At 40.2% G+C, this 72,089-nt stretch overlaps 2 protein-coding genes across 2 annotated transcripts; both read left to right on the top strand.

Annotated features, from left to right (window-relative positions):
- The first annotated feature begins 2,943 nt into the window (after positions 1 to 2,943).
- On the top strand, positions 2,944 to 10,914 carry LOC146329998 (uncharacterized). Its single transcript, XM_084715407.1, has 3 exons — positions 2,944 to 3,045; positions 7,833 to 8,412; positions 10,589 to 10,914. Exons 2-3 carry the CDS (start codon positions 7,942 to 7,944, stop codon positions 10,910 to 10,912), a joined length of 795 nt encoding a protein of 264 aa, XP_084571533.1. The 5' UTR covers positions 2,944 to 3,045; positions 7,833 to 7,941; the 3' UTR covers positions 10,913 to 10,914.
- A 21,589-nt stretch (positions 10,915 to 32,503) lies between these two features.
- LOC146329997 (zinc finger CCHC domain-containing protein 7-like) lies at positions 32,504 to 71,308 on the top strand. The gene is made up of 8 exons (XM_084714465.1): positions 32,504 to 32,659; positions 42,625 to 42,717; positions 43,215 to 43,352; positions 43,454 to 43,624; positions 46,658 to 46,693; positions 69,047 to 69,142; positions 69,839 to 69,956; positions 70,432 to 71,308. Exons 1-8 carry the CDS (start codon positions 32,504 to 32,506, stop codon positions 71,064 to 71,066), a joined length of 1,443 nt encoding a protein of 480 aa, XP_084570591.1. The 3' UTR covers positions 71,067 to 71,308.
- The last annotated feature ends 781 nt before the right edge of the window (positions 71,309 to 72,089 follow it).

The following is a 72,089-nucleotide window of genomic DNA, read 5'->3' as shown; positions in this document are numbered from 1 at the left end:
CAGTCTGTTGAATTACATTTACATATAGATTTACATTCCCATCAACATGTAATAATAGCACAGGCCTGAAGGTCCATACTAGTCACTCAGACATGCATGCACACACCCGGTGTGCACATGCACATATTCTGACATTTTATAGCTAATATTTGTGCCTTATTGAGGAAGGTGAAAACGCCCAGCATCCATCAGACTGACAATAGTCTGTGTAGAGGAAAACAGTGTTGGGCCCTGCCGGATCTTTTGTCTGCAGAAAGAGATATGATGCCTCAGAAGTACCACAGCTCACAATTCCACATCAACTTTAATAATGACATTTTTTAATCAGAGTTCACGTTTCACAATAATGTAGTCTCAGGGTATTCACTGAGCACATAGAGTATATGTATAAGCTGATAAAAGTTTGAATAACAGCAGAGTTCAACTGGCTCTGTTATTCAGAGCCCCTATTTTTTCTGGCAAGTGTTATTGGACATTTTATGAGATAGTGGCAGTATAGAAAGATAGTAAAGGGGAAAAGACTCTGGAGGATGGAGGTTGACAGACACCAAAGAACCCCGGCTTGATTTGTGTCTAGGAAGTTCAGTTCTAACAGGACTGTTTGTTTGTCTTTTTGCTTGTTCTCATTTTGTTAGAACCCAATGGCCTGGTATGATGAAAGTGAAACCATACCAGAGAATGAAAAACAAAACAAAACATTAAGCCTATCTAACAAGCAAAAAACAAACAAATCAATAAGAAAAACTACAAGGACAAAAATGGAGATATGGGGAGACACGGAGATGGAGAATAAATTTCTTTACAAAAATTTTTTTCTTGCTCTTAAATCTTCATGAGACCTTCAGATTACCTGATGATGCCATAAGAGACTGTGACCTCTACATCCTCTAGAAAAAGGCAATTTCCTAACTTAAAGGTCCAGTGTGTAAGCTTTAGGAAAAATATGTCAGAGTTGAATGTAATATTTTATTATAATCATATAGTATGTTTTCATTAGTGTATAATCACCTGAAAATAACAGTTGTTGTGTTTTCGTTACGTTAGAATGAGCCCTTGATATCTACAGAGGGAGTGAGTCCTAGATCCTCCAAACACAGGCTCTAGATAAAGCCTTTCGTATTTTCCCGTGAGTTTCACAGCCACTGTAGTTTCTCCTGCAGTCTTGGAGGGCGAGACTAAGACCAAGTGTTTGCAACCTGCAAATGCACCAGAACCCACTAAATCATACACGTCTCCATGGAGAAACAGAATAGATAATTCAAAGCACTTGATTTAAGGTTTGGGGAATTGAGTCCTGTGAAGTGCATACATTTTAAAGTATTCAAAGTTTTTTTTTTTTTTTTTTTTCCTTTATATTTTTTTTTTATTATAGCGACTGTTTCTGGTGTCTGGTCAAAATTATCTGTGCTGGTACTAAGTTTGTGAGTTTTAAGGTCCAGTGTGTATGATTTCTAGGGATTTGTTGGCAGAATATGGCTGAAATTGAGCAAAATATTCATAGGTATGATTTCATTAATGTGTAATCACCTTAAATTGTGGTGTTTTCATGATCTTGGAATGAGAATGAAATCTACAGAGGGTGTGGTTTCTCTTCCATGGAGGTCGCCATGTTGCACCACTATGTCTCTACAGTAGCCCAGAATAGACAAACCAAACACGCCCAGATACAGATATGCCCTGTTGTGTTTTTCTGCAAGTTTGTGGCCACTGAAACTTCACTTTGCTCTTGGAAGGGAAGGGTGAGGGGTGTTAGTTGCTATCTGCAAGCTCACCACTAAATGCAACTAAATCCTACACACTGATCCTTTAAGAGAACTTTCACATCAGGAATCTGGGCCTTGATCTGAGCACGCTTGACCCCAAAGTTCTCCCCAACCCGTACCTTGCATTTGGGTAAAGTCCACATCAAGTGTGAAAACTAACGGTACCTAAACAAGGAAGTGGACTGCTATTAGGATCTTGTGAATGGCAGGCTAACAAGTGAACTCGGGTACAGAACAACATTATGTGAAACAGTATGTGCTTGGGCAATTGTACTTAAGAAGAAGCAATCATATAAAACCCTCGGTGATATAATGTGAAAACACCCTAAGGCTATGGTTCTCAGCCTGGGGGTCACAACCCAATATGTGGGAGTTGCCAGGTGGTTATGGTAAATAAAATAAAATAACATATTGTGGCATGCAGTGCAAAATGAGAGACAGGAAGCAGCTTTTTTTTAAACATCTTTTTATTTCCAAAGAGTATACCATAAGGCAGCACCAATATGTAATCATACAGTCATAACAAAAAACACTGAGTTTCTGCATGTCCCTTAACCACCCCCTCATACACCCAAATAAACAAAACAGAACCGACAGACAGGAACAGGAACATGCCAAAAAAAGTATATTTAAAACTGCACAGGATAAAACAATAAAATGAGATGAATATACATAATTTTGACAAAGAAAAAGTAATGCAAAAACAAAAGCTGTGACAAATTTGATGGTAATAATAACTTTATGATCCATAATCCACGGTACATATATAAAGGCTCAAGGCCATGAAGTCCAAGTTAGAAAATAGAGGAAAAACCAACCAACCAACCAACAAACAAAAAAGAATAGAAAATGTCCATTAAGTCCATTATTGATCTCCTCTGAGAACCCCTGCTTTATCGGGGCACGTGTCTTCAGTATCTATAAAGCTGATTTATTTTCAATCTATAATCCTGATTTATTTTCAAGTTTTAATGTTTGAGTTTCCAGAAAACACATAAAAATCTCCTCAGCCTAGCTATTTAAACTCTAGTCTAACAATATCTAATATTTAAATTAATTACTAAGGCTTTGTGGTCTCAATAATCGGTCATGTCATGTCGGTCATCGGCCAGTGCTACGACAAATATCCTCATATTACCTGCCTCAGCAGCTTACAGTGAAACGTTACTGTCGGCCAACTATTTTCCTGTGACAAACCCGGAAGTTGTTTGCCTATCTCCCTCTGGCTGGAATCAGGAGAGCACCTCCGACTCCTCTAACTTCTCCAGATTGTTGTATAAAGGTGAGCTCCTGCTTTCTGACATTAAATATTGAACATGCACAGAGCTAACTTTGAGTAAGGTGGCGTTATTTCCATGTAATTATTGTCTTTCGTGCGTGTTTGTGGCTGAATATCCTCATTGTTTACATCCGACCGGCTGCTGTGCTGCTTATAAACACGTGGACAGACTGGAGGGACACATGCTAACATGGGACATGTGGAAGTCAATAGTAATTATTCACTTTTCAAAGACAGTTTTTCGAGTGTCTTTCGTTTTGAGGGCAGTTAAAATTTCCCTCGCTTATCATTATCTTCCTAAAGAGCTAACTTGCGCCTCAGTCTACTTGTTAGCATTGCCGTTAGCATTTAGCTAGCTGGGCTATGACCAAGCTAGCTACATTTAATTGCATACTTACTTATTAAACTGAGATATCTACTGGTTTTGCTTGTCACTGTAGTGTAATCAATCGTGGGCTGTGTACTCAGGACCTCGCCCTGTCACTCTACTCTGCGTGTGTTTCTCTGAACAGCCAAACACCATGGCAGCCAGACACCTTCACCAAAATCAGCAAATAATGCTTTTATTTTTTCCCCCATCATCTCTTCTAAATTCGTCTCCTGTGAGGGATTGATATAAATGCATTGACTAAACACCTTGCTGCACACACAACAACATACTGCACACACAGCAGACTTGTCCAAGTAATAAAAATAAATTCTTCTATTGAAGTTTGAATGAATGATAATTTCATACACGCATTTCCTGTTTAAGCACGTTTACCACTGGCCAAGTTAGTGTGATGGGCTGGCCAGTAGATTGGTGCTCCATATTTGGAAATGTCGAGGTTATTAGTATTCATAACATTCATAACCAGACTGCAGACGTATACATCAGATCAGCACAGGGTATGTCACCAAAACATTATGGCTCACTCCCTTTTGGGGGCAAGAAAGCTGAGGATCCCATATACAACAGTGCGGTTTATGTGTTTTTGTAGTACAGTTCTGAGAAGTTTATATTTATGTTGCGTTAAACAAACCATTATTTAGTAGATATGTTTAAGAAATATTCTGTTACCTTGCCTAAAACCAAGCATTTGCAATACCTTAATAAATTAAGGTTAATCAGTCAGCAGTCATGCTCTTTCAATCTTCCCCCTTCCAAGTGAGCCACCACAGTGATCAGACACTGCTAATGTTGAACCAGGTATCGTCAGGCTTAGTGTTGTATGCAAATAACAAAATCTGTTAATAGACAACTGTTGATTTAAGCTAGACTGAGATTTAGTCAGGACAACCGCGACCTGGCCCCGGATAAGCGGAGGACAATGGATAGATGGACAACAGTCCTACGCTGCTGTACTATAACGTTATGACTGAACTCAAGCAGCCTCCCACTCAAGCTAACATTAGTTTTCCATCATTAATAACAACTTTCATTTTTTGGAGGTTCATATATTCTTACTGCTCTTCTCTGGAATCTTTTCCTTTCCAGGGAGGATGCAGAACCAGAGATTGCAATGAATTTGTATTATTTGTTTTGCATTTTCCTATCTTTCCCATTACATGAAACTGCATGTGGCCTTGCTGACCCAGGATGAATGTTTTGCTGGTCTGATGTATAACTGCTCTCACAAACTGCTCACTGTTTGTGATCACTCTGATCAATTTATTTTTCTTACCAATGTCAAAATGGTAGCATTGCATCCTTTTTCTGAGCTGAGTATGAGGCTGTTTTGATGAATTGAAGGCTGATGTGACTGTATCTTTAGTAAGAAAAGTGCAGGTGTTGCTAATACATAACAGTGGCTCTGACTTTTTGACGTCTCCCATGACAGTGTGCAATGACGCAAAATCCTGAAACTGAAGCAGCTAAATGAAATTCAGACATCATTCATTTTATGATTCATAAGTGTGCTTTTGCTTTTGTGACATGTCAAAATGTTTTCTGTGAAAAAGGCCTGACAGGAATCAGGGAGATGTCAGTCAGCATGTATGTGTCCATACAGGCCTGAGCAGGGCTTTAATTGGGTAGATTAAGTGAACACACCTGTACTGGTGAACCATGACTGTGCTGGGGCTTTAAGTACTTTACATTCTACCACTGTACAGTAAAACACAGTCAGTCATTTGTCAGCTCCAGGTCTCCATGGATTGCTAAACTTCAGAACTGTCGCTCTCCCTCACCACCCGGGAAGACTCTTCTTTCTGTCCCTTTAATCCCCGGCGGCCGGCTCGTGACCGTGTAGCGTGGCGTTTCTGCGGTGTGTGCGGTTTGGGAGCCAATCATCTCCAGCCATCATGGCACAGACACGCAGGACTGGACAGAGCAATGGGCCAGTGCGTCTTCTCTGTCCACTGTGTGTGTGTCTATGTGTGTGTGTGTGAGAGAGAGAGAGAGAGTGTGTGTGTGTGTGTGTGTGTGTGAGAGAGAGAGAATTGGAAAGAAAGGGAAAATTAGTGACACAGTGCATGTTTCACAGACTGTAGTAAAAAAAAAAATATATAGTTTCAAACAGTCATTCAAAATGTTTGTTTACATCATCACCTGGAGCTGTTTCTTAACACCAAAGCACTGATAAAACAGTCTACAGGTAAAAAAAAATCTAGGTGCAGCTGATCCTTGCTCCCGTGCTCCAAGCTTCGTTAACAAGCCCTCATGGATTTCTGAACAAGACCAAAGTCTGTGTCCATCCTGTAATTGATGGTGGCCTGTGTTCTCTTATTTTTCAGTGCTGGAGATAATAGTTGACACAACCATGTTTGCATATGATGGTTAGTTAGGAGAGAAAAATAATTAACAATTAATCCAGGTAATAAGATATCCTGAAGTAGTGGACTGGGGAAAAGACAGATTAATTTAAATACATTAAGTGAGTGGTGTACACAGATTTTAAATGGAAAAACTTAAAACAACAGTGGTATTGGATTGGTACTTGTTTTTTCTTAATCAATACCTAAAGTGTTGGTGTCATAATTAATATTAGGACATAAAAACACACTGATTATTATTTTTTTATTTGTTCATCATCTTATGTCAGGACACAGAAGTTGGCTGCAGCTGCATTCTTCTGATCTTGATTTTTCTCTTTAGCAATTAACAGTTGTGCAAAATGCCCAAAAATGAAAACTGTGGTCCTAATAATGAGTTGGAGCCATAGACTGTATATGAAATAGGTTGAATCCCAATTTAATATACGATTTGTAGTTGAAGTAAGTTGTTTCCCCCTGCCCGCTCCTCCCCAGGCATGAAAAAGTTCAGGCAGGCTGCAGGAATACTGCAGGGGTGCAAGACAAGTACAACATTGTAAATTGATAATAACAAGAAAAGATGAGCCCTCCACTCTAAGTAGATCAGCTGTTTATAACTGTCAGTTGTAGGGTTGCACAGTATGGTTTAAAAAAGAAGTAATTTTGCAGTTATTTTGACTAAAATAGTGATTGGCATTTGATTAGTGGGAATTATTGTTTTTATGTTAGTTTTCATTTTTGCTGAAAAAAATTTGAAATTAAGATGGTCTGGTATTTGTACCAAACACTTGATCTGGACAACAAGATTTTTTGTCCAGGGCCTCTGTCCAGCACTGTAGTATGTCATTATAATGCTGTATTGACACACATTTTTCCTTTTTCAAAAAATTGTGATTTGGCTCTGGGTCTGCAGTTTTGACATTACACTTGGCAATTTTTGCAATTTCGCTAATATTGCCATTAACTGTGCAGCCTTGGTCAGTTGTCTGTCAATGTAAAGCCCATTATCCTGAAAAAAAGCCCACTTCTCTGAAAAAAACACACTATGGAATTGGAGTTCAGTGACTGCCTGTCTCACCGTCTCTTATTAACGCTCATAAATTGACACTTATTCATTCAACAAACCTTCACCATTAAATTGAACTCTAATTAATGTGAAACGCCAATATCAAACCACTAAATATTACTAATGAGGTTGACAAGTTGCTAGAAATAAATTATCAGTAGTTTACTGCTAAAACAATTGGTCGATGAATCAATTAATTTAGAAAAACATAGAAACAACAACAACAAAACAACAACTATTTTGGGGAGTGATTAATCGTTTCGCCATTTTATAAGCATTTTTAAAGCATTTTTTAAGCATTATTGCTGAACTTTACCCAGTTCAGGCTCCATGGTTGTGAGGATTTGCTGCTTGTGATAATAAACTAAATATCTTTGGATTTTGGACTGTTGGTTGGACAAAATGATCCATTTGAAAGTGTCAATTCAACTCACTTGTACTATACAACTGGACAACTTTTTTGTCCACGGGCCAAAGGACTAGTGAATGAGTGAATTGTTTCAATAGAGCTGTTTGTTCCTCTAAAGAGCAATTTTAATACACTGTTACAATATTATTAGATTGTAGAGTTGGGCGATATGTTAAAATTGTCTGAACGATCATCGTCAGCCCATCCTTCGGTGATTGGCTAATTCTGCAGGCTGTTTTCCTCTCCCTCGTCACCCAGCTCAGAGCACTCATGGTCGGTTGAGTGGGTGTGTACTGCGCTGCTGGATGAGAGCGTGGTGCAGAGCAGAGGCTGTCACTCTGCAGACTATTACATCAACAGAATGAAATGACAAATATCGCCCTAAAAATTGGCCAAAAAAAGCAATCAGCGATGGATGCAGCCCATCGTCAATAGACGATAAATTCATCCAATCACCCAACCCTATTACATTATTACACATTGTACATATATTATTTTTACTTGTTTCTTTGGATTGGATAACAATCATTTAGTCTTTGTGATGACTACAATATCTATGTTTTGTGTGTTTCTTTCCTACAGTCGGCTCCATTCCCTGGACTCGCCATCTCCCCAGGTGTGAGTGTTTGTGTGAGTGAGCGTTGATAAGGTGTGCGTGCATGTGTGTGTGTATTGTTTGTGTTTTGGGGTGATGTACTGTGCGTTTCAGGATCGGGAGGAGTTGGAGGACGATCTCTATCAGGAGGATGATGGGGACTCTGAGGGGTCGGAGGTCAACAGCGAGCTGGAGTTCCACCTCTACAGCCAGCTCCACTACTCCTCTAATGTTGGAGAGCAGCAGGAGGATGAAGGAGACAGCCAGCAGCTTGAGGTGACTGAAACGACTACAGACGTTGATGGAGAAAAGGAACTCACTGGAGAGAGCAAGCCCTCGTCACCTAACACGAGCAAGTTACGACAACACTTGAAGAAGAAGGGAGAGAAAACAGATAAACAGAAGAGGGGTAAAAGTAACCCTAATGGTCAGAGGTCGTCTTCATCTTTATTTGAGGAGGTCATTGTGATTGACTCCGGCCCTGATGTCATCACCATCTCTGAGGGTGACACAGCTGATGACGATGAAGGGATCTGTGCCTTAAAGACTTCCACCCCAGCCCAACAGGTAAAGAGCAAAGAGTGACGCAGTTTGTGACTGCTTCACTGTCCTCTAATCCCCGCCCCGTTAATTTACTGTTGTTACGTCTGTCCAGCTTTACATTCATACATGGCACATATGGAGTTTACATTGATAATGGTATCAGATTTACTAGCTGAAATTTTTCACAGATTTTAGACAGTGGTAGACAAAAGCAGCTTCACATTTCTGGTTGGTAGCTGTTAATTTGGCGGTCTGTAAATACAATTTGGGCAGGTTGAAAATGCTGTATCCAGCTGACTTTTGAGAATCCTGTAAAAGGGGCCTTAAATATTTACTTCATAGTTAGATAAATAATATTGTGCCAAAAGACTGAGGCTAAAACTACAGTCCATGTTGCAGGCAAACAGTCAGAATCTGCATGAGTTGATGATGCATGCAGAGGTCATAGAAATAGAACCAGCATTGCTCTCGTATTTTCTCTGAACATAATCTTGTTCGGCTGCTTAGCTTAGATAGGCTACTGTAGTTTCAGTAACTGTGTGTTTTGGGGTTTTAACATTGTATGAGAAAATGCTTTTATAATAAGAACTAAAGAGATCAAAACTCCAGCAACACTTGTAGTATAAGGAACAACTTTATTGTGAGACCATTGTGGACAGAGGTTGAGGGTTAACCAAAGTGTTTTGCAGTTTTACTGAATAAGTTCTGATGTAGCAAATGTTAACTCTCGTGACTGATCTACCGTGATGGCATTTGTCTAAATGCAGGTTATTTAGATAAAAGTGATTCATGTAAGACATCAGTCTTTAATAATGTAGACTGTGAAATACTACTGATGTCTTCTTACATATATATCTATCCAAGGCAGAGGATATCTTGAACATAAATCGTAAACCGTGATATGTGAAGTCCCTCAGGGTTCTATTCTTGAACCTCTATTACCTCTGTTGCTCCCTCCAAGGAAAATCACATATGGCAATAATGTTGCTTGGCACAGCTCCGCAGATGACACTGAAGAGTTACGTAGCTCTGTCACAAAGTGTCTATGGTCCTTTAGACTCACTCTGTCAGTGCTTAGGGCAAGTGAATAAGTGGATGCAATTGCATTTCCTTCAGTAAATTACAGGCAACACAGAAATTTTATTTGGCAGCACAGAGGAAAGAAGTTGAAGATAAAAAACCAAAATTAGAAATCTTGATGTTTTAATGTGCTCAGATCTGAACTTCCACAGCCAAATACTATGTTTGGCTAGAAAAATTTGGAGCAGTGGTTTTCAAACTTTGTGTGTGCAAGGCACACCAAAGGACATGCCAAAAGCTCAAGGCAGACGTGTTCATATCCATGCAAAATAGCCTCTATAACCGACCCAACCAAGAGAGGCACCAAGCCAATCAGAAGAGTTCCCAGAGTGCTGGTGGGGAAAAAGTAAGTTAAAAAGTAAGTAAGTAAAAAGAAAGGCGTCAGTCAGTCAGGGCCTTTGATGTGTCACGCGCTAATAACTCCCACAATCTAGAAACTGCGCAAATGGTGAAAACCGGGGTTCGCTTTGACAGAAAGTTCTTCAAGATTTTTCTTAGGGTATAGAATTTACCTCTGTATTCAAAATGAGTGCACACATATATAGTACATAAAAATCATTCATAAGTTTTTTTATATTTGTATATTGCAGTAATAATGTTTGAATCCCAAGGCACACCTGGCCTCTAGGCCCACCATGACTCTGTACACTAAAGTAACCACTGGTTTAGACATCTTTATTTGCCCTCCATCTGGAGCACCTACTTGTCATAAAACAGTCTTTTGTAGAAGAAGGAGAAGAAGGTTAGTTGGTGGTGTGTGTTTTTCACTTCATGCACATTTCATGTTTCCTTTACTCTGAAGTCCTTTACACAGTGCTGCTATTTTCAAGTTACTGTCCAGTGGCCAGTTTCAGCGAGCTGATTGGTTGCTGTTGAGCTGCAGCAATCAGTGGGGCACATAGCAATGCTAGTAAATGACTTGCTGCTTTAACGGAGCATTGCCGAAAAGTTTAACTCTACCTACAAGAAAGTATGTGAAAATGTTTAACAAATGCCTTTTTTGTCTCACTTTTAATTCATACCTAGTTAGTGGTTTGATCAGTTTAGTAAGGGATGCATTATGGTGTAACTGAAAGCTTTGTATTGATGTCAATGTTATGGTTGTTGTTTGGTCATCTAGGGAACCCAGAAAAGGAAGAGAGATCTCAGTGAGCTGGTGACAGTGGACTCCAGCAGCTCAGAATCTGATTCAGAAGAGTCAGAATCAAAGTCTGAGTCCGATTCATCTGAGCTGTCTGAGTCGTCGGATTCTTCTGATTCGGATGGTCTGGAGAACTGGATGATCCTGGGTCAAGGGAATCAGGATGGAGACCAGTCCATCTCGCTCAACCTGGAGGGAGTACCTGAAAACACTGCAGGTGTGTCTTTTGTTTACGTGTGTACTGTCTGTACTGGCTATGTTGCGAATTGTTCCGACCTCTGTGGTGTGTTTTTGTACATTTGAATGTGTGTGACCGGGAGAATGGAAGCGGTGAGTAATTTCATATGGTCCAGCTCATTCAAAACACTTAACCTCACCTGCAGCGCATTGATAAGGAGCGGGCACAGCCACGAGGGCTACAGTGCGAACAATCTGTGTGCGTGTGTGTTTGTATGTACACATGCAGCATCTGTGTCTGCATGTTTACAAATTTGTCAGCTCTTAGCATTCCTGGCACTGTCTGCCCAGCCGCTAGCTTCTCTGATGCATCTTTAAGTATGTTTGTGTGCGTTATGTATTGATATGTGCGTGAGGGCTCGTGCGAGTGTGAGCATTTGTGTTTATAAAATATTCCGGCTCTAATCAGCATGCATGTGTACATACACGCGCATACCAACAGTCGTAACACTAATGCCAAAAACAAACAAACGGAGAGACAACAACGCAGGAGGAGAGGGGAGGGGAGGTCGGAGAGATGGGAGTAATCAAAAAATGAATAAAAATGTTCCCTGCAAATCTCTTCAGATCTACACATTATCTTAACCTGCAGCCTCAGCAACCTCTCCAGCTCCTCTCCAGCCCTCCCCCCTCCTTCTTTTCCCTCCTACCTAACGCGCTCCCATCTCATTCTTTTATCCTATTTTCTCACTATTGTGCTCTCCCACTCTCCCTCTCTCTGTGTCTCTCTCTCACCGTTTCTTCCTCATTTGAATTTCCCTGGGCTGATGTTTCTGCAAGAGTGCTCACTGCCTCCTCTACACACAACTGGGCTAAAGGAGGGGGTCTGGAGCTGGTGGGAAGGCTCGAGGTTTTGGCCTGGTTTTGGGAGGAAAGGAGGATTTTAGGTCTCTGTCTCTCTTTCTCTCGCTCTCTCTCTCTCTCGTCTGGCTTCTCTCTGTGATCTTTGGAGCTTGACCTCATGTCTGCACATGGGGGGTCATGGGTGTGGTGTGGAAGGGGTCTTAAAGTGGGAGAAATGGGGGAGGGTTTAAGCAAAAAAAAAAAAAAAGGAATTGAAGGGAAGGAAATTTTAGGGGACGAGCCTCCATAGTCTTGATCTGGGAGCTAATTCGATACTAAACAGTAAATCTAAGCAGGTTTTGACTGTGTGTTGTGCATTTACACTGGAAATGTGACAAAATATATTTTTCTTATTGATCACGAAAGAGCCAAAACCAACCAACATTCCTCATTCCTGTGTCATAGTGCTCCATTGTTGTCCAGAAAAAAAACACACCAATGACCCACATTGTTGCACTGGATGACATTACAATGGACATGATCACTGTAGTTTATTTTCAGTCCAGCACAAAATGTGTGTTAATCCGGAGCTGAAAATAGTCCCCAACAAATGCACTGTTTATTCCTATTTGAGTAACATAACCAGAGTGCTCTTGTTCTTGCAAACTATTTAGCCTTTTTTGAAAAATGTATATAATTATATATTTGTAAGCCATTTTAAAATTGTGAAGTCTTTGCCTTGAGGCTGAGAGCCGAAGACTGGATAGGAATGTTAGACAGCACTGAGAGACAGACAGACAAACAGACAAACAAAACCAAAAACTTGTTGGTTTTGGTCATTTGGTCATTGGTCATGCAATTTGTTGTGCAGTGAGTGGGTCATTATTGCGTAATAAACCCTGTCGGAGCTGCATGTGAGTGGAGGGGTCTTGAACCTTGAAAGGGTTTATTAAGCAATAATGACCCTCTCACTGTACACAGTTATTTACGAAAAAGAAATAAAAAAATAATTAATTTAAAAAATATTTTATTGATTTAAAAATTATTTATTGCTCCCCGAGAGTCTATAATTAGAACTGCATCCATAGCAACAGTCTTCATAGGAGCTGTCTGTTATACCTAGCAATGGTCTAAAATCAGAAATAACAAACCTTAAAATGCCCAGAATCAAGTATTTTACAAAGCTGTGTATTAAAATAAACTATAGAATACACCAGGAAGGGTCTCTCGCTGTGTTTTTTAGCAGAAGCCTTTGCTAACTTCACCAAAACAACACCCTCATTAAAAGAAAGTCCAGACTATTTTATATGGGGCTGTATAAGGTACTTGTGGTGCATTACTTATAGTAGATGGCGGTAGACATGCCCCAGTTTGGAATTTGAAAGAACTTCACACAATAACACAAAGTAATAGATTGAGGCAGCGGTAGACCAGAAACTTCTGTACTCTGTGATGTAAAATTACTGATTTTTGCCTATGGAGTCTGGTTGGTTTGGAGCTGCTTATGTGACGGCAGTTTCTCATCAGTAAAAGCTGTTTGACAGCAAGGTAAAGCAGTGAAAATATTGTAAATGTACCATACACTTAACCTGATTTTCTTTAGCTGTCTAATATATGTTTTTTGCTGCGGACCTTGTCCACAGCAGTATATACTTAGCATTCTACACCAGTATATTTAGGTTTACTCTTCAAACAGAAATTCAGGTTATTTGCTGTTTCTAATTCCTTAAATGTGAAGATTGCAGCCTTTCTCTGTTTTATATCTCTGTAAATAGAATATCCTTAGGTTTTCAATGGTTGTCGAACAACTTTTCTAGCCTTTTTGTAAACAGAAGGAACAGTAGATTAATTGAGAAAATAATTATTGCATTAATCGATAATTGAAATAATTGTTTGCCCCTGTGGCAATCAGAAATCGTAGTTTGATGGGTGTCAGTCAGTTTATGTATTACATTTCCTTTCAGTACATAATAGTAAAGCATTGATTTCATGTGTACTTAATACAAAAAAGTATACTATGGCAATTAGCATATAGTATATATTGTATAGTGTGCAGTATTTGCTTATGTTATATTAAACTGGGGCACAGTCTTGGCTAGGGCAGCACTATGTGGTAAAAAGATAATTTTGCAATTATTTTGGCAAATAATGCAATTGCAATACGATTCACAGTAAGAATGAGCATTTTTGCACCACAATTTTCATTCACTTAAGAAACAATTGATATCATGATGATGTAACATTTGTTGGGATCTGTACCAAATAAACATGTTTTCTTATATCTAAAGAACAAGATTTATAAGCCAGAGCATCTCTGCAGCACTACAGTATTTCACTATAATGCTGTTGTTGGATATTGCACTTGACCATATCTGTTTTGACTATTCTTCTTCTCACCCTCTTTGCTGGTGTAGGTTTGTTATGCTTTAAACTGTAACAGTATACTAACTTATTTTGTGCTTCTGGGAATTTGTTTCACATACCCTTTTTATTTTACCAAGAAATGGAAAGAGAAGGCCAATTTTTAGGTCACTGAGATATGGCTGGTTGAATTCTTATGACTACAATAGGCGTTGCATCCATAACCCAGGGCTGTTGGCTGGATATAAAGATTGATTTCTGTTTTTTATATGCCATGTTGTGTGTTGACGCCTGTAGCTGGGAGCCTCAACACATTTGTGTGTGTGTGAGTAACAGGTTTGCACAGCAGTGACTAATAGTATTTGTACGCCTAAACCCCATCTCAGCATCACCATCAAATCACATTCACTACACTTAGTCTCAGCCTTTCACCCGACAGAAATTGAATCCTTTCATCCTCTTTCTCTCTCTCTCATACCGTCTCTCCTACATGGTCTCACTTGTTCACATACTTTTTACAATCTAATCTCTTCTCACTCCCTCACATATGGTTTTTTATCAAACACATGGACACACATGCACACACGCGCAAGCTCGGCGAGCTATCTGTCACCTGGCCGACCGTACAGGGGGGGCAGCTGCTGGTGGGTGGATCTGTGGGGACACTGGATAAGAAAAAGAGAAAAGATAGTAGAGAAAAGGGGGATGAGCGAGGGCTGTCTGCCTGTCCGGCAGCCATGCAGCAGCAACCAAATGGAACAAGAGAGAAAAAGCAAGGGCTTCCCAAAATCCAGCTCAGTGCCTCTCCCACCATGAGAGGTGTGCGTGTACATGCCCGTGAATGAATCCGGGCTGTAGGCGGGGTGTGCTGAAGCTAAACTTGAATCGTAAGTGGTTAAACTTCACTCAGTGGTCACACTTTTTTTTCCTTTTCTCTCTGTTGCTCCCCCCAGTTCTCTCCTTTGCTTCTTTTTTTGTCCCCTCGGTCTTGGTCAGTGCACACCAAACTTTGTTTGAGGCTTAGAGAGTCAGCTCTGGCTCGCTATCGGGGTGGCCGATCACATCAGACTGTGTGTGTGTTGAAGTGTGTGTGTGTATGTGTGTGTGTGTGTGTATGTGTTTCATTGAAGTCTTGGTGAATTAGAGGAGAAGGGAGTGTGTTTGTGTGTTTGTACCCAAAGGTTAGCTCCCTCTCTATCTCACAGAGGAGGAAGGTAAGCTCTTCTCTTCTCTTCTCTTCTCTTCTCTTCTCTTCTCTTCTCTTCTTCATCTCTCCTCCACTGTTTTGTTCTCTACAGTTTTTTGATGTTGTTCATACATGCATAGGCATAACAAAATGTATTCATTGTGTCAAAAGTGTGCGTTTAAACCTTTATTATGAGTGTTTTCTCTCTCTACTATCATAATTGTGTGAATGAGTGATGCTCTTTTGGGCCTGCAGTGTTTTCCTGCAGCTTCTTGTACTCTGAGACCTCACTTGGCCTTTTGTGCATTGTTAAGTGTGTATCATCTTAACGCACATGCCAGCGTACTGTACGAACAGAGTGAAATATGGATTTAGTTGGCTTCTCTGTGTGTTTGTGGCTGTGGGCATCAGGATTGTAAAATGAGATTACAATGGTATTTTGGGTATCACACTGTGTGTGTGTATGTGTGTGCATATGTGTATTGTGGGTGTGTGGGTGGGCGGGCGGGCGCTGCAGAAGGGAGGCATGGATAGGATCAGCTCTTATCTTGGCTGCCCAGTGCCACACGAGGTGTAACGCCACACCCACACTACCACACAGTGTGTTTGAACAGGCACACACACACATGCACCATGAAATCGCTGTGCCATAGTTTGACTTGTATTATCCAGTTTTTACAGAGGATATGCAAAATAGATGAGAATACTGTGCAGGCCTAATATTAGCGCATGCAAACTAAGTTGTAGAAATTCAGTTGAAAGTGCGACGCTTTCGTTTTTAAAAAAGCCGTTTGATTGAACAATCATTTGATGCCGGTGGCCACTGAAATATAATGACAACTGTAATCTGGTAAATGAAACAGTGGTTTTCTTTGTAATGTGAAAAATCCCCTCTTCAGTAAGCCGTCATGTCCATTATCGTGTCCTTTGAGTGTTCTCTGAAGTCGGCTTCTTATATTTGTCAAAATAAATTCAACATTTGGCCTCTGGTTATAATTTACTTACAGATAAAGATGTATGTTCGTTGTTTAGAATCATTTTAGCTCAATTTTGGCCATTTTTTTCCTTGTGCTATTTGTTTTTCAGACTCGAACTGACCCTGAACTCATGTTCACTCACCTAAAAAACTATTTTACTATTATGCACAACTGCAAAGGAAGCTTAAATAAATAGCTTTTTTTCTGTCTCATTTCACTTTTCATTGTTCCTCGCTTGTTTATGTCATTGCTGAGCAGATCTATTGTCGATTCAATTCTGTCAATTGTGTAATAGTTCTGTTAGCTTAAACCCAAGCCCTCTAGTTTTCCCACTGTTTTCCTAAAACAAATTGTGGAGAATTAATTAACAGCAGAAATGAGGTCCTAGAAATTCAGATCAGAATGTGAAGAATCACTTGAGTTTACATCCAAAGAAATCCGGATAGACGGACGGACGGCGGGGCTCAGCATCAGATGCAGGGAGAGTGAGATGAGAGTGGGTAAGCTAAAGTGGATGAGACAGGCCTTGAAAAGGATCGGCCACGGTTTTGCTGTCGGTCAGGGCCGGTTTGTCTCTGTGCTAAGATCTCTAAGAGTGTCTCTAACGCGGCTAGGATCTCTGTGTGCACACACGCCGACATCTAATGCTGTCTTTTTGTCAGTCCGTGTGTTAGTTCTTACAGTCGAACCATCTCAGATAACGCTTGACCTGATGTGGCTCCATACAGAAACCGCAAATCTGGTTTCGACGCCGTGTTTTTCCAAGTTACATGAAACAGATTTTTATCTTGTGTGCCGTTTCAGATTTGTAACCTGTCAGCCAGATTTGAATCAGTTCGTTTGAAGCTTTAAGTTGATTTGAAAGTGTGATGGATGTCATACAGGCAAAAAGTTGGGTTTTATATAATTATAAAAAATTAATTTAACTGCTGACTTTATTGTAACATTTTTCTGCTTCTACTTGTGTTCATATGGCAGAATTTCTCAGATAATTAACCCTGCTATTTGTTACTGCAGACATATTCTAGTTTGAGCTGCGTGCTTCTTCTGCTGTTTTTCTTTTGTGCTGATATGAGTTTATTTATACCACATTTATCTACATCTGCTAGGGCCAAGTCATCCTGTCTGAAAGTCATCTTTGTCAAAATAATCTATGAAAATTTCTCTATTTTTTTTTCTTGGAAACTTTGACTAAAAAACACCCACAGACATCTGCGGTTGCGGCTGCAGGTGCTCATTTGTATTAATGCGGCTGTTTGTTCTTCAGAGTGCGTAAAGGGGCAGCATTTAAATATAATCTAGTAGAAAACATATCGACCAAACTTACTGACACCCACACGCACACACTTACACAGCCGGCTGGGCATCTTGAAACCAAGATTTTGACATTTTTTTCTTGCAATTTGATTCTTTTTAAAGCTATTTATTAGGGGCTGTTTAATATTTTGGGTTGTGGAAATGAGAGGACATTTTAGAGTGAAAGTGAAGGTGTGATGCAAGGTTGGATGTTGTGTGTGTTGGAGTGTGAAAGTGTGTGCATCTTAAGACAAAAAGAGAGTGTGTGTGTGTGTGTGTGTGTGTGTCAGCCGGTGTCAGCCTCACCACGCCTGAGGTGAGCCCAATAACCGTGCCCTGGCCCACTGGAACGAAGTTTCACCGTCTTTAGTTCCGAATAGAAAAAGAATGTGACATTAAATGAAATAGTTTTCAACACGGCACGGGTTTTATGTGGCGCTGTTGAACTGTGGGTTTTTGATTTTTGTGATTTCGAAATGTCAAATTCACTGCAGAAGGTGTCAGAACGAATGCAAGGTGTTTTATTTTTTATATCAAAAACACACAACTGCTCGTTTTCAGTAACTGTAGCCTGGAGGAAGAGGTAATAAACTGGAGACCAGAGGGTCCCTACCGTAGTTTAATGCGTGTGTGTGGAGGGGGGGATAGAATAGGGACTTCTTCTTTAACCTTTATTTAACCAGGATATCCCATTGAGAGAAGGAATCCCTTTTCTAAGGAGACCTGCAGCAGACATTGTGCCCTGAAGCTACTGGGTAAGACATCTACACACACACACACTGAAACACACTCATGTATGATTAAATAAAACTTCAAAGCCTCAACACCTTAATCCCGCATTGTATGTTCTGACGGGCAGTATTTTAAATGTCGCATTGTTAAGTGCCGTTCAGTTTGGCCTGATTTACACCACCCTTTTTCCCGTCTTTTTCACTCCCTGGTGGATTTTCACCACCCGAAGACCTGAGAAGAAGGTCGAGAGGGAAAGGGACGGAGATGAGAGTAGGAAAAAAATGTCAATTACAATTACCAATAATAATCATTATAATTAAGCAATCACTTAATAGGAAATCAAATTATTGTGGGGGGTGACAGTGGGACAGAGGAAGCTCCCGTGGGACTGTATTAATTTCTGTTCTTTTATTTGGCCGGAGAACTTTCCCCTTATTGTCTTTCCTTGGCTTTTTTTTTTAGGGCTGGGAGGGGTCGTCGAGAGGGCTTTATTAACTGGTAGCCTAGGGTGGTGATATTTTTTGGGGAAGGGCGGGGGGGTGTGGGATTGAGGAGGAGAAGCGGTTTGGAGGGATATGTATTAATATTAATACGTTTTTGGGATGAGGAACAGGAGGAAGAAGGGGCGAGGGTGGGGGAGCAAAGGCAGTCATGGATCCACAAAATCACCCCTTCTCTCCCCTCGCCTCGTTCGTTGGTTCGTCTCCCCCTTTTCCTCTCACCTCTTCTTCATCGCTAGCAGAAAGCTGTTTTGGATTCAGAAGTTCAGTTTAACAGTCAACAGGATAAGAGAGAGAACTCCAAACACAGAAATACACACATTTTAGGGTTAGTACGCTTGCTCCGGTATGCAAAGGGTTGCCTAATAATAGCAGGCCGATGTTTTTCACAAGGTCCCAGAGGATGATCATGTGTGTGTGTGTGTGCGCGTGTGTGTTTGAGAGAGAGAGAGATTCTTGGCAGTGTACCACACAGACACAAGTGTGCCCGTTTAGCAGTTTCCTCTCCAGAGGCTCCTGGCAGTGTGTATGTGGCCATTCCAAGGCTTCTCCCCATGTCTCTTAATTAAGGCACTCGTCAGACAGAGACCAGCTGGGCCTGGTCTGGCCTTGCTGGCACTCAACATATTTCAGTCAATCTTGCTCTCCTCGTCTTTCTCTTTCTCTTTCTGTCTCACTCACTCACTTTCTCTTCATCTTTTCTCTTCCCACTTTGCTGATTTCTCTGACCTTTTTCTTGTGTTCTGATTTTACCCACTGTTGCGTATTGTTTCTTGTGCTATATGTACTGTGTGTTTATTACATGTGTAAGCTTAACTGGTTGACCTTTCTGTCGCACCTGCCTTCAGTAAAGCACTAATTAGGAGTCCCATTAGGATCTCAGAGCTTGCAAGGTAATAGGGCTTTAAATACCAGGCTTTAGGTGTTTAGGTGGAAAGATTTAAGTAGTCATCATGGGAGGAAAATGCCGTCTCTTAACAGATAAAACGTGACTATTTCTTCTTTATAATATAAGCATGTTTACCTAAAAATCCACAATTCCAGATCCAACAACAGGCTAGGCTGAAAGGTGCCACTTGTTCAGACTGAGATGGGGAAAAAGGAGTCTATCTTATTATGACCCCTGGTTTTGGAATAACCTGCAAGCTGGACTCAATGTACACTCCCTCATCTCTTTAACCAGTTTGAGATAAAGGTTTTTATTACAAAGTGCTCCTGCTATTATATGTAATAAATTTTGGCACACATTTTCTGTGTGCATTTCTGTAATGTGTCGACATCGGTCTTTTATATTGTACTATTTATCAAGTCCTGTCTTGTATTTTTTTTTATTGTATGTATTTGACATGCACTCGACACGTAACGTTGCTGCCTTCACCATTGGAATCTGGTTAACAGGTTAATTAAAGGTTAAATAAAAAGTAAAAAATAGATCAGGAAGGAAGTGGAAATCGAACAAGCAGAAGACGATTCTTAGTTCAAGGTTTGTTCGTGGACAGAATCTCGGTGCACACAAACACATCATAGAATCTGTAAAGAACACAAGAACTCCCGTTCCTTATGAGGGCCGTGTCTTGGCAAGAATCTGGCGATACGTGTCATGAGGCAGGGGTTATGATTCAAATTATAGCAATACATTGTGATACTGTATAAGCAAGGTAATAGAGTGCTATTTTTTAATTTAACTTTTAGAAAACTGTGATGGTTTAAAGAAGACACCACCATATGAATAAAATGGGGGTTAAAAGTATATTTTTTTTATGTAATCAGTAAAGTAAAGTTAACAACACTGCTATCTAGTGGTTAGTGGTTTAAACACAACACACTGAACGACTACCTTTGGATGCATCACAACACTGTAGTTTTAGAGGTGCCACAAATTTCAATAATAAACTGAAAATTGATCGAAATCAGCAAAGTCAAATTGAAATTAAAGGCAGAATTGCAGTTTTCTCAGTATTTTTTTCCTCTCCACCCCACTTACCTGTGACATCTTGTGCATGTCTAGAGAGAAGAAAAACACTTCAAAGACATAACAGTCAATAAGCTACTCTGTGTTATTACACTTGATACTATATAGACTGTCTTTAAAAAGAATTTGAAAACATAAATGTTAGTTGTCAGGGCATAAAACCAATAATCTGTTGATGTTTAAAGTCAAGACTTGATAGTTTAACAACAGCAGAGGCATCATTGCTGAAAAAATAATTTAATCAATTCACCAAATCGAATTGTGACTTTAAAATCAAAAGTCAAATTGAACTGCAGAGTCATGACACTGCTAAATTGATACAGTATTGCAAAACACAATACTACAATACTCAAGTGCATTGATAGTTTCTTACACCCCTAATAGAATTGATAAAGAACACAAGAACTTGGACTTATATATACAAAGTGTGAGTACATATGCAATAATTGTCGATGTGTGTAGCATATGTACATTTTGTGCATTAACGCAAATAAATTACATTCTTTATCCTTATATGGACAAACTCAGAACTGATGAAATCCTAATAGCTTGAGAAACACCTACATCTGTGAAACATATGGTCTAGTACAGTAAAAATAGAAAAATAGATAGAGTAGAAAAGAGTTGAAAAAGTTTAGATATAGGAGTATACTGAAGATATTAATGTGAAATGATCGATATCACAAATGCAAAACATTAAATATGATTATTTCAGATCAGCACACAAAAGACATCTGTCACCTATTTACTATATTGCTTGAAATCTCACAAAAAATGTTTAGAAACAGGATGTTCAGAAGATTTTGACTGGCAGTGTACTGTCATGCTTGTTGGATGCTACTTCCTCGGCCACATCTCCTCTGAGAACTGGCACTAAATAAGACTGAAGCCCACTCACAGTCCTTACGCATACATGCTAAGAAGTAGCATGTGTCTGAAACAAATGAATATTGCAAAAAAGACCATTTATTCAGCTGCCATGTTGATATGTAATAGCATTGTAAACACAGGTTTTACTAATACTGCTATTCAAAGTCCCATTCCATTTAGTGGAGCAGAGACTCTCTAGTGAGCCAACATGCACAATCGCAGCAGCCTCCCTCTGTGTGACCTGAATGGGACAGAAACTTAATTAGTATCATAAGTAACACCTGTGTTTAGACTATTATTTCATGGCAAAATTGCTGCTGTGAAAAAAGTCTATTAGATTAATGGGACTGATGAGGATAAAAGCAGTTTAATCATTTTCAGCCTATTCTTCACTCACATTGTCAAATGTAGGGATACTTTCAGTGGTTGCTTGCTTGAAATCTAACTGAAAACAATAAAAGATTTTAACTGGCAGTATAACGCTGCTTTCTCGGCCACATCTCCTCTGGAAACTGGCACTAAATAAGGCTGAAGCGCACTCACAGCCCTTCAGCATACTTGCTAAGGTGTAGCCTGTTTCTTGTACAATTGAATATTTCAGAACAGAATACAACTAATGAGTATTTTCATGAGCCATTAATCTATTAGTCTATCATTCTCTTGATTAATTGATCACTTGTTTGGTAAAATGTCATAAAAAAGCAAAAAATGTTGATCAGTTACCCAAAGCCCAAGGTGACATCCTCAAATGTTTTGTTTTGTTCACAACCCAAAGATTTTCAGGTTACTGTTACAGATGAGTAAAGAAACTTTCCATTTGAGAAGATCAGAAAATGTTGACATTTTTGTCTTTTAAAAAATGACTCAAAATAATTAATCGATTATCAAAACAGTTGCCCATTAATTTTATAGTTGACAACTAATTGATTAAGCGACTAATTGTTGGAGCTCTATACTGGTGTGACCATAGTGAAAGGATTTTAATGTGACCGTAAGCGGAAGTTAATTTATCATTAATATTTTCAAAACGAGCACAAGGTGTCTCAGAAATTCATCACTCCACCTTTCTTCCCCTAACCCTTCAGCTCCACCCCTCCTTCCATCCATCCCATCCCTTTATTCCTCCACTCCCATTCCCAACCATCCTTCCATACAACTAGACCAAGCCCTGGTTACGTGGCTGTTGCTATGCCGGGCTCGCAGGGTCAGGATACATGCTATAGGCTTTTCTGTGCTAATCCAGCTTGTATCTAGGATGTGTTTGAGAGGTCACACAGCTGACAGTAAACACCGTGTCCATTTTCTGCACGTTCAGACTTCCAGCAGAGACACCTGATGTGTCTAAATCTAGTAAACAGTGATTATTAGTGGGATACATTTCCCTTTCTTGGAAAAATAGCCTAGCAATAGTATGACCGGTCGTCCTGACACATCTGTGCACCTGGTTTATAACATGATGTGTCTGTGAATGAAGTTTAAGTCTTTCCTCGTGCACGTGCTCTTGTGTGCACACATGCCTGTGCATTAGCACACCTAGGCCGCCCCTTTATCCAGGGGATTATGGTTAAATGGAATGCTGAGATTCTGGCAGCGAGCGACCGATAAAGCCGAAGTCGGTGTTGGGAGAGAAAATTAATTATTGAGGATAAAATCAGAGCAAAGGAGATAGTTACCAACTCGTTGGGGAGTTTAGTCATTGATATTTCGGTGCAGGCTTCCAGACAACACGCAGAGTTCATCACACCCTTAATGTGAGACTTGTTTTGTGTGTGTGTGTGTGTGTGTGTGTGTGTCTGTGTGTGTGTGTGTGTGTGTGTGTGTGTGTGTGTGTGTGTGTGTGTGTGTGTGTCTGTGCGCATACACCCACAACACGAGCAGGGCTTTGCAAACTTTTAAAGGTTTTGGTCAGGGATCTTCAAATAGAAAAGCATTTGGGTTTTACGCAGTCTTTACATACTGATTTAGGTTTTTTTTCCCCAATGCGGATCAGCTTGAAAGTTCAGGGTCTCCTTCAGCTCCTGGTCTCCTCTTGTATGGTGTTATACGATATACTAGTTGTATTTATCATTAAATATAATTTAAAAAAATGTTTTTCATCTTTCACATTAGTTTGAACATGATTTATGAACTGTCTTGGCATAATTGAATTTAGATTTCGACAAATTTAATGGAGTAAAATGCAAAAATCTGTAAGAAGCTAATTTATAAATTAATTTGATTCATGGTTCAACCATGCAAATGGTTGAAGTAATCCTACTGAGAATGCAGATTTGATCAAATGACAGGTTTCTGAATTTCTATGAATATTGAATTCAAACACATTAATTGTAAAATTTGCTCTAGAAAATACTCTCTTTAATAGAAAATCCTAAATCCCGACTGTACAAGTAAAGAAAATATCCCAAACATGGTAGAAAAACATGGTTTTATTTTTGGTGCATGAGAAAAAAAACAATCTGCCTGTGTTAAAGAGGATCTTTGTCAAGTATACTGATGGGTCCATTGTTAAGTTTGGGATTTAGAAAATGAATAATAACAATGTAAGTAACTCCAGAAGAGGGACCAAATGTACACAAGTCTTTAGGTGCAAGATAAAAAATATCACTGGAGGGTACAGAGGTGAAAAGTCTGCACACTGTTAGGCTTCAAATAAACATTTTAATCTTCTTTTAGGACATTCTCTTTAAAAGCACAGACTGTCATTACTGAAATGTTTAATTCACTGTTATGATATAGTTTGTTTTTTTTCCTGGCACCCAACTTACCACAAATATACCATCCTGAGATTTGTGTCTTGGCTTTCTTCTTGGTCTGTCTTTTTGGCTAAATTCTGTAGACACCAAGTCACTAAGTAGCAGCAAGGTCTGCTTTGATCAGACTAACGGGATGAAATACTGTCTTGTTCCAGCAGATTTATCAGCATTCTTGTAGTTTGTAGCTGCTTTACCTTTGTACAAAACAAATAATGAAAATTTAACAATCACCAGACTCTTGTACTGTTACATCTCACTGTTTATGGGCCATAGAATGAAAACTGGAAAAGTAATATAACCTGGAAAAGCTTTGGCATGATTTTCCGTTTTTTTTTTTTTTTTCCATCCTCCTGAGTGGTCAGTGTTACAAATCAGTTGCGAACAAATAACTGCCTGACCTTACAGGACTTTCTGTATCTAGACAGATTTGTGTGTGCGTGCGTGCAGGTGAGCGCATTTTTCTCCTCTGATTGCAGACTGATCAATAGTAATTGGGTTGAGTGTCTCAGGCCTGTTTCTCTCCTTTGTAGTGGGGGCCTTTTGTAGGCTGACACAGGGCCAGGAGAGAAAGGGGGACACGGGAGCGAAAGAAAAGGAAGAAAGACGGGGGGAGATAGAGAGAAAATGGAGGATGTTTGCAAGTCGACGAGCATGACTGACTCCCTCAACCAAATCTCCGGATATTTATTCAGCATTACTCACTAATCTAAAAAAATCTTCCTCCCTTTTCTGTCTCTCTCTTCTTCTCTTTTCATTCACACTCCTCCACACTGCAGGGATGAGTTATGTGTGTGTGTGTGTGTGTGTGTGGGTGGGTGTGTGTGGGTGGGTGTGTGTGTGCGCGGTAGGTTTCTACTGTAGGATGATCTTAAAGAGGTGTGATAAAACAGATAACTTGTTAAGATGTATTAACAGGCTTTTCAGCTCTTCCTCCCTGCTTGCTTACAAACACAAGCGCACTCCTGGAGTATCTCTTCATCCTCCTCCCCCTGCGATTCTCTCTTCTTTTATGACTTTCATAAAAGCGATGTGTGTTGAGTGAGAGCGGCAAGCTCCAGCGGTATTAGCAGGGAGGCATTAGGCATAAACTCTAAGGTATATTAAAGCAACGGCCCTGTTGTTCATATAAACACGCCAATTCAATTTAGCCTGCCCCACGGGGAATGGGATTTCAGCAGCTACCGAGAGCAGGAGGGAGGGAGGGAGGGAGTGGATGAGGTAAGACAAGAAGAGGAGGTGGGATGAAGGGATCTTGGGCAGAAGAAGAGCAGCAAGAGGGGAATAAAGGAGAGGAGGAGAAAGGAGAGGGAAAAGAGAAGAAGAGATGTGAAGATTGGCATATGGGAGTGGCATGGTGGCTAGTTGCAAGAATTCATTATTGTTGTTGCATTAACTACCATGACGTAAGAACCTGTGCGTTTTTCTGTGCATGTGTGCTATTAAAAGTAGCATACACATACACATGCATGCACACACACAAACATAGAGAACTCACACCCTGGCAGGCAGAGGGGGCTGCCAGTGTCAGTGCACCCGTTGCACGCTTGGACAGAGCGTTATGTGGGAAACCCTACAGTTATATTATTCAATCCAAATTCAAATGGGCTTGTCAGGAAAGCTCCCGCTTTTTATTACCTGTCAGAAAAACCAAGGGATGGACGGAGCAGAGGGAAGCAAATTAAACGACAGTAAATAAGACCCCCTATCTCTGCCCTGCTCTCCCCCTGCCATTCTTCCATTCCTCCCTGTATTTTGGAGGCACACATTCACACATTTAGAGATTTTGACAGCGTGTTGTTGTTCGGCTCTATCTGTAGTTTACCTTAACCAGGTTTTATCTGTCAATCAGATGCAGAAAGACCTAATTATTCTGTTCATCACTGAGTACAATCTGTACCCAATATGGAATCCACTAAGCCAAGGACTGGATTTGATATTAAAGGAGAAATCTTTAATATATTTACTGTAATAAATCATAAAATGACCATGATATGTCATGAGAGATCAAGGAAATATGTCAAGTTGAAATACTGGTTTCTCTGTCAACAACACTACAGCTGCAGGGTCCTTTGAAATTTCTATTCCAGGCTGGAATAACTATTTTTGGTTGCTTTATGTTAATTAGCAATTAATTAGAGTTCAAATTAATGCCAAATGTTTGTCGAATTAATAGCCTTTTTGAAGCTGTAGATGTTCATAATGGTTAAATTGAACAATATGTTAATGTAGTCTGGCAGGCAGTGAGACAGACAAGCACTTAACTTCAACTCTGGAATGTGTATTTTCGGAGCAGTGGGCTTTTGTTTTCAGAATAAGCGACCTAGCTTTACATTGACAGATAATTGACAGTTATAACCAGCTGATCAACTTACTTTGGATGACTTGTCGTCACTTGTTATTGTCAATTTACGATGTCGGGAACGTCCTGCACTCCTACGGCGCTCCTGCAGCCTGCAGAGGTTTTTCTAGTCTGAGGAGACAACTTGCCTCATCCTTAGATCGTGTATTGAATAAGGATTTCAACCTATTTAATATACACACTATGGCTCCAACTCGCTATTTGGGCTGAATTTTTTTTGTGCCCGCAATTGCTACATATTGCTTCTTTAAAGGAAAGGTCTGCCAGACATTTATTTAGATGGATTTTATACACTTTTGACATCTATAAATGAGGAATCATGGGAAATCAAAGAAAAAATTGGGGGGGCTAAAGAGGATTTCTTAAGGATGAGCTCTGCATGTGGAGAAGTGGGGGTAAAGTGTGGTGTTTCCTCTGATTACACACACACACACACACACACACACACACACACACACACACACACACACAACCTGAACACCCACAACAGTCTCCTCCCGTCTTGCCCCCTTCAGCCAGGCATAACCTCTGCCATCTGTCCACCCCCCCCCCCCTCTCATCCTGCTCCTTCTTTTTCACCCTCCTCCTCCTCTGCTCTTCCTCTTCTTCCTCCAGCCCCCACACTCGCCTCTGTTCATTTAGTGGCCTGTTTCACCACCTTCACTCTGATGGCATCCAGAGAGACATGGAGAATTTAGTGTTTTCCTTGAGGAGTCAGTGGGACATTTCTGAATCTGCACTAGGGATGTCACAATACCAGAAGTTTAGAAGTCGGTGCCAATACCAGTGAAATTCCACAGTTCTCAATACCATATTCAATACCACAGTGAAACAAAAACGGTAATGAAATTCAGCCATTGTTGTTTTTCTGTGCCATCTGAATTAAAAACTCTACTGAGGTTAGTCACGTCTGATAAGTAATGAAGTGCAAAAGTGATTTCTGTAGCTGAACTTTGAATTTAAGCTGAACTCCAGCTGTAGTTTAAATTTACTGACATGATGACAGACCATTAATCTGGAAATATTTATTTAAAACACTGGTATATTTTAATGACAAATGACACAGACTCAACAGTAAGCAGTCAGAAAGGTACCCTACTACTGCAAGCGATGGCTCATAGTTGGCTTTATAGCCATGATGCCTGCCTGTCCCGTTTCACTCCAGAAATACGTCACGATACAGAAGCTAGAAAATCTCGAAATGTCTTCAACACTTGTAGGCATATATGCTGTGTCTGTCACGCACAAAAGAATTGAAGAATTGCATCACCTCTACCTACGGTATGGTAGAAAAACTAGTACTGTCACTTTTTCTGATTTTTGGTTCTCATGACTTCCCTAATCTGCACAGCAGCCAAAGTTAAGTTTTTCAGCAGAGGTGGTGTGAAGCAATGGCTGCTGTTTTCTCTTAACTCATGCAACATTGTAATTTATTGTCAGTCATTCAGAGATCTGGAAATGAAGGCTGCATGAATTACTGTAACATGACTATATGGTTTCAACCACATCACATGACTGCAGAGCTCTTACTCACTGAATCCTTTAGATCTCTAAGTATCTAATACCTACCATGTGGGCAGCTCTGGCATCATCATTGGGTTATTGGGTTTTAGAAGTAGAGTAACATCTGACTAAGCTTCTTTTTTTGAATGCTGTTGTTTTAGCTTTATAACATTAACAATTTAGCTCAAGTTTCTTACTTTTAACACATTGCCGTTTGCCTGGAATAGAAAATGCCTGTTTCTTGCTAATATCTTATTATTTTTATGACTTGTTCATACCACTGGGCCTCCATTCCTGCTTGTTCTTTTCCTCTGAAAGGGTAATGGGCCCTATTTATAAATATTTGCAGCCTAAATGACTAATAGGTGCAAAAAAGTTTTTAAATTGGTTCAGCTGATCGCCTCAGCTGGCAGCCCATCAAAGTAGGTAAATACTAAAACCAACAGACTCCACTGACTAAAACAGCACTTTTACCTTGCAGGAGTTGTGGGTCTCCCACCATCACTTTGTTAGTTTGTTGTTGTGACTTTGGTGACTTGGTCAGGTTTAGTTCAGCTGCGATCTGATGCGATCTGCTTGAACAGTTTCAAAACCATTTATACCTATTAGTCATTTAGACACCAAAATGTGTAAAGATAGGTCCCAGGTTAAAAATACTTGAATAATAGTGTTGCACTGATTGATCTACATACCAAATGACAGAATTTTAGATGAGTTTTCTAAATTTATCAAGAAAATATTGAACGGTCGGTTGTTACATCATCATGTCAGTACATTTTTGCATTCTTTGTCTTATTTCACAACAATACTTTGGGGTTTTTAAGTGCTGGCTTGACAAAATAAGCTATTTTTAGACATTGCTTGCATCAATTTGAAAAAGGAAATTGCAGTATTTAGGATCTTCTATAGACGTTTTTAGAGAGTGGACAGTAGAGAGATGGCAGGAAGTGGGGTGAGAGAGATTGGGAGCAGCACATAACAACGGTCCCCTGCTGTTCTTGAACTGGGGTGACGTGATTCATGTTTGGAGCCTTTCAACACTGACATTTTATGTTATTAAGAATCGCTAATTTAAGCACACAACCTTTAGATGAATTAATGACAAAAGGATTATTTAGTTGCGGTCGTAGCTAATAATAATAGGTAATATTGTTTTGTTCCCATTCTCTCCCAGATCTGCCACTAACTTCCAACTTTACCAGATGAAAAGGACAGCTGGATGCATTTATAAACTGCATTTGAGTGAAGCGATAAAAGAGCCATATTAGGGGCTCCTCTTCTAATCCTCTATTGTTCTTTGTCTGTCCCCCATCCCACAGAGGGGCTGCTCTAATTAAAGACTAATAATTGTATTGTTTTATAAAGCCTATAGAGACAGAGATTCTGCTCTTCAATCATTCACTCGCTCCTCCAATGTACCCTGCCCATCGAGGGCTATCTCGCTGGGTGAAGTCTATAACCTGCTGTGACTGACTGTTTTGAGAGTGTGTGAAGGTGTGTGTGTGTGTGTGTGTGTGAGAGTGTGTGAAGGTGTGTGTGTGTGTGTGTGTGTGTGTGTATGCGCTGTGCGGCATACAGTAGGAAGAGGAAGGAAAAAGCCAAATCTAAATTAAAACTTTAAAGCACCATTATTTAATTACCCCAAAGGCTGTGGATTTGAAGGATTGAAAGATGTGTGTGTGTGTGTGTGTGTGTGTGTGTGTGTGTGTGTGTGTGTGCGTGTTGTGTTTGCTCATGCAAACGTTTGCTGCTGTCCAGGATTATTTCAGTTTTTCAATTTGCCCTTTCTCCTCAGTGTGTGTGTGTGTGTGTGTGTGTGTGTGTGTGTGTGTGAGAATGTGTGTGTGAATGTGTGTGTGCATGGGCATTCATGTGTGTGTTTGTATGTGCGTGTGACCACAGTCTTACCCCTCATTGGTTGCCCTCTCCCGTCGCCCCTCCTTCACCTCTACCCTGCACACACACATGCATGCAGGCATGCTGAAGCGCCGGCAGATAAAAAGGCATTATGGTAAATTCCACTTAATGACAAATTTTTAATTTGGGGAACAGGGCCTAGTGAATGGAGCTTAATTACCGGGGCCAAAGATCCCTCGGAAAAATAACCCCCTCGACGTGCCCAACCTGCCCGATAATGGAGCGCTCCGCAAAATGCCTCAGATTAACCAACGCCGTTTATCTCCCCCCTCTCTCCCCCCCTCTTTCTCTCGCTGTATAATAACAAAAATAACAATCATGAAAATTCTATCTGCCTCCCAGCCCCCATCACCCCACTTCCCTCTCCCGCCTTTCCGCCCTCCCGCCCACTGCCTGGCTCACTCCCGCAGGAGGAAATTCATCAAAATGAAATTGAGGTTGCAACTCACTGGTTTTATTAAAATATATTTGCCCCTTACAGACGCTGCGTGTTGGTGTGTTAGTGTGTTTCGCCACAGAAGACAAAACGGGCTCCCTGAATAATTTGGTCAGTTTTATCAGTGATATTTTATGTGCTCACATACAGTGTGACTTTAGCTGTAAAATACAAACACTTGTTGACTGGTCGCTGCTCTGCTATCACACTGCGCTCCGATAAAACTCCAGAGTGATCTTCACTACAAATGGGCATGTTGAATGATGAAACATATGTTGCCACTGATTCAACAGTAAAATCTTTTTTTTTCTCTCATGTGGGCAACTGTGTAAACTGTAATGTGTAAAACCTCTCAATTCACAGGTAGAAGGGTTAAACTTTAAACTAGGGATACAAACGATGTTTATTTTCAGAATTGTTTCACCTATAAAATGTCAGAAAATTGTGAAGAATCTAGAGCTGCAACAGTTTTTCATTTGTCAAAAAAGTCAATGTCAAAATTCTCCAAAAGATTCCAGCTTCTTAAATGTGAATATTTTCTTGTTTCTTTACTCTGTTATGACAGCAGACTGAACATCTTTGGGTTGTGCACAAAACAAGATGTTGAGAACATCATTTTGGGCTTTGAGAAACAACTGATCAACTATTTTCATGCATTTTACAGATGAAACAATTGACAAAACTGACAGATTAGTTGCAGCCCTAGAAGAATGGCAATCATAATTTCCTCAAGCTCGTTTTGTTCAACCAACACTTCAAATCCAAAAATATTTATTGTCACACAAATTATTAATACACAAGACAAAGAAAAAAAGCAAATCCTCACAATTTAAAAGCCAGAACATGGTAATATTTGCCATTTTTGTTTGACGTAAAGGATTCATTTATGGCCAAAAACTTGCTGCTTGTTATTCTAATAATTGATTCAACTAATAGCTTCATCTCTGCTTTAAGTTATACTGTGGAAGTCATGAGGATTATATAAATTGAAAACCTGATGTTTGGAAAATGTTTTAGAATATATTGATACAATATCCTATGTGGGTGGTTTGTTTTGAAATAATTTTCTAATTTCATGTATACATTTCATTACACATTGCAGGTGTTACTTACAGTATCTATACAGAAACAGTTGTTCAGACTAATTAGCCTTGGCAGTTTCATCTCCTGATTGAAAGCCTCTCTTGTTCCTTTCCAGAGAATAAGACGTGTTATGTAAATGACCAAAAAGACGCAATTTCACATCCTTATTATTAGTTTCTATTATAACCTCCAGGTTAAATCCCAGGTTAATCCTGGTTATTGAACTCACTGATGTAATCTGTTACTGAGCCACCATTTGATCAATATGTTAGTAGAACTGTCATTTTTTTTAATACAGTAAAATCCCAAGATCTTTTACTCCAAGTAGTGAGATACTCACTTTAGCAGAGTGCATACATGTTGAAAAAAAAACTGTAATTAAAAGTGAGACCTTGCCCTGTTTTGTATTGTCCTGTAATGTGTCGCGGGCACAAACCGTCCAAGCATAGACAAGTCAAATTTGGATTCATCTTCTTTTTGAAACATTGACGCATGATTGGTGAGACCACTAGAATTGGTCATGATTCAGGAATGTGTGTTTAATAAGAACCCCTGATTATCAACAGATAGATGGAGATAAATTTTGCCTTTGAATTGAAAATCTTGACTAAATACACAGCTAACGGATATTAAAAAGACACAATGACTACCTGTTAAACCCACAGACATGCACGGGCTCGGTTTTGGATAACTTGAACATGATTCCGCTGTACTCACGCATGCACACACAAACACACACAAACAGACTCACTCACTTTTCTTGGCCTTCTCTGGTCCCTGTTGTTGTGTACCCTGATTGGACCATGTGGTTGCCATGCGGTTGCCAGGCCGCGCCCCTGCTGTGTGGTAATTGGTGTCTGTGGTATTGCCGCGTGGCGACGGTGCTTTGACTGACAGGTTTGGCCACCTGCCCTGCCCTGGCTGCCAACATGGTGTGGAAGGGGGCGAGGAGGAAGGGAGGAGGTGGCACGGGGCTGGCAGGGGGTGAAGACTCGGCTTGTCACGCAGGGGGGATGGATAATCAGAGACGGGCTGCGATGAAATATGTGATGGCCGAACACAAGGAAAATTCAACAGGGACCCGGGTGATGGCATCTGCCTGCATTTCGCCTTTTCACCAATCTGCAGTGGCAAAAATCTGTATTATTATTATTAAATTATATTATTAATCACTGATCACAAAACATCTTTTTAGATCTCATTTTTGAAAGATTTCCTGCGTTATGTTCATGAAAGATTCTCTAGGTGAATTGCCAGAGAGCTTGTCCAAAAAGACTACCCAGTCCTTCACATTTTAATGTCCTCCTCTTTTCGTAATGTCTAATAAAAATCCTTCTGTGCAACGTGTTGCAAGAACATTCATGATGCCCAGTGGAAACAGGGAAAGAGACAGGTTAGCCGGTGTATTGCATTAGGTGGGTAATCACATCAGTAATGGACAACATAAAGCAAAAATAAAGGCTTGGGTCTGGTTTGAAACTCAGATTTGTCTGTACCATTTGGGTCAGGTCTTAAATAGCCATGCATAGCCAGACCTGTTTTTACAGTACTGTGTATTTTCTTGATGATTCAACTACTTGTTTTGTTGATAAAATTTCTGAAAATGGTAAAAAATGTCAATCACTGTTTCCCAAAGCCCAAGATGACATCCCCAAATGTCTTGTTTTGTTCACAACTAAAGAAACAATAAACTCACATTTAAGAAACCAGAATCAAAGAATTTTGACTTTTTTTTTTCTAAAATTACTTAAAACAATTAATCAGTTATCAGAATAATTGGTGATTAATTTGATAGTTGTCAACTAATCCATCAATCAGTTAATTGTTGCAGCTGAACTTTAGAAAGCTTTGATGCTGCATTCAGATGAAACTCGTGAACTTATAATTACAACATGGACATGGTAAACAGAATGTCGTGAACTCTGAGCTCACAGTTCCAGTTCACGATGTTGTGAATACAACATTAGGGCTTCTTCGTGTGGGCTGCTTCTTGTAAACATGACCCCATTTGAATGCATCAAATACTCTGGCTTGTCAGTACTTGTTTACACCAATCACAGTTATCTTGGGTGGTGCAAAGCTCAGGATGCAGTAATGGTTCAGGTGCAGAATAGCATCGAAGGCTAACTTGTTTTGGTGGAATGTTTGCATGTGGGGAGATGAGCCCTGGCATTAAAATGGCTAAATCCCCACAAAAGAAATATGGTGATGTTCATACTGTTAGCAACCAAGTTAGGGTAATTTGCCCTTTTCAGAGGGTAGGTTGCTAGTTTTAAGGCGGTTGTTGTCGTTTTCCATAATGATAGGGATTTTGAAAATGGTAACAAGCAGATAGTGAAAGAGGAGGAGAAAGCAGCCTGAAATAGGTGGCCAATGGCAGCCTTAAACCCACAGTCTACATCTGGTGAGTCAAACTAGTGGGGCTTTTCTATTGGCACTTTTGACATTGCTGAGTCAAACCATACAGCGCTGATTTGCATTTCTGCATCTCTGGACTGGGGCCAAAGTGCGGCCAGCCCACCCCAAAACCAGGTTGCAGTAACTTGTAATGACCCCGCTTCTCTCCCTCATACAAACATGTTGTGAGATTCAAGTAATGTGCTGGAACACAGAGAGAAAAGCGTTTTTAAAAGTTTTGTTCAACTCTTGTTGCTTTTGCTGCTTCTGACAGAATTTCTGTGGTTTGACGTTCAGTCTATCTCCTGTGTCACTGGTCGTACTTTCAGGTATCTACTTTATTTTACTGTTTCTTGTGCTTTGCTTTATTTGAGTCGTGTTAAGTTACTGAAAATCCAACATTTCTTGATTTTGCTGCTTCATAATGAAAGTGTTCAAATAGAAAAATAACAGGGGACTTTTATTGTGAAGAACTAACAGAAAATGAAGTATTTATTCTCCATTTTACAGATGCTTGACTCAAACTAAGCTCTTCAGTTATAAGACACACCTTCAAGGAGGTAGCCTTGCTGTGATGGAGATGCAAATCCCTGCCTTGCTGGGCAGATGTACTTAGTCAAACCAAGTCGAGGACAGGCCAGCATGCAGCATATATGAGAAAGGGCTCTAGGTCTTAAGTATGCTTGGTACAGGTCAAGGAAACTAAAAGCTTTTTTAGTTTCCTTAGTACAGATCAAGTTCTGGTCTCAGTTTCAGAATGCTTACATTGGTTTGTGGGCGGTAATGCCCTGAAATCTTTGTTTCAAATCTTCTTTTGTAACATATTTCTCTATAACCTTGAATGTTCTTTGACTAAAAACTCATCAATCAAAATTAAAAAGTTTGGTCTCATTTACTCTCAAAAGCTTTTTTCTCCTACATCAGACTTGTGTCAGTGTGGTTTAATCAGATTTGAGTCACCTAGCAACATAAACAAACAACACACACTTAGTTGAAATGAAACAAAACTTTTACAAGTTTGTCGGAAAATGCTCATCTAAAATGGCATTGCTCGTAGTAAGAATGAAAAGAAAGGCTTCTAAACAGTTAATATCAGTATCTTCAAGCATTTTTCTTCATCTCAGACAATTTAACTATATCTCTGTTGTAAAGTAAGCAGATCTTTGCCACAGTGTGTGCATTTGAACTCTCTTTCTCTCTCAGCCTGTGTCTGTCTAACAGAGAGATCAGTGGAGATGGGCAAAGAAAGAGCATGAAATGAAGCCAAATGAAATCTGCAGCTTTAATCTATAATCGGCCTGTACAGCTATTGATCTATTCCCTGCATGGAAAACTCACACAGAGTGTCTATCTCCTTCACATTCTGCATATCATTTCATCTCCTCTGCCTAATTTGCTCCCACCATTACCCCTACTAACACTTAGTCCTCCTCTACCTGGCTGCTCCTTGCTGTCCGCTGGGTTTGATATTCAGCCAGCTTCTCTTTTGTTGTGTTGTAATGTGCTCCATGGCCCATACCCATGCATTTTCACCCCCCTACCCTCCCCTCTCTCCACCTCTCTTCCTCTCACTGTTCTTGTTCATCTCACTTGTTCTCCTGCTCTCTGTGCTATTGTGTTTTACACCCTCAGCCAGACTTTTCTGTCACACAAAAGAGCGCAGAAAAAGCTGCAGGTTTGTGTGCGCCTGCGAGTGTGTCCGTGTGCGTCTGACTTAGCCAACCTTTTTGGTGTGTTTAACCTCACAGAGGGCAAGGCTGTAGGGCAAGGGTGATGTCACAAAGGAAGCACTTTTTTTGTGCATGCGCACAAACACACACACACACACACACACATACACACATCCATCCTGCACACTCCCACCCACCCTCCACCATTGTCATGTATAGTGTTGCTAATCCGGCCCTGTCGCTTCAGTATCAAACATAACCTCCATTTGGGGGGCAAGGCCTCTCTTTCACTCCCATTTTGTGTGTGTGCGTGCGTGCATGCTGGTTGGTGTGTTAATGGGCCCGGGCAACAGTGTGGTACAATGGGCGGGCTGACTCGGGATGCCTGTTTAAGTGTTGGAACAGGGGAAGAGGGATAGGGGCAAGGCAAGCTAGTCCAAAGCTTTGATGTTGCTGGGACAGAGGGGGGAAACAGCTTGTAGATGACACACACGCACACACACTCACACATCAGGAATGGACACTATTATTTCCAAGTGCCGTGCCCCCTGGGGCCCAAGCCCCTAAATTCGGTGGCCCAAATGTAAACTTAGGTCAAAACAATACAGAAAAGGCAATTTATCACAACCTAACTCTGTTTCCTAACTTGAGGCGATGTGAGCAAACAACAAACAACATTTTTCCGATGAATTGCGATATGGTGTTGCCTGAAGGCCTTATATCCCATGAAAAATGAGCTCGACTTCTTGACTAGTTGGCGAAACTGATGGCGCACACCATAGTACATTTTGTCCATAGGTGTGTCATATTCTAGCCACTTTAACTCCTGCTTCTATTCACTCCTAAAGTTCTGTTACTGTTTCATTTTTTGTCACAGTCCGCCTTAGCAGTTTAAGTAGACTTACTAAATCCATACTCGAAGGCTTTTGCATTAACAGTTTTGGTCTTGCTGTGCTAATTTGCGTATCTGTTAGGGATGTTCCTGGAAAACACTCAGAAAGCAGTTAAATTGAGCACAATTTATTAATTGAAAATGTTAAATACTGTATGGAAAATAATGTGTGTAATAAAATCATTTGAAGCCGTTAATCACAGTCTACAAGCACCAAATCATATTATAAATGCTAGTGAAATGTGTGACATTTTGTGCAGTGCGGTACAATTATTGCACATAAATCTACAAAACATAGCTTCATCTTTTCAGACCGAAAAGGATCACGGTGTCTGCAGCAAATTACATTCTTAACCTGGAGCTGATGTTAGCTGCCAACTAACTACTGACTAACATTAGTAGTGGGCTGCAGCACAGCCCTGACTAGTGGTGGGCGGCTGCATAACATCTTAGAAGCTACAGTCAACTGGCATTGTGCATGAATATAATATTACCAAATAGTGTAACCGACTAGTATTTCTGGTGCTGACTAGTGAGGGTGGCTATGTTTAATAGTGTAGTCAGCTAATCACCCACATTCCTAATATCGGTCACCACTTTTAAGCACCAAGCTGAGCAGAATCGCACCGTAAACAGGTATTTGCTTTATTTTACTTTTGTATGTTTGCTTTCAGCTCTATAGAAGTCGTGTTAAGTTACTGCTGATTAAACCCAAAAATTATTGATTATAATAAAATAATACAAGTGTTTAAAAAAACAAAATAATGAGTGACTTTTCTTGTGGAGAATTTGTGGAACTGAAGTGTATACTCCAGTTTTACAACCACTTGATTCAAGCTAAGCTCATTTTCAGTTAAAATACACACCATCAAGCAGCTAGCCTTACTGTATTGAAGATGCAAATCTTTCCTGTGCTGGGCTGACGTGTTGAGTTAAACTGAGTTAAGCCAAGCCGGCAAAGGTTTTTGGAAAAGGGCTATTACTGGTAGTCAGCCAGTGAAGAGAACCATTTTCTGTTTTTGTAGAATGTTGAACTAAAAGGCACAAAGGAGTCAGGATCTTTGTAGAAGTGTAACATGTTGACAAAACCTCTCAGTATGGGGATAAAACTTGGTGGCCACGTACATGGAATATTTGGTGGCCTCAGAGTAACTTTATGTGGCCGCGGTCATAGGAAGCTGGCTTTAACAAGAGAAACTGTCACACATTCTTCTTCATGTTCTCAGTCTCGTCCTTGGGTTTTCAGACTTAAACCACCCTGCCTGGACTTCGTCTTGTGAGGAGGATGTCGCTCGTGGTCCCCTTATATATTCCTTTCTTGTGTGTGTGTGTGTGTGTGTGTGTGTGTGTGTGTGTGTGTGTCACCCCAGGAGAGCCGAGTGTTCATGGTTCATTAGCCACACGTACACTTCTGTTCTGTTCTCACTGTTAGAAAGGACAGATTCAGAGCATTCACACACACATACAAGCTCCCCCTTACACCTCACACACACACACACACACACACATACACGCACACACACGCACGCACTCACACTTTCTGTGTTTTGTTCTGTTCTGCCGGCTCTGATGAACTGGCACGCAGCCTCCTCCCCTCTCCTCCTCATCTTCTAGTAATCAGGGTACCTATGAGACAGACAGGTAGCATCTGTCGCCTCCTCTCCCCCGATCCTTCCCTCCCTCTGTTTCTCCGTCTCCCCCTCTTCCACGCCATTGTGTCGAATTTCCCCCGACGACGGAGTGATGTGATAATGTACGAGTGTGTCCCAGTGAATAAAAATCAGTGGAACCCGCAGTTTTTCTCAAATTTCTCTCCACTGATTGTGTGATTGAATACACATGGAGGTCCTTGTTTGACTTTTCACCCCTGCTGGGGCATCGCACAAATTTCTCATTTTGGTGCTTCTAAGAAATGCTTCACCATTAGATCATTTGAAATTGAACAGTTGCAGCCAACATGGCGGAGGCCTCTCTCTCGAGTGCGTTCAGCTGCTCTGTGTAGCTGCTGCCATCTGCTTATTCAGCTCCAGACTTCTTCAGATCAGTTGGGCCACGATGAAGCGAGCAGCTCTGATGGTTTGGTTTTGAACAGGGCCTCAAGGTTGATTAGCATATTTTCACCCAGTGTACAGACAACAGCCCCCCACCCACACACCCTCTCTTCTTTTCCTCCTCCATCCTCTCTTCCACCCCCCCACCCCCACCCATGTGTTTGATTCCTCGGCCGTGACAAAGAGCTTCACCCTTTATCCGTGTGTGTGTTGGTGAGATGGGGGGCCCTTAGATTAAGGGAAAGCTTCCTGCTCTTTATTTGGGGAGTCCCCCTGGGAGACGCTTTGGGAATGACTTTCGTTGAGTCACTAACGCCTACTCACACATACACACACACTCAGACGCACTTCTGCGCACACAAACACACCTTTCACCCCTGCCTTTTCTTCAAACTGCCCATTGACTGCTGGGTGCTGGCTGTTGTGTAACACCAGCTACGCGTTCACGAGCGCACACACACACACACACACACACACACACACACACACACAAACACACGTCACAGAGGCCCCCCAGTCTGTTCACAGTAGGTGAGCTGCAGAGGTTCCCCCATTCACTTTTCTATACTGAACTAACCAAAACTAACAACACCAGAATAATTTAGTCCAGTGTGACAATGAGAAACAACGTTTGTGCTTATATACAGCATGTTTTTAGCAGGCTGTACTGTCACATCAAATGTGTTTTAAATTAATAATTTATTTAATATTTAGGGGTGTCCAGATTTCAGTTCTAAATTGAAGATTGATATTAAAAAAAAAACAGGATTAGAGATTCTTCTCTTATTTTTTTTTTCGGCCTTGAGCAGGTCCAGCACATGTCCGAAAAAAAAAAAACAGTTCAGAGACGACACAGTGTAGTTTACCGTCAGCTGCGCTTCTCACTGTGGCACTCAGAGATGTAGCCAATTCTTTGATTAACTCTTTCTATCCACCGTCACTGCGGTCATCTTTCTGTCGTAAACATTTATCTGTGGAAAGTAGCTTTTCACATAACTTTGATGGAAAGAATGCAGGAGGACGTTGTGGTAACATTGCATGAACCATAATATTTTAAAATGTAAATCATAGTTGTCAGGGCATGACAGACCCATGATTCGTTGGCTCAAAATCAGGACTCAATATGGCATAACCATTGAGAATTGAATCAAATCGCTAAAAAAACGCTAAAATCAAGTCACATTGGATAATGGATTTTGAGAATCATGACACTCCTATAATTATGTATCCTTGGCAAGATTTGCAACCTCGATGATGGAAGCTAACACAATGAAATGCTACAGTCTGTTATCAATAGCTTGTGATTTCTGTCTCCTTTCAAAGGGCTCCACCAGCTTTTTAAAGGGACAGTTAACCCAAAAATGAAAATTTAGTCATTATCTACTCACCCTCATGCTGATTGAAGGTTTTGTTTTTTACTCCACAAAACACTGTTGGAGTTTGACAGGAGAACAGTGTTGTGACCAGTTTTCAAATGTCAAAAAACAACAGAATAAAAGCATAAAATGCCTCCATACCCAGCATGCAAAGTTGACTAACAAAATATTATTTACACCATGTTTTTAGCATCACTCTTCACTGTAGATCCTTAGCTTGGAGCCATGTTCACATGCACATCACACTGTCTGAACTGGGTGTGTGTTTTGTGACAGTGTGTAAATGTAAAGTTGGGGCTTTAAGAGACTTGGATTACACCAGATGAGCAGTATAGAGGCATTTTAGTTTTTTTTTTTCCCAGTTGTTTTTACATTTGAAAACTGGTCACCATTCACTTAAATTCTTTAGGAAATTGTCCAACACTGTTTTCCTGTGAAACTGCAGCAGTGTTTTACAAACTAATAAAATAAACCCGACCCTCAGTTGGCATGTGGGTGAGAAGATAATCATTGAGAAAACACAACTGCATCAAATTGATTTGAATCTTGAAGGAAAACCCCACCTGAAAGTAAAATTTACATTTTGATTCCAACATAGTCACGTAGTAATTCAGTTTTAATCAGCCAACTTCATGATTGCCACATCACTTAAAGTCTTAGTGCACTGATTGTGTGTAGGAAGGGATTGGCTTAAATTCTGTATTAGCGTCAACATATTCTTCAGAAATGAGAGAGATGCCCATTTTAAAACAGGATGTACATACAATGTGTTGTTTTGTACATGGTGTACAGCCACTGGTGTGTGTATCTGCAAAGTAAATTCATTTCAGGAGCTGTGAAAAACCATCTAAAGGATATTAAAAGGTTTTCATGTCCCCAAACTAATCAATCTAGAGAGGACACTCAGATGATGTCAAAACATACAAATCCTCTAAATCTGAGTCCCAAGCTTTCGCTGTGATGATGACAATGTTAAGTTGCTTGAAGTGTGTGTGTGTGGGTGTGTGTGTGTGTTTTGGAGGTGAAGGTCGTGGCAGAAAGAACCCCATCCAAACAGCAGCCATTTTAATTTGTTTGACAGGGAAGAGAGGTGATAACCTCCCTCTGCAGATGCACACCCGGGGAGGAGAGCGGGGAAAGAGAGGCAGAAAACAAGAAGAGAGAGAGTGAAAGCAAAGAAGGAGGTCTGAGCAGAATTGTGATAAGGGTTCGGATAGAGAGGCTAAGAGCAAGAAACGGGGAGAGAGAGGTGGAAAGGAGACTGTAATATTTGATTATGGCTCAAGGCTGTATGTTTGTCCAAAGGCTAAAGACTGTCAACCAGCTAATCGTGGGGGTCGATGCGTGGGTGTGTCTGTATGTGTTTGTGAAAGCATGTGAGCCAGTGTGGGTCGTTGCTATCAGCACATAATTTATGCTGAGTACACGTGTCAATGTGTGTGTGTGTGTGTGTGTGTGTGTGTGTGTGTGTACGTACGTACGTTAGGATTTCTGGATGTCAGTTACAGTTCTGTGGGCCTGAAGAGAATACAGCGGTCTCCCTCAGGGCGCTGTTAGTGCCACTCTCATACAGATGTGCTGGGCTGCCACTGTGTCAGTTTCTGTGTGTGTGTGTGTGTGTGTGTGTGTGTGTGTGTGTGTGTGTGTGTGTGTGTGTGTGTCCTTCTCTTACAGGAAGCTAAACTTACTCCTCAGGGTTTAGAGTTCTTAATAGGGTTGGATATTGTCAAGAATTTATCATTTCTGGTTCTCATTGAATTGTGGGTCCAATTTTTGTCAAAACCACCTTAATTTCCTGTAGATTTAGGCTTCCATAAGCAGTCATTTGTCACACTTAGCTACACTTCTAAGCTCAGCTTTGGTCTCCATGCATTGACATATGTGTAACCAGTATGTAGATTAGGGATGGGAATTGACAACTGGTTCCAAATTGTGCGATCAATCAATATCTTATGCTTCCAAGCTTATTAATTCTTTTAATTGACATTGTCATGTAAGGCTGCAACTAACAATGATTTTCATAGTCGATAATCTGTCGATTATTTTCCCAATTAATCAATTAATGGTTGTTTAGAAAATGGTGACATTTATTCATCAGTGTTTTTCAAAGCCTAAGTTAATGTCCACAAATGTCTTATTTTGTTCAAAATCCAACAATGTTCAGTTTACTCACAGTTTACACATAGAAGAGTAAATAAATCAGAAAATAATCACATTTAAGAAGCTTTCTATTTACTTACTTTTACTCAGACCAGTTTATTTATTATCAAAATAGTTGAGGAGTAATTTCCTAATAGATTAATAAAACAGTAATTGATTAATTGTTGCAAAACAATCATGCCAAACTCATGTCTACACTGCTGAAAACTTGCAACCAGGAGGGGTGATGGTGGAGAGAAAGAAAAGGCCCAAAATGTGCCTTCATTTCACAAAGAAAGATGACAACATGTCTAGTTGTAATGTCTGGAAAATAAGCATTTCAAGTGCAATCGGAAGCACCAGCAGTATGATGAAATATCTTTCTGTGCACCGTGGGCTCAAATTCCAAATAGAAAATCAATAAAGAACTGGAAAGATAAGCAGAAAAAAAACTGTTATATGGAGTATGTAATAAATATGGACTATTGAGAATGAGATCTTAAATTTCAGCAATTAAATTTTCAGTATTTTAACAGACGTTTTTCTCTCTTGCCAGATTTTGAAGAAGATGATGACAGAGATGGGGGCAGCTGGTTGGTTTCTGTCAAGGACAAGGAGGTAGGTGTCAATAATAATTTATATAATTTAATCATAATATGCAATATGTAGGCAGAAATAATTTATATCCTGACAGTCACTTCTCTTTGAGGTAATTTGTTTCTTTTCATCTGAAACTGAATTCATGAAAAAGCAGGAAGGATGGGGGAGGTGTTTTGTCAAAACTAAAAAATATATGCAGTATATTGTAATTGTGAACAGTGTAAATGTTTGCTCAATTAGGACTAGGACTTAGGAATTCTATGTAAAGATATAGGCCAAAGTAATACGTAAGAAGTAATGTTTGATTTCTAAAAAGAATATTTTTCTGTCATAAGAGGATATGCCACACTCTTATCTCACATTTTCTGTTGGTCATAATGAGTTGAAAAAAATATGGATGATTAATATTACTGTAATTTTCACTGAAAATTGATTAAAGGTACAAAACATTCACAAAATGTCACCACCAACATGATGTAAATGATGCATTAACTGTATGTGTTTGTGTGTTTCAGGCTCAGATCTATAACAAAGACAAAGGTGCCAGGAGAGCTGTGCAGCGGATGTCAAACAGATACTATACGAGCAAGGACGTCCAGTGTAGAAACTGTAACAGGAATGGACATCTCTCTAAAAACTGCCCTCATCCCAAAGTCAGTTCCACTCAGTGCACAGTAGCATGTACAGCTTATACACACTGATGAGTACAAGTACATGAAAATACTAACTGTGTTTTGTGTGTGTGCGTGTGCAGAAGTTGTCGCCCTGCTTCCTTTGTGGCACCCCAGGCCACTTGAGCAGTCAGTGTCCCAATAAGCACTGCAGCAACTGCGGCCTGCCAGGGCACCATTATGACTCCTGCAGCGAGAGAGCGTACTGGCACAAACGATGTCATCGCTGCAGCATGACGGGGCACTTCCTGGATGTGAGTGTAACTCTGGTTTATTACGTTGGAATTAAAATAAGAGAAGAAGGTTCTGCACATTTGAGACCAACACAGTCATGTAGAAATAAAGCCGGACTTTCTTTCATCAGGAAAACACACCACATAGCCCGAAAATATGTGGGCACACATGTTTGTGTAACATATGTTGTGTCAGCCCTAACTTTTCTGAAGAAATTTAATAAGAATTTGGAACTTGGCTGCAGGGATACAGTGAGATGATTAGTGAGGATGGGTATTTTTCAACCTGGACCATATTTTCTTAGGTTTTTGTGTCTCTTATCAATCTCCAGACATCCAACCAAAAACCCATTCAGAAAAGCCATTCAAAAAACACTTCAAGACAAGGGAACTGGAGGTGCAAACGTGCTCATTCATATCTGGGTTTTAGGACTCATTCCTTCAGTATTCTGTGAGAAAGCTCTGAATTCAATCAGCTTTGTGGTACTATGTTAGCGAGCGCACAGAGAATGTGTGTGTGTGGAGAGGCTTCAGCTTGTAGTAAAAACAATTAGTGCGTCATGTAAACATGATGAAGCACCAACCACCTTTTACAGAATACAGTATGCAGAAGTGTACTGTATGTACCCTCCTTTTATTTCCTCTCCATTACCCCCTCTTTCCCTCCCTCCGTCTCCCTCTTTTCCCCCTCTTTCTCCCCCACTTCCTCTCTCAGTAATAATGAGTGACCAGGGTCAGCACACGCTGCTGTTCACATTAATTGATACACTTCAGCAATTACAGCTTAGTTATGTCTCTGCCATGCTGCATATTCCAGCTGTGGGTTTGTGTGTGTGTACGTTGGCACTGAAGGGTGAATCTAATGACCATCAATGACAATTATCCCACCGCAACGTTCATTACCTTGCCCATTTACACTAATGCCATAGAATGGAAAACCCTGTGTGTATGCGGGAGCCTGCCTGTGTCTCCCCCACCTCACACACTCCCCCTCTCTCTCTCGCACTCTCCGTCAGTCAGTCATGTACTGTGCTCTGTGTAATGGATGAGTAACCAGGTGAACACCAGAGGGAGAGGGGAGACCAGGACACACACCGCCCATTTTTCCCTCTTTTTCTCGTGCATTCTTTCTTCGCTATTCCTCTGGATCCTCACGTTCATCTTCCTCTTCCCCTTCTTCTCTCTTTTGCATATTGTTTTTAACAGCAAACGAAGGTACAAAGTTGTGTGTGGTATTGTAATTACCCTTTTCTTGGAACACATAACTTTTTTCTCCCCTTACACTCACAAATTATACTGTACGTGTTAGTGTGTGTGTTTGAGAGAGAAAGAGAGTCAGGTCTCTGTCCCCTGGGCCTTTCTGTGTCTCTCATTAAAGACAGACGGTTGACGGAGCGCGAGTGTGTCGCTCGCCTCGCCTGTCGCCCTCGACAACAACACACTACCCCGGCGGTCTGGAGGGAGAGAGCAAACGGGAGGGTGTGAGTGTGGTGGTGATGGGGGGGTTGTTGAAGAAAAGAAAGCTAGATGAGAGGTGGAGGAGGAGGATACAGCTATCGAAATTCATATTTGCTCGTCTCTGTATTCAAATCTAAACAGCTCAGATTAAGCCAGAAAAAGTCCCCAGCGTTCTTCACAGGCTGCTTTAAAGGTCAGGATTTGAACACTGTGGGCCAAGTACTCTTTTTTCCCTTTTTTTTTTTAATGTGACAAGAATTTGCATATCATGCAAATTTGTATAAGAAGTTGTTTAGTGTATGCAAGAGAAAACTCAAACAGAACAGGCTTAGATCTCCCTCTCCTCCATCTCTCTGTCTCTCTCACTCAGTAGGTGTGTAAGTAGATAAATCTTGTTGCCTGCGGCGACTGCGGCATTTTCAATTTCCCAGTGGGAAGTGGCGGCGGTTGGGAAAGGATGTCGGAACGCTTAAGGAACAGCGTGGCGAAGCCCCGGAGATAATGCTTTAGCCACACCGGGACAAAACGACTGACTGCCTTACTTACTGACTGTTTGAGTGACTGACTGGCTGCGGAGAGACACATGGAGGGAAAACGGGCTGAGAAATCAGCCTGATAGAGGTTCAGAGAGGGACGGAGGAAGAGACTTAGAGTCTGGCAGGCAAGCAAATGTCACATGGTTTGTTTTTCAGTTTCCTTTTGGCCCTCTCTCAGTCCTCTCCTGTCTGTTTCTCAGCATCTGCCTGAATGTTTCATCCCTTTTGTGTCTTTACTGTCCCACTCGGAAATAAGAGATACACATAAATGCTACAGGTTGTTTTTTAGACATTTTTATTCTCCTGTTTTAATCTGCTTTACTCATTTTATGTGCTACTTAAAGGGATAGTTCAGATTATGTGTGATTGTGCGAGCTACTTATCCGTAGTTAGTGTATTACCTACAGTAGATGAAGGTTGACACGCCTGCTTTGGGGAAGCACCAAGCCTAATGTTTTAGGACATTAAGCAATGAACTGCTCTGGACAGGGTCAGCAGTAAAATATATTTTAGCCACCTCAAAAAAATCAATATCAGTGTAAATGTACACTATATTTATAGTATTTTCACAGCTTTACCTTGCCATCAGACAGTTTTTTTTATGGGAAACTGCAAGTATATAAGTCAAAACAACCATATGGCTCTCTATAACCGGACCAGACTCCACTGTGGAAATCAGTAATTTTACCTAAAAGAACACTTAAGTTGCTGGTCGACTACTGCCTTGGTCAGGTATTTTTTTGTGTTATTGTACGACTTTGGTGGTTTAAAAGGTTCGTTCAGATTTACCTAAGTCACACAACAGCAGGTGGCTAAAACATGTTTTATTGCTGACCTTGTCCACAGCAGTACACTGTTAAATTTCTTACACCTGTACTCCTGCTGCTTCTCCAAAGTGGGGGCGCACCGACCTCCATCTACTGCAGGTAATACACTGACAATCGATAAGTACCTCAAATAATCCCACTTAAAATAATCTGACCTATCCCTTTAAATGAACATACATTTCTGTCTGTCTACATTTGATCACAATATCAAGTGTTTTTTTTTCTCTCCGCAGGCTTGTCCAGAGATCTGGAGACAGTATCACATCACGGTGAGTGTCTTACCATAAATCCAACAATCTCCACAGTTCACACTAGTGCTCTTCAGCAACAACACTGATCTCACACCTCACCAGTGCCTATACAACTCTCAAACTGTCTGAACAACGTAGCATTATTACTGTACAAACACATTTTCTCAATACAAAACTTCTCCTACCAAAATCTACAAAGTGATCTAACAAAAGCTCTTAATACCAGAAGTAGCGAACAAATAAGTTTCCTTGAACTCAACGACTTCGTCACCAAATCATCTTAAGACGCATACAACAAAATGGGAATCAACACAAAGCTCAACACAAAGAAGTGTGTTAAGAATGAGCTCAGGATTTTGCAAGGCGACAGAATCCTGAGCTGCAGAGTTGTGGACACTCAACACACAAGCTAAAGTCAGCTACTGTCTCCCCTGACAACCCAAGGCTCACTGAAACAAAGCCATCTTGGAGACAAATGTTTTATCAATAGTAAACACCAGTCTATGTACCAGAAACTATCTTATGTCTAACAGTCTTCTTATAGGCAAACGTGCTGTACAGTACCATCAGCTAAATCTGGCCAACAGTGCTGCACAATATACCCCCAACAGAGACTGGTAATAATAATAAAGTAGTGAGCTGATGAGGACCTGAGAAATTAGTTCAGGCTGCTTACAAAGCAGAAAGCCACCAAAACTTTGAGATGTAACCCAAAATCTTATTTATGGTAATTGTTTATGTTTCAGCTACAGTGCACTGATTCTAGCTATAAACTAAATAGTTAGCTGGGGACTGGAGGAAATAAAGTTAGGTCTAAGAGTTTTATGTTTATTAAATAAATTAATTTAAAAAAACAAACGAAGATGCAAACAAAAGTGGTTTGGAGAGCGTGCTCTTGCTTGAGAGAGGGAGTGAGGGAGGAGGAGAATCAGGGGTTGACTGGGAGCTCCCTGAAACAAAGAATGAAATCCAGGTACACAGGGTTGTAACACTAAAGTATATCTCCATTATGAATCATGCATTTAGCATGGCAAATGATGCACATGCATTTTACATAGCATGACGTTAACCCTAATGCCTATAAACCCCATGTTACAAGTAGTTCTTGTTTCAACTATGTAGAGTGTACTAACAGTTTAACCTGTGTCAAATTTAGCCAGGTCCCAGTGGACGCAGTAGTTCTGCTCAGAGTCCCAATTAAAAACAGAGAAATTTAAAAGAACAAGGTGGCGGTGGTGGTGGAGGGGGCGACTAAGCCAGCAGCACACTCACCCTGCCCCAGTTACAGTCAGTGACACTTCTTAAATCTTTTTCATGCAGAACCTTGCCTCATCAGAATAGAAATATTTTAAATCTTACTGCACAAAATATTCCCCACCCAATCTTATATTGAACAATATTAATTAACTGAAAGTAACCTTGTAAGGGAGGCTTTCTAACTTTTCCTTTTACAGTATATGGTACGCTTACATGAAAAATAAAAGTGATGATTGTGAGGGTCTCCCATTAATGGCTGTAGGCCAGAGTTGGGCAATATGTTAAAGTTTTCCAACCAGCCAGCATCGATATATGTCACCCCCTCACCCCACCCCCCTTCCAGCTGGGGAGATGTCTGAGCCATGAGTTTGCTACATAAACTAACAATAAAGTAAAAATCCAATAAATAAATGAAATAAATTCAAAAAATGTTAAGAACAGAAACCATACACCCTCTCTCAAGTTTTCGCTTTCTTTTACTGAACTAAGACAAGACTTAAGACTAAGACTTAATTGCTTGTTAATCCATTGTAAAACCTGCTTCATTCAAACAGACATTTACAAAATAACACAAAACTGCCTTGGCTCGTCTTTCCACTGTTCGAACAATCACCAGCTCTTGCTTGGTTGAAATAAATCTGTAATTCACCTCATTAGATGTGAAAATATTCTGGCTCCAGAGGCTTTTTTCCTGCTACTCATTCTTGGGGCTCAGTGGCTGCGAACTGTTTCGCTGAATGAGAGTGTGTTGCTGAGCAGCAGTTATCCCTCATTCAGACCATTAAATTAACAATAAATTACCAAAATAAAATGACAGAAATCGACAAAAAACAAACAAACAAACAAACAAACAAAAAAAAAAACGGTGTTCTTGGTCAAGCAACGATAGCCAATATATTCGTCCAATCGCTGCAATTATCAAACCGCACTGTAATCTCTACTGATAAGAGCAGGGTCTCAGGTGTTGACCCTCACCTCACTCTCTCCTTTTGCTTCATGCAGTTTTTTTCAGTGCCTATCACAATCAACCAAAAATGTGACAGAGAATTGAGCAATGTGACAAGACTTACACAAGATCCAGATCATTTGTAGTTCAGCATGATGTGTATGTTCCAAAAAAAAAGCCACCAGTTCTTCAGTATTTTTTTTATGAGCCCCGTGAAGGCAAAGGTGTCAGACGATCACTCAGAATCAATAAGTCAGTTGTGATTGGTATTGACCTTGCCCTGTAGCAGCTGAGTGAACCATAACAGGAAAAAAACATCTCAGAAGATTAAGGAAGTGCCAAGAGTGATGGGAACGTTTTACTTTTTTTTTTGGCTGCATTTTCAACCTAAGTGCACATGTGACATCTGTGTGTTTGTGTTTATGTGTGTGTGTTTGTGTGTGTGCAGACACAACATGTCAAAGTGTAGAAAACTGTGTGACAGTCACATGGGCCATATGTCAGCAGGGATGCACTTGCTTATTTGTGTGTGTGTGTGTGTGTGTGTGTGTGAGTGTGAGTGTGAGTGTTTATCCGAAATCTGAAAAGATAACTAGTTTTCTTGGCTCCTTGTGTGTGTGTGTGTGTGTGTGTGTGTGTTTGTGTGTGTGCGCATCTGAGCGAGGGGGTGATATAGACCTCAGCCTAAGAGAAAAGAGCAGCTTGTTTGTCAATTAAAAGACGTGATAAAGCATGAAATGGGCTGCCAACGCCACTCGGGACGCGGGAGTGAGGGAGAGAGGGAAGAAGAGTGTGTGTTTGCATATATCTTGGCGTGCACTTTGGTGTGTGTGTGTGTGTGTTGGGGGAGGTCTGTCACTCTCCTCTATGGAGATTAATTAGCAGGGGCTGTCTAATGAAAAGGCAGCATCGTTAGCGCTAGGGTAGCACGGCGGGAGAGGCGGAGGGAGGAGGAGGAAGGAGGAGGAGGAGGAGGAGGACGACGACAGAGAAGTTCCAGGGGAGACGCCAGCAGAGAGGATGGGAGTGAAGTTTAATTGTTGCTCACATGGTGGCGAGGGAGGCTATATGTTTTACTGTAGAGTTTTACTTTGAGCCACAGTGGAGTGTAAAAGATGCTGATGAAAGAGAAAAGCTTCCTCTCTCGTCTCAAAATATGAATAAACCACCTTTTTTTGTGTGTTTGTGTGTGTGTGTTTGTGTGTGATGGCGTGCTTTAACGGGTGGAGGATTGTGACCCAGGTCTAATTGAAGTATTTAAGCCATTTAAGCACTGGGAACAGAAGGTCGTTACAGATCCAAACTGGCATGGGGGTTAGGGGCAAACACACACACACACACAAACACACCTACACACATGCATACACAGGGCTCCTTCTGTTTAAGACAGCCTCATTTTATTCATGATGCTGCTTATGACCCTGAACTCCCCAATGTGAGAAGGTGTGTGTGTGTGTTTGTGCATGAGTGTGTGTGTGTGTGTGTGTGTGTGTTTGCTTTGGGAGATGTGACTCTGTCACCTTCCGCTGGGCTCAGCCAGGTGTGAAAAGGCATTCTGTCAGACCTCCCTGCTACTGGGTCCATTTATCCTTCGTGTGTGTGTGTGTGTGTGTGTGTGTGTGTGTGAGAGTGAGTGTGTGTGTGTGTGTGTATGTGAGTGTATGTGAACGTGTGTGCGTGTGTGTGCTGGGTCCGTTTATCTTCCGTGAGTGTATGTGTTGTCTGCCTGCACCTGGCCCTCAACTAACAAACTCCTCCAAACCACACAGTATAGACCACAAAGCCCTGGGGTATTTACTGTGAAAGTAAGATACTGACACACATGGACACACACAACACACACACACACACACACACGCACGCACACACACACACACACTTCGACAAATATATATAGAGTGGTAAATGGAGTAAAAAGCTCTCCATAACATTTTCATCTGGCCTGTTTCATACAGTTGGGAAGACATTTTTACTCAATAATAGTGGTATTTATACAGAAAGATTTACTTTGAAGAACAGGTTGACTCCAACAACTCTTTCTCAGTCGGTCTTTCTCTTTTACTCACCCACTCACACACGCCCACAGAGACACCCTGGTTTTACTTCTTTTTTTTTGCATACAGCTTTACAGTGTGGGGTTGCACCTTTTCCTGCAGTGACCCCGTCTGCCTACCATCTTCCATCTTTGTGTTTTCTTTTTTGTGATCAACTTTTTATTGAATTTTTTACATGAAAATAGTTGTGCGCAAGGTATGAAAGACAAGGATTTTCATTCAATTTATGTAGTGCATATTACCAGATCCTTGCAAAGAAAGAGACAAACACACGAACAACAAACAAAGACAAACTAACAAAAAGAAAACAAAACAGCCTATCCATTGTATCAAAGTGGCACGTATCTGTGCTTGAAAATGTGGGGTGGGCAGAGAACCAATGAGGACATCCCAAGCCTCTACAGTGGATGCCTGTTGCTTTATGAGTTATAGCTAATGATCTTTCGATTATCATATTATACAGTTTATTATGGTCTTTTTGGCTGCAGTTAAATCTACAAATATGACTTAATTTTAGGGGCTAATTTAATGTTATCACTGAGTCATCATTGAGTTAAAGTAGGGTAGGTGGTTTAGGAATTTGGCATCTAAGTGTTTTCTTATCTTTCACACTAAATACTGTATATACAAAATCTTTAAGAACCCTGGAACACTTGCGCACAGTTTTTGAGGGAACTTGGCAGGTAGCTTGTTTCAAACATCTTAGAGAACTAACCACAGATCTTCTGTGGATGTAGGCTGCCTCACATCCTTCTGTCTCTTCATGTAATCCCAGACAGACTCCATATGTTGAGATCAGGGCTCTGTGGGGGTCACACCATCACTCCCAGGACTCCTTGTTCTTCTTTACACTGAAGATGGTTCCGAATGACATTGGCTGTATGTTCGGGATTGTTATCCTGCTGCAGAATAAATTTGGGGTCAGTCTGACACCTCCCTGATGGTATTGCATGATGGATAAGTATCTGCCTGTAGTCCTCAGCATTGAGGACAACATTAATCCTGACCAAAACCCCAACTCCGTTTGCAGAAATGCAGCCCCAAACTTGCAAGAACCTCCACCATGCTTCACTGTTGCCTTCAGACACTTGTTATTGTACTGCTCTCCATCCTGTCAGTGAACAAACTGCCTTCAGCTACAGTCAAATATTTAAAATTTGGACTCATCCAGAGCACCTGTTGCCATTTTTCTGCACCTCAGTTCCTATGTTTTTGTGCATAGTTGAGTCACTTGGCCTTGTTTCCATGTCAGAGGTATGACTTTTTGGCCACAATTCTTCCATGAAGACCACTTCTGGCCAGACTTCTCTGGACAGTAGATGGGTGTACCAGGGTCCCATTGGTTTCTGCTGGTTCTGAGCTGATGGCACTGCTGGACATCTTCTGATTTTGAAGGGAAGTAAGTAAGTCTGTCATCTGCTGCACAGCCAAGTTTCCTTGGCTGACCACTGTGTCCAAGGTCCTCAGCATTGCCCGTTTACCTTGAACAGCACATCTTGAAACCTCAGTCTGCTTTGAAATCTTTTCCTGGGAGAGACCTTGCTGAAGCAGTGTAACTACCTTGTGTCTTGTTGCTGAGCTCAGTCTTGTCATGATGTCTGATCTGTGACACGAAACTTCCACAACCTCACTTTGGTAGCAGAGTTTGGCTGTTCCACACCCAGTTTTAAACCTCCCACACAGCTGTTTCTGTTTCAGTTAATGACTGTGTTTCAGCTTACATATGAAATTGATGATCATTAACACCTATTTAGTATAATTGGTTAATCATACACCTGACTATGATTCTACAAAATCCCTGACTTTGTGCAAATCTGCCTACAAGACTTGATGCTGTTTTGAAGTCAAAGGGTGGTCAAACCAAATATTGATTTGATTTAGATTTTTCTTGTTTGCTCACTTTGCAATTTGTAAATTGATAAAAATAAACAATTAAATTTTATTTTTTTGAAAGCATTCTTACTTTACAGCATTTCTTCACACCTGCCTGAAACTTTTTCACAGTTCTGTATATTTATTATATTATTTATTATTATGAAGCTGCAAAACCAGTATGTTTGGTTTTCATCAGGAGTAACCCAACTCCTACACAGCTGAAAATGAACATGAAACAATAAAATAAAGCACATACCTGAAAATACAAACAGCGATGCAGGAGAGAAGCTTCTTACCACAGAGATTCAGTTAGAAGCTACAAAAATACTGAGAGCGGAACAGACAGAAACCTTTAAAAATTCCTTTCTCTCTGGTCTCCTGCACAGACTTTAGGTGAGTCTTTCTATTGCACAACAGGAAAAAAAAAAAAAAAAAAAAAAACAGAAAGAAAAACCTTTCTACTGGCAATGGGAAAAGGGTCAAACACCAATTTTAGCAGATTTAGTTGTCTTTAAATCCACATATTCATTAATATTGGTGTAAAAATTGTGTTAGTCTATCCCAGTGTTTCCTAAAGTGTGGGCTGTGGCCCTGAAGGCCCTGCAGGTGGGCCTTGAGAGATCATGAAGTATAATTAAGTAAAATGTTTTTGAGTTTAAATTTTGCAAGATTCAAATTACCATAAAATATTTAGGATTTATTTTGGATTCGGAACTAATCAACTAATAAAACAAAGCCATGGGATATAAATTGTGTGTTATTCTTCATTTATCTGACCAAGTTTAACAGGTGTTACACCGTATTTGGTGACCTGTCATATAGGGGTGGGTGATATAGCCTCAAAATTATATCACAATATTTTAAGGAAATTTGCAATAACATTTATTACGATATAGAAAATAAATACTGAACAATGGCAGCAGCATTTATTAGTGCAAACAAAATGAAGGGAATTTTTCATCCTTCTTTTCCTGTCTACTGACTGTCTACTGTCACTGATGACAGTGACTTAACCTTGTAACTCTTTAGGAGCCTGCACAATATTGCCACCTAATAAAATTGACCTAATATTTTAAGTACAAATGTAAACGAACAGACAAACAAACCTTCAGTCAAAATGTAAACACTCACTGCTTATAGACATAAAATTGAAATGCTTAAAACTTAAATAACAGTTGCCTTGCTTTTTTATTTCTTTAATAAAATATTGTCGTCTGAGGGGAAAAAATCCTCACATTTTTCTCAGATCAGTGTTTATAATTACTAACCGGTGTGCAACATTCCTGTTTTTGTATTAAGGCAGCCAGGTAATTTCCATCAGTTTCACTCTGACACTTCACATCAGTGAGGACATTTTAGTCAACAGCAGACAGCAAACTGCACACTGTCAAGCAGTAAGGAGACGAAGAAGGAGAGACAGCCCCTGGACAGTCATGACTTACATTAATTCAGTGCAGTGACAAACGTTTCATGGAGGAGACGAGCATCTGTTTGTTTGTTACTGAGACAGATATTTTAGTCTGCTGTGTTTAAACCACAGAACTCTACAATAACATCAGGAGTCATAATCAAAAAAGTTTTTATATCGGGAGCACTTCACGCACAGACTCCCCCTTCCTCCCTCCTCTGCTGCCTTTATCTCCTCCCTCACATTTATTAGTAATCAGCATGAAGTAATTAAGTATTTAAAAGTACACAAATTGGACACGCACCACAGAGGTATATGGTAATATTATGATTCATGATCATAAAAAGTTATATCAAGTCAGCACATCTGTCCATACTCACATGCTCTCTCCCTCCCTCTGTCTCTGTTGCAGGTCTGCTTTTTTGTTTTACCTACAGCTACAGCTCCATCAGCTCTCACTCCTCACATCCATGCCTTTTTTATTCCATTTAGCTCTTCCTAAACACGTATTGCAGGTGCAGAAAAAAAGCTGTAGTCCCCATTCGATGCTCCAAAATCAAAACAAGTTTGGAGTGGGAGCGTCAAGGCAGTTTGATGCATGTCAAGATACTTTCAGTGCATCTTCTGCCATTTAGAACAGTGGGTGTACTTCAAAACACGAGCGTCAGATGCCTTTAGTGCATTTAGACCTTCAGACATGTTGTGGCTTGTGTCATTGTTGTGTACTCTAGGGAACATGTCACTATATCATTGATACCGCGAGATTACATTTTACATTTTATCATGTACAAATGTATACTGGTGTTGTCGTGGCACAGCCCTCCTGTCACATCAGCCCTGGCATGTGTCTTGTATCTCGTCATTGGTACAGTTAGTCTCATGTGTTGATCAGAGTTGTGATTAAAGGTTTTGGTGTGCCTCAGAAGATTTTCATATTGGGCTGTGGCATTCTGAAGTTTGGAAATTGCTGGTCTACACAGATCTGACAGGATTGCCCTCTGTCCCCCCTTCTGTTCATATTAGCAATTGAAGCTCTAGCCGTTGCCTTTAGAGCACATACAGAATCATTGGGCATTACAGTTGGGTAGGAAAGATCAATGCATTTGTTTATTTGTGGATGATACCCTCTTTTTCCTGACAAATAAAAAATAAATAGTATTCTCAATCTGATGGAGGGGAAACCCTAATCCTGGATATAAAATTAATAATTCTTAATCCGTATTTAAGTTTCTTAATAAAAAAGAAAGACATAGGCCCATAGGAAATACCCCATTGATTACAACTACTAAAGGTGTTAGGTACATAGGTGTTTAAAATCACTTTTGAATTTAAATCTCAGCAAATTATTATGACCCCTTGATAAATGGAATAACTAAAGCATTGAATCGCTGGTCCTATTTGTGTAAGTCTATGGTCAAACGAAAAAATCAAAATACTTAAATATTTACGTAGAAATCATCAGTATGATGTTTAATACATTGTAGCTGTTTTTAGAGGGGTGAATATGTGTAATTTCATTTTTTGATGAACATATGCATCTGCCAGCCAACCTCATTGTCTCATGTTTCTGTTAGTGTTCTCCTTCACTTCCCAGAATGCTTTTGAACAAGCACTACTTACTACTTTCAAAGATGGGTGTATGGTCGTGTCACTTACTGAAGCATGGCTATGATCTCGTCTGCTCCTCTTATACAAAAAACATTACATCATCATCCCTCCTTTGCTTCTGATTTCTGCTGATTGTTGAGCGTCTGTGCAAAATGGAGGTTGTATAGAGAAGCTTTTTCACTCTGAGTGAGTGATGGAAAAATTCTACCTTAATTACTGGTTTTTCAGTAGGGCTCCAACTAATGAATCATCATTTAGTATAAGAAATGTTTTTTTTGTTTTTTGTTTTTTAAAAAGTATTCAGTATTCATTTTAATTTCCCAGAGTCCAAAGTGACATCTCCAGTTTGCGTCTTTTGTCCAATCAACAGTCAAAACCCCAAAGCGTTTTCATCTACTGTCATAAATGACAATGAAAAGCAGAAAATCCCTAAATTTAAGAAGCTATTACCAGCAAATGTTGGACATTTTTGCCTGAAAAATTACTGAAACCATTAATTATTATGAAAATAGTTAATTTTCTTTCAATCAACAAATCCCTGCAGCTCTAAGGTGAAGATGCTTCTGTTTCTGAACACTCCTGAAGTAGCATTGAAAGTGTGAGAGTGATGTCATCTCGCCCACATTAAGCCAATCAATAACAGGAATACAAAAATACACCAAAGACTTAAACTGACAGAAATGTAGCATATGGCTGTATCTATCAATTATTCTCATTATCAATGAATCTGTCAGTATTTTTGTAGATTAATCAATTAATACATCTGTCTAAAAAATGTCAGAAATCAGAGAAAAATGCAAACGACTTCATCAAATTAGTTGTGTTGTCCAACAAACAGTCCAAAGCTATTCAAGCTACCAAGTCTGAGGCTGAAACCAGTAAATGGTAAAAACAAATTTTTGCTCAATAAAAGGCTTTAAACAATTAATAGATTATCATAATTCTTGATGAGTATTTTGTCAATTCTTACACTGTACATGAACTTAACAGTGGTGGTGTTGTCAAGAGAGATTTTTGACGAAGAATGGAAAGACAAAAAGGAACCGCTTTTATCATTACAACACAGGAAAGAGAAACAAGACGAGGTTTGGGTTTAACGGTTGAGGACAGAGAGGGAATGGAAAACAGGGATGGAGGACAGGAAAAACGGGAAGACAAGAGAGAAGGAATACAATGAAGGTGGGAAATGGATGGCTGGAGAACGATGAGAAAGGGCAAGAAAAGGCAGCGCAAGTTGACCGACCTGCTGTCCTTACACACAGGCTGCATTAATGCATGTAAAGATCATGCATAAATACGTGCATTTATGCACACAACACACAGTAGTGACTTTTTCCTTCTGTCAGTGTTGTCAGGATCCTGCTGCACTGAGTTAAGACCAGAGCGCCATCCTATGGCTGCTGCAGGAAGTGTCAACTCTTTAGCCAGTAAGGATATTTGAAGTGAGAATTTCCCTCCTTTTTTATTAATTTTTTAAACTCTGAATGTGGTTGAAATCATCACTAATTAACCTTGGTGTGCCTTTTTGGTATGTTTTTAACAGCTGTATGTTGGGTGTGGGAGTGAGAAGAGGTCACATGACATAAGAGTCAACATGATTCACCTACATAGGAGAAAAGTACTCTTTTGTGGAGCCGAGAGGGAAAGACAGATAGCTGGAGAAGGGGAGAGAAAGGTTCAGAAGGATGGGAGGAGAGAGAAACGAGGAGAGGTGAGGGTTAGAAAGGGTGAATAGACAGGAGAGAGTGAATGTGAGCACGCAGCAGCTGATTGGTACAGGTATATCGGTGTGTGAGCATTGATTGGCCTCTCTTTAGATAGTAGTGGTGACACCTGTACGTGTGTGTTTATTGATCGCTCCCTCTGCCCACGGTGGTGTATATGTGTGTGTGTGCGTATCGAGCGGATTCTCTCCTCATGGTGGTATCAGTGTGTGTGTATCGATCTTTTCCTCAGGGACAGGTGTGTGTGTGTGTGTGTGTGTGTGTGTGTGTGTGTGTGTGTGTGTGTGTGTGTGTGAGTGTCTCTCGGGGCGCCAGTAGAAAAAAACAGTCGGTGACCTTTTTGTTCCTCACAGAAATTAAGCCGTTTCCTTAAACTCTATTCGGTGTCCCTCTTTCTCACCTCACTGCCCTTTTTTTCTCCCCTTTCATTTAGTATGTTGTACCTTTTTACACCTTTTTTGTCTCACTGTCTTTCTTCATGAGGTTCTTTGCTGTATGCTCGATTCACACATGCCTTTGTTAGCTCAAGGTTAGGACGTTTTTCCCCCTAAAATCCTCTTCGTTCTTTCAGAAAAGAAAATACATTTACATTTCTTTAGAGAAAAAAAAAAAATAAGAATGACCGTCTAACAAAGTAGACCTCTTGAGTTTGTCCATGTCAAATTAAAGCTCATAGCTTTAAAATATTAAAATATTTAGTCTCTATAATTCAAATGGCTCATTTCTTCCACTTTTGTAGGTTGAACTAAATAATTGTTCTTAGATGTGACACTTGCAGAAAACTTAATGAAGACTTTAGAGTCTAAATCCTTTGCAATGTCAATGTCGTGCAAACTTAACATACTCATCTTATGGTGTAAAATCTGTCATTCTCAGGTAATTGAACTTGACAATAGGCTTGAACAAATGTATGCAAACTGTTTGTTTGATATTACATTTATTTGTACATACATTTTATGTCATTTTAAGGGAACAGATGTTTAATAAAGAGTCGGCTACTTTTTCTTCTTTACAGTCCTGTAGAAATGAAATTTCAGTTCTTCGAAGTATATTCTGAATTACATACTGGATGTTCTAAGTAGTTGTGTTTTTGTCTGTTTGTCAGCAGGATTTCAGATAAGATACTGGCAAGATTTTCATGAAACTTAGTGGAATTGTGCAGCATGGGCAAAGGAAAAATCCATTATATTTTGGGGCGGATCCGATTCACGAGGGTGATGCACGAATAATTTTTCACTTTCATTAGCACTGTGTGTAGGGCTGCACAATTAATCAAAATCACAACATGGCTAAGTGCAGTGTCCAAATCATACAACCCTGCATTTTTTAATAAAGGAAAAATATGTGACAGAACCCCATTATGTTGACGTAGTGCAGTGCTGCAGAGATTCCCTGGCCTACAAATCGTGTTCTTCAGATTAAAACATGTTTGTTTGGTACAGACCCCAAGAAACATCACATCGTCATGATTTTAATATTGCTTTCAGTTAAAAAGAAAATTTTGATGCAAATATGATCATTTCCACTAATAATATAATAGCAATTTCAGTAAAAATAATTACAATATGACTTTTTATCATATTTTGTAGCCCTAATTGCATTTAACCTTGGCAGAAGTTTGTGATCTCCGAGTGACTTTCTGGTTCATATATATATTTTGCCCAATAGTTACTATTTTAAGGAACATCACAAAACATTTCCTCGTATCAGGACATGGTGCTGATAGGGCACTTTTGACATCTTTCAGATTTTAAATTACAGTGAAATTTGAGGACAAACAATTTCATATTTTACATATGTTCAGGTTGTCATTTGATTGTGAAAATTATGCATTTGATTCATATTGTCTACAAATTAGGGGTAGAAATGTGATGTTCTGCTGTTTTTCTTCAATGACTCTGGACTATAAAGCAGTTAGATTTATTTTTGTTACTTAAAAAACTATTGTATTATGGGATAAGAGTTTATATACGGAACTCCATATGTCTTTAGACAGGAAATGAATTTTGTATTTACATAGTCGTTATATGTTAAATTTGACTTAAATGTCCAGTTCTTTGTGGAGATGATCTCTGTGAATGTGTCTGGTACATTGTGTCCCAGGTTCATTGTTTGCCCCGCTGACTTCTAATAGTTCTTGGTGAATTGCAGGGCAAGAGCAACTACAAAAAAGAGGATTTTAGTACATTTCTGGTGTAATATAAACTAGATCTAACTGACTGCCTTTCAGAGTAAAACACTACTAGTGCACGAAGCTGAAGCTGAAAATTCGTGTCCTGCCCAGTGACCAAGTCAGGGCACTAAGCAAAACTAGCACATTATTCCTTCTCAGGATACGTTTGAAAGATCTTTTTCTCTTCTACTATTAGAAAGAACTGGAGTGTTTGTTTACAGCTGTTTCACTGTGATAAATACAATTTAATGATTATGACAGAGTGCATCTTTTCTGACCTCGACCAATCTCACTCCAGCAGTTGAAAGCGGCCACAGCATGCTGTGTTAGAGTGCCCTCCAGTGGTCCAACAGAGAACTGCACCACAATCACGCACGAGTAAAAGAAGACGCTCTTGTTTAGATTTTCTCCTTGTGGGCGCTTGTTTGTTATGAACATACGTGGTTTCCTGTTTATTTACAGAATCAGAACCAGTTTTATTGGCCAAGTATGTGCACACATGCACACATAATTTCCCAGTATTCTTTTATTCTTCATGGACCTGGCATTATTTCAATCACAAAAGGTTATCCTTAGGTAAAAACCTGTCTTTTCGATGTAGAATAAAGAGAATAATTGGAAATGAGATAACACTAGAATAGAGTAGAATTCCTTTTCCTTTATATCCTTTATAATGATATAACTTGACTAAAACAATGCCCTAATGTACAATAACAGGTACTACACAATGAAAAACAACTGGAAAAAAGGAAACTACAGCTGTAAAAAGAATAAAATAGTCACCAAACACCACGTAATATATTGACAGAAATACTTGAATTGACAAACTTAAATAATGCATATCACATTAACAAAAACATGCGATAAATATGTCACTTTGTAGTCGTATATATACGGTACTCACATTTTTAAAGGAGTTTAAGCAGTGACCCCCTTATACGAGTAAAGGCTTATTCACATCTCACCCATTTTTTTCTAACAAAACTTTACACAGTGGTTAAACCTTACAAATAACAATGAACAATACAGCTCTTAACTCTTCTCTTCTTTCTGCTGAACTTGAAATCACAGGTTTAAGTTTTGACCTTTATTCCACTTCTTCTTCTGTCCTTCCCTCTGTCTGTCTGACCTCTTTTTTCCCCCACAGTCCTCTTACGAGAATGTGCTCAATTCAAACAGTTCTCTGTAAAAATCCTTTAAATCCACATCTATTCAGTGAGCTGTTTTTGCTGCCTCATCATTGTACAGTACAGACTCTCACCTCTGTCATGTCAAAAGGCTCTCACCTCTTTATTCACCTTCGGACTGAGACACTGATGGTCCAGGAAGGAGCAGAGGCTACATTTGCAAAAAAGGAAATGGCTTTTTTATGTTTTCAGTCTAGTTATATTAATAATTAACAATCATCAGGGCAAAGAAAGTAAAGTCCTGCTGGTTCAAGTCTTCTGACGTATGGTACATTCTCACATCCAAAAACATATTCAGTTAAGTTCATTCTTAAATTTCCCACATGGGACGTTTGACGTGCAGGATGGCAAAAATAGACACGTAGAAAACAAACTAAAGAACAGAGAACAAAATAGCTTAAACAATTAACTTTAATGATCAGCAACTATCAACTAAATATGACATTTGAGTCACTTTTTAAGCAAAAGAGCCAAAATATTTGCTTGTACCAGCTTCTTAAAGGTGATTCTTGTCTTTTTTTCTCTCTTTTATCATTGTAAGCTAATATATCTTGTCTCTGATGTGTTGATCAGACAAACAAGCAACTTGAAGGTCTTACCCCGGGCTCTTCAAAATAATTTGTGATGGGCATTTGTCACAATTCTTTTTTTTTTTTTTTGTTTTTTACATTTACAGCCCGACCGATAAATCTGTCGACTGATATTATTGGCCCTATGTTGCCTTATCACAACTGTAATGCTCTAAATTGGCATTGGCATATATATTGTCAGTTTTTCATCTACATGAAAACTAATGCAGTTTTTATTTCTAAGCTTTATAGGCAACACTTATGTGTATTTGATTCTTCATCCTAATTAAGTATTAATTCATACATATATTTATCTTTATGTATATATTATTTTTATTTATAGTTTTTAATAATTATTAAAAACGTTGGTGAAAGTTTAATGTTTCAGTGCCCTGATGTCATTTTCAACAATAATGTTTATTGGTAAATTATAAAATGTAATTCCTCGGTTACATAACCACTCTTAAGGAATCATTGCAAAAATAGTGTTTATTAGTCATGCAAGAGTTTCGATACTAAATAAATTTTCAATTTCAATTGTCACAAGCAGAATTGGCAGTTTTCTCCTTATATTTTTTTCTTTTCACCCCAGCCTGCTTGTGCTAAAGCGCATGTACAAAGAAATAAAAAAAAACAACTTACTGGTAGTTATATCACACTTGATATTATATAGATGATCTTTTCAAAGAACAATTTGAAAATGTAAATGACCGTTGTCAGGGCATTAAACCAATGATCTGCTGATTTTTACAAAACAAGATTCAGTAGTCTAACAATGGCTCAACCGTCAGAGCTAAAAAAAAATAAATCAAATTGTGTCCATAAAATCTGAAGTCAAATAGAATTGTGGACTTGGAGAATCATGACACCCCTAGTAATTATGTATGTATTCTATATTCTGTGTATTATATTTTTGTACAAAAAATATCTGTTGATATATTGGTATTGAATTTTTTAAATTCTCTAATATGTGTATCGGCATCTGCCCCAAAAATCCACTAGTGGTCGGGTCCTAAAAACACAGCCCTTGTTGCATCGTACAGAGTTGTGTCCAGCCGGTGGCTTCTTCTCTGAAACAGCAGATGGGTGTACTAACTACTAACTACTAAGTCTGACTGCAAATCATCAACATATTCGGTGAGCACAAATTTGATGCAACACCACAGATAAACACTGGCCGCTGTCATTGGTGAAAGTCTCATTGCAAATGTCAAGATGAATATTGGCTGTTAAATCACTGCAAAACAAAAATGGGTAATACACAGATCTTTTGTCAAAACCTTGCACGGAGTTCACTGTATTTGCTCGGGGCACTTCATTGGTTTGTTCTTTGGTACAGGTGTCCTCACATATGCGACTGAACGTACATGCGAAACCATAGGAATGTACACACAAATGCACACACGCATGCTCACACACTCTGTCACACATACAGGTGCGGTGTTATCAGAGGTCTTGCAGGCTTTGCAGGTCTTTGTGCCTTTCTGCTTAGCTGCATGGTGTCAATTTTGGTGAGTGAGTGTGTGTGAGTGTGTGGAAGTGCGAGTTTGTGCATGATTTGTTGGCTGAGATGTAAAATTAGGGTTTAACATCCTGACCAGGGCATAAGAGGCTGAGTCCATATGTCTACATCCCTGTCTCTCATGTTCATACATGTTGTGTCTGTCTAATTGCTGGGACTAATGTGAGCGATATATTTCCATAAACACGACCTCACACTTGCAACAATAGAAAAAAGCCTCTGAACTCAGCAGTGGGTGCTGAGAATAGAATAATTTAGGCCTAGATTTGAATAGATTAGCTTGTATCCTCTGTTACGCCTTCCACGGTGTGACCAGATTACCTCCAGTCGCTGCCCCAAAAAGGCGGACGGGGGGTGGGGGTGGTGGGGGGTGTCCTCCAGAGGTGGCAACCCACCACCGTTCACCCCTGCATCACATTATCATTACTTTCCAGGAGCTTTTTCTCCCTCTAAAGAGAAGATCAGGACTGCTCTTGATTGTGCTCAGACTGATTGACTGACTGACGGGAGGAGATAGGAAGAGCCTCTGGGAATTTACACTGTGTGCGCGAGTCCTCCTGCAGGGTGCGGGGTTACGGCTTCGGTCTGAGTCTTTGTGAACTGGCAGACACAAAGGGGGCAGGAATCACATCTGGTTATTTGGAGGAACCCCCTCCTCCTCGTCTTCCTCCTCGTTCTCCTCCCAAACTGCACACATGCACACCTCCACCTTAAACAGTCTCCTAAGACTGATTGATTTTCTTGCGCCTGTGTTTGTGAGTGAAGGTAAACACTATAATTACATGCATTACAATTTTGAAAACGTTCAAAAATCCCACATGAGAAAAAGTGGATTAAAGGAGCAATATGTAACAATTAAGCATTCAAAAATGAGTACAGCAGTCCAAATAGCAATTTGGAGCCATAGATGGTATATTAACAAGATTGCAGTTCTATTTAAAATGCAGTCTAAGGGCCCCCTCCTGTCCAAACTCAGCTCAGGCAGGCTGCAGGAGTGCAAGACAAGCGCAAAGTTATAATTGGCAATAACAAGCGATGATGAGTCCTCCACTGTAAATTGATCCATTGTCACTTGTCTGTCAATGTAAAACTAAACCTGTTTTCCTGGAAACAAAAGCATACTTCTTTGAAAACACACACTCTGGAGTTGGAGTTCAGTGGCTTCCTGTCTCCTGATCGCCAGACACCATTAACATACAGCTCAATTTGACTGTTACTGCTTCTACAAGATTATTAATGATTTCTTATAATTCAAACAGAAACCTATTCATTTGGTGAACATTTGGCATTAATTTGAACTTGTATTAAAGGGATTGTTCACGCAAAAATGAAAATTCACTCATTATCTACTCACCTTCACCACGAACTATCCCTTTAGCGTGAAACAGACAAACAAAATCCCTAATTCCACCCTGTCATGGACGTTTCAAAGGAAGACACCATGGCTGTAGAGTTGTTTTCAGATTAGCTGGTATTTCAACTTCGCATATTTTCTTAATTTCTGATGACATACCATGGTTGTTTTATGATTTATTACTGTAAATAGCTTACAGATTTCTCTTTTAATGGTCCTGTAGTTCATTTTGTTTGTATTCTCCTTGAAAAGCATCTTATAACCATTTCTCAACAGTCTAATTAACCCTCCCTGTTAACCTAATATGTACATACTGGCATGTTGCACACACACACACACCACAAGGGTCTGTTTGTTTTGGTATGAGCCCAGTAGTCTTGTGTTGTGTTGCAAGGCTGTTTTCTATGATAAAGCATGCAGAGTTGGTCCCCTGTGGGTCCAGTAACATATGCAAACCTCTCCCCATTGCTGCAATAACATATGCAAAATAGCGCCGCTGGCCCCGGCCCCCATGCTCCCACCACCCGTTACCGTTCAGATCCCACCCCCTCACACACACAAGCCTGTTTGCTTCTCGGATTGTGTTTGATAACTCTGTGTGTGTGTGTGTGTGTGTGTGTGTGTGTGTGTGTGTGTGTGTGTGTGTGTGTGTGTGTGTGTGTGTGTGTGTGTGTGTGTGTGTTCCTTCAGATTGTAGTCTGTAACAGTCTGAGCTTTGTTTTGGCCAAAGGATTATCACGGCTTTGCCACCAGCAGCTAAGGCAAGGAGCAGAGGAGAGCAGGGCTTACAGAGACACTGTGTATGTGTTGGGACAACTGTGGGAAAACACGCTTGTGTGTGTGTGTGTGCATGCATGAGAGGCCACGGATGGCTGGTTGTCTGTGTCCACGCAGCCAAACACCCTCCTATACACCCTCACACATCTTAAAGCGTACGTCCTCTTCCAGCTTCGGTCTTCTTTTTGTGTCACCGACTCAGAGTGTCTCTGACCAGCTCCAGAAGCTCTTCCTGTCATATCAGGAGGAAGCGGTTCAGACTCGGATCTCTCTGGCCATCTCTGCACTTGAGAGGATTGTTAGTTAAACGCAGATAAATGGTTTTAATGCAGCCTCCCATACCGTGAATTGTCTGTCATGCAAGTTTAAGAATGGGGAGATTATGGGGCTTTTGGGAAGGCTGGAAAAGATGTAGATGTGATTGATCATGTTTGTTAGATATGATGTTAGAATCTGACTGGGGTGCTGTCAGATAATGAATCAGAGGTGTTCAGTAACAGGATATGTATATTCAATTATATAGTCCTTTATCCTGGTTTTATAAGCTTCATGCTTTTGAAATAATCTACTTTAAAGTGTCTCTTGAGCTCACACCAAGATGAGGGTGTAAAAACTTGCTGCGGATTCAAGAAATGATGTACATAATTTTATAGGTTTTACACAGTTATAACTATTGATAATTTCAAGAGTACAGTTGTACAAGAAAGACAACTTTTTCATGCAGACGGCAATGATGTGAGCAGAAACCCAAATCAGAGACGAATCATAGCATAATAGATTGAATTGACATTTTTCCATATCTGACTCAAAGGACAGAGGATGTCATATGCTGTACAGATTGTAAAGCCCCTTAAGGGAAACTGTGATCTGTGATACCAGGCTATATAAATAAATTTGACTTGACACTTATTCAAATATTGACAAACCAAAGCAAAAAAAGAAAGAAAACAAAAGCATCTTATTTCCATTGTGGTCCTGGCCTGCCCCATATGCAGTAGAGTGTAAAACACCAGCATTAGTGATGTGGTGCTTTGAGATTGCAGCCTGAAAAACAACCACTGAGCTGAAGCAATCAGCCACTTGGACGATGTCAAGTGTGATGTGAATTGGCAGAGTGACATTACTCATCTGTCTTAAGAATATTTGCGAGTTCAAGCATGCGTTTCCTGTTTTGGTATCATCTCAAGTCAAGCTCACCTTTGTTTAACTTGTTCAACTGCTCAGCTGACCGAGCACGTTTTGTCAAACTCCCAAACTAAAATATATGTAGCACTGCATTTTGATTGTTCTGATCAATATTTATTTATCACTTTGAAACCTTTTTGGTCCGGTGTGGGGGGCAAGTTTGTTGAATGTAAGGGTAAAATGACCTCACCTTAAAGTCAGTATGCATTAATCAAAGTCTTCTTGGATGGTCAGATTTGGTGGAGGATCTTTTTTTCTGTAACTCTAAAACCTTTTATTGTTCACACAACCTGTGCTTTTTGTCACTTTTCATGTGCACAAACAAGTGCAACACTACAAGTTCCCTTCAGGAAAGACTGTCTGAAGTAGCCGCCTTTATCCCTATATTTGGAGAATTATCATATCTTGCCTCACTCTGTGATAGGCTTTTCACCACACCACTCATAGATATTAACATTTTCGATTCAGATGTGGTTGGACAACACATTGTAGAAATTATTTTGAACCATGACCTGGCCTATAAATATTTTTAAGACGTAGGACATGACAGGATTCTTCAGGTGTGCTCTCCTCAAGTATAGTTAGTATAATACTACAACAGACAATAATCGCTGCCTCATCTATAATGTCAAATATTTACTCCTTTATGCCAAATTTTGTCAGCTGAGATTTCCCTATAAGATTTCACTTATAGACATCCAGCGAGAATAATCTTGAAGCTGGTCCAGCCTGGTAGCTCATTTGGTGAAGCATGCACACCATGTACTGATGCTGAGTCTACCTGAGTAATCCTTGTTGCCAACTGTTTTGATAATCAATTAATTGTTCAAGTAAATTTTGCAGGCAAAAATGGCAGAAAGTCCGGCTCAAATATTTCCTGCTCCATATTTCTCTGTTTTATATCATATTAAACTGAATACCTTTGGGGTTTGGTTTAAAAACATGACCTTTAAAGACAGTTCCTTGGACTTTGAGAAACTTGGATGGACATATTTCACTATTTTCTGACATTTTATAGGCCATTAATGATGCATAAATCTGGAAAATAATTGTCAGTTTAATTGATAATGAAAATATCTGTTAGTTGCTGCTCTGTTAACAGTGTCAACAAATATTTAATTAAAATGTTGTAAATATACAGTAAAGTGATGCAATGGCAGAACTTGTTTCTCTTAAGTTTAATCAGAAATTGATTTCAGCGGATATTTAAGGAGAAACAGTTTCGAGAGTGAGCCAGAATTACTGGATTGGATTTGTTTCCATTGCGATCACAATATGTTACCTCTGGCTTTTACAAAGAAAGACACATAACTAATATTAGTTTGCTGCAGAGTCGAGGCTAAATCTCAAATTCCAAAACTATCAAAAAATATGCCTGTGTCATATTGACTTTCACTGCACAGCCTGACTCTCTAGGACTGTGCTCCAAACCCCTGAGAACGAAAGAGAAAGACACCAAACTGATATGATCCCTCAGGCCCTCACCCCGTTAGCAATTTAGATGCCCCTGATAGGAAGCGCCGGATGAAAACAGAGAGCAGGAATGAGTGAGGGATGAAGGTTCATCCAGTTAATTAATATTGTATGAGGCACACAACTCCTCACACGCCAGGTTTTTTTTTTTTTTTTAGACAACTATCACAGGTTGATGGGAGAATAGGCGGGGATTTCATTTCTTCTTTTTTTCTCCTCCTCTCTCGTGCTTTCATTCATTCTGTCTCTGTGCTGGATCAGAGTGTGTGGAGATAACACCAGCCCAAGGTCAGGGAGGGAGAGACAGAGGGAGACCTACAGCCAATTTACATGAAAGATGAATGGGAAGAGGGGCAGGAAGGGTGGAGGTCGGGAGGGGGGGGGCCTCGAGACGGGGACTGTGATCTCCTTAGGGTGCACATGTGTGTGTGTGTGTGTCTGTGCTTGCAAGAGGTCTGTGATCTCCTGGCCTTTGTGATGGAGATGGGCCCGGCCGGCCTGACCCGATAATGACGCGACGCTCTAATAGCATTCATCCTTTCTGCCGCAAAACTACTCAAGCGGAAAAGAGAGGGAGAGGGAGGGGGGGAAAAAACAAGTGTGAGGGGTGGATGTGGGGATGGAGGGGTGTGTACGGAGGAGAGAGGGAGGCAGGATAGGAGAAGAAAAGGAGGGGAGGTTAGCTGAGCTATGTTTAAGAAATGACGTGGGCCACAAATCATTTGTAATCTCTGAATCAGGGCTGAGAGAGAAGGGAGGGGGCACCATAGATGAGTGTGAAGGTGTGTGAAGCTGTGTGTGTGTGTTTTAGAGAATGGCATTAAGCGTGTGTGAGTGTGTGTGTAACATTAGCAGTAAATGCACTGTGCCTGTGTCTCCTCTCTTCTCTCTTTATCAGCGTATATTTGTTGTGGGCGCTGGAGCATGGAAGGCTTTCAGAACACTGGCCCATAGGGGACGGGACCCCGTGTCCAACATACACACACACACACACACACACAAACAGACACACACACAGACGGTTACTTATCATACAGGGTCATTACAGGCCTCTAACTATAGCCTTGGTAATCACTGGTTTATATCAGCCCCCATATTCAGCGTACAATACGCAGCAGCTCATATCAATAGAGAGCATGGGAATGATGGCAGAGAGGAGGGAGAATGGGAGACGAACTGAAAGGTTAAACCACCACATTTTTATAGAGAGGACAAAATTGCCTTTCTAGTAACAAGCTCCTTTCATTTTCTCCATATAGACCAAAGCGGGTACTCCTGTGAAGCAGCAGGGAGAGGACCGGGGTCGAAACCCTGCCTACTGCTACAACTGCTCCAGGAAAGGACACTTTGGCCATGTGAGTAGCTCACTCTGTCTGTGGTTTATGTAACCCTGTCTTGATTTTATCTGTGTTGCATATTACATGTGTGGGTATTTTAACATTTCGCTTGAAAGTATTTTTTATTTTTTTTTATTTACTCCTTCACTGCAAATCAGAAGTAGTTCAAAATAGGGTAGTGGTTTCAATATTGGACATGAAAAAGCGATCTTGAGCCGTCCCTGAGTGTCTGCCAATACTGATACCGATCAGGTACCATCTTTTTTCCTCTCGTAAACAACTGAACTCCTCCTAATAAATTTGTGCGGAAACACTTTGCTTAACCCAGACGTCTAAAGAACATCCTGCTCAAACTGTGAAACAAAAATTCTGCTCCCATGCTTGAAGAAATACAGTCAACAACACGGCTCTGTGATGCTACACTGTTGCTTCTGTTTATTGAAACTTTTTCATACACAACTTTAGGCAGCATTTTTGATTGGTGAACACCATTCAAACGTTCAAAATTAAATTTAAATAAATTGTATAAATGCATAAATGTCACTCAGCTTTTGTGCTTTTTCTTTATTGACCTAGAAATAACTCCTCATAGCTGACATGTTGCTCAAAGTTTGGTTAAGCATTCATGTGATAGCTTAGGCGACTGGATCTTATTGAATTATTTTTATTATTTTTCTTCTTCGTGTGTGTCATATATTTGTGTGTTTTCCTCAGGCATGCACACGGCAGAGGATGTTTAATGGGACGTATCCCACCATCCCATTCATCAACCACTACGACACTGTGGAGGACGTCGACCGCAGACGACACAGGATAAAGCTGAAGGTTAAAGGTGAGTCACACACAGAAACACATATGAAAAAAACAGCTGTTCTTTTTTTATTATGACTTCAGTCATAACTTCTCTCTTCACTGTGGCCTTCTAGCAGTATTATATGTTTGTTCAGGGAAGTTGTGGAAGAAATAATCAGATCCTTTACTTTCTTATCAGAAAAATGTACTTAAAGTAACAAAAGTGAAAGAAAAGTACTTGTTCAGCAGAAAAAAAAAATCAGAGTGATATTTACAGTATTAATTAATTATTAATTACAGTAGTAATTAAGTTAAAATAATATAGTATTGTTCTACCAGCTGAATAACCCTGTGTTAACACTCCTATCAATTTATGTTTGTGCATATTTTATATAGCTATTTGCAGAGATATAACTTTAGAAATAGCCTTTGTTTAACCTGACTTTGCCTCTTGATGCTCACATCTCTGATTCAGTGAAAACATCAAACAAGTTATTTGTTTCTGTTTTCCTCAGAACTGAAGAGAAATGGCTTTTTCCCTGGTGATCGTCAGACCCCTCTCACTCCAGGACCACCAAAAAAGAAACAGAAGATCAGCCACAAAACACAAAATCACAAAAACAACCACAAATCTAACCATACACCTCACAAAAGCCCTAACAACCACAAACCCAGCCCAAGTCATGTCTTTTTTAATGATAACCATGACTTTAGTACCCCGGCACCCACAAAAAATAAGTACAGAAAGTTCAAACAACAGGAAAGTGGCAGCAATGTGAAACCATGGAAACCCAAGAGACCAGTGCCCACCTCGAGAAATATACCAACTAAACTAGCTTTGGATGAGGCAGATGACTTTCCTAGAGGTGGAGGCCAAGGACAGACTATACAGATGAAGAAGAAGAGGAACAGGATGAAGAAACCGAAGCAAGTTCCTTCAGTGTCCCCACATGGACACAAAGACAGCAGACCAGACCGTCTCTGTTGGACTGTAACTGGAGAGATGAAGGGGTCGGCGTCAAAGCCAGAGAAAGGAAAGAAGAACAGGAGAAACCGAGCTCAGAGGACTGCTGCCAAAAAACACGATGCACAGATGTACCCAACAGATGAGAACCTGTTTATCATCAAACAGAGGAAGCGCAGAAGATAGCTTCAGTCTGTGTGAGGTGTGGGCGTCAGGGTCCGTCAGCACCGTGACCTCCGTGACCCGACCCTGTAGTATGTGTTCATGACATTCAGGGACGTGTCAGACATCTCGTTGACTCGGGTCAAAACAGTTGTGACTCACCAGTGCTGCTTCAGGGAGTTCATAGACCTTTTTCACAGAAGACATTTTAACATGTGACAGTGGGAAAAGCACGTGTGAGAAATAAAAAGGAATGACGGCTCAGTTCCATTTAGCTGCTTCATTTCAGGGTCCTGGTATTGTCCATGCTGGCTCATTGTCACTTAAATAGAACAGAGCTATTGTTAGAGAATATGTACAAAATTTGACGTTTGTTAAAAGATGTTGCTCAGGGACCTGTAAAAGCGACATATAGTCACATCTTAAGTTAGCTAATGTTAGCAAAACACTTGACATTTGATGTTGATGAGCTAGCTAGTTAGCTAGCATTTTGCTAACATTCTCAAATCAGCTATCAGATGTAACTAGCAAGCTAACAGTTTATGTCTGGCTAGGTAGAGTTTTGCTAACATTAGCTAAGTTAAGATGTGGTTTTTACTGGTCCCAACATAGACAAGCCGAGCACACTGCATATCTAAGTACAGGAAGCAGAAAGGGAGAAATTTGACCAAGGTTCTGTCAGGTACCAAGCTCGCTGTTATTGGAGGACAGAGTAAAAAGGGGTGAGACTTATTAAGTTATTTCCTCAAGACTGTCATGCAGGTGTCCATATGAATATGGGAACAGGCTGTCCTTGCTGTAGTAATTCCTCCTGTCTGTCCTGGACATTTAAAAATCATTTACTAATTTACTTTCACTGTAAGTGACGGGGAACAAAATTCACAGTATTCATTTAAATGAAAGTAATGTGAGGCTTCAGCCGTTTGAGTCAGACAAATCAAGTAGATCTTGTCACAACCCTTCCACTGCAGCTCAACGGGGAAACAAAACAAGGGTAAAATGACTGTAGATTTTAAAAATATCCACTTGGTTTGTCTAATATCAGAC

The sequence above is a fragment of the Lutjanus erythropterus genome, chromosome 3 (genome assembly GCF_056507025.1).
Source record: "Lutjanus erythropterus isolate fLutEry1 chromosome 3, fLutEry1.hap2, whole genome shotgun sequence".
In the NCBI taxonomy this organism is placed as follows: domain Eukaryota; kingdom Metazoa; phylum Chordata; class Actinopteri; order Lutjaniformes; family Lutjanidae; genus Lutjanus; species Lutjanus erythropterus.
This window is presented reverse-complemented; position numbering and strand designations above follow the sequence as displayed.

Coding starts and splice junctions, on each gene's coding strand:
- LOC146329998 (XM_084715407.1), top strand. CDS start 7,942: ATGTACTGTGCGTTTCAGGATCGGGAGGAGTTGGAGGACGATCTCTAT. Junction 8,413..10,588: donor CTTCCACCCCAGCCCAACAG/GTAAAGAGCAAA, acceptor TTGGTCATCTAG/GGAACCCAGAAAAGGAAGAG.
- LOC146329997 (XM_084714465.1), top strand. CDS start 32,504: ATGGTGTGGAAGGGGGCGAGGAGGAAGGGAGGAGGTGGCACGGGGCTG. Junction 43,353..43,453: donor AAAACTGCCCTCATCCCAAA/GTCAGTTCCACT, acceptor GTGCGTGTGCAG/AAGTTGTCGCCCTGCTTCCT. Junction 43,625..46,657: donor TGACGGGGCACTTCCTGGAT/GTGAGTGTAACT, acceptor TTCTCTCCGCAG/GCTTGTCCAGAGATCTGGAG.